The 51,972-nt window shown below is 52.9% G+C and overlaps 2 protein-coding genes across 2 annotated transcripts; both read right to left on the bottom strand.

The window, feature by feature from the left end:
- Positions 1 to 18,552: 18,552 nt before the first annotated feature.
- Agtrap (angiotensin II receptor associated protein) lies at positions 18,553 to 27,412 on the bottom strand. The gene is made up of 5 exons (XM_055615353.1): positions 27,282 to 27,412; positions 22,844 to 22,878; positions 21,158 to 21,263; positions 20,291 to 20,486; positions 18,553 to 19,188 (listed from the first exon to the last, which is right to left on the bottom strand). Exons 1-5 carry the CDS (start codon positions 27,306 to 27,308, stop codon positions 19,070 to 19,072), a joined length of 483 nt encoding a protein of 160 aa, XP_055471328.1. The 5' UTR covers positions 27,309 to 27,412; the 3' UTR covers positions 18,553 to 19,069.
- An 11,667-nt stretch (positions 27,413 to 39,079) lies between these two features.
- On the bottom strand, positions 39,080 to 51,746 carry Draxin (dorsal inhibitory axon guidance protein). Its single transcript, XM_055615039.1, has 6 exons — positions 51,326 to 51,746; positions 48,315 to 48,498; positions 45,770 to 45,900; positions 45,378 to 45,467; positions 43,625 to 43,714; positions 39,080 to 39,192 (listed from the first exon to the last, which is right to left on the bottom strand). Exons 1-6 carry the CDS (start codon positions 51,744 to 51,746, stop codon positions 39,080 to 39,082), a joined length of 1,029 nt encoding a protein of 342 aa, XP_055471014.1.
- Between the last annotated feature and the right edge of the window lie 226 nt (positions 51,747 to 51,972).

Raw genomic sequence — 51,972 nt, 5'->3', positions numbered from 1 at the left:
GCGCCCTCTGCTGGCTAGCTGCAGCTGCTGCCTGAAGTCCATGCCCAGCGCCTGGGTCTGCAGCTCCAGCCTCTGTTTTAACAGAGTTGACCACGACTGAGCCCATTGGGTCCTAAGGAAACGCTGGAACCTCTGCCAGCACTGGGTAATATCAGCTCGTTGGACATGAGCCTGGACCGCTGACTGCATCCAGACCTCTGGGACCCTGGAGAAGAAGGAGCCCATTAGAACCAGGGTTCTCCTAAAGACACATGCTCAAGCCTGGGCCCTTACCATCTCTATCCTGGATAATCCACCAGAGGTGCATAGAAAGTACCAGAAAGGGGTAGAATATCACACATCAGGGGCAAGCCTCCTGTTTAAAGGGACAGAAAGGGCAGTCCTCACAGCTACATTCTGTTACCATCCCCTGGCATACTGGCACATATATTGCCAAAATTTGTTGTGTTGAGTGCATGCATACACTTGGCCAGGCTGCAAGGCAAGGCAGGTAAAGTCAGGAGCTTTTCCAAGGATGGGTCACAGGAGAAAGTGACTAAACGGGGATCCACCCCAAAGGTCAGGATGTCTCTGTCCTCCCAATACCCAGATACTCAACCAGGCACCACTGTGCCACCCTTACCAAAACCAAGTTCAAAACCTAAGCTGAAAGCATGGTGTGAGGGTGTGGGGTTGCTCAAGGTTGTGAGCCTTGGGGACTCACTGAGCTGTCAGCTGCTGGGCAGCATGAGCTTGGTGGGCTTGGCCTAGGTAGGACCCGTGTGTCCACAGGATCCAACGCAGGACCTCCTGGACTGGGGTCAGGACTTGAGCTCTCCTTCCTGCCTGTTGCCAGGCCTCACGGCACTGCCCCAGGGTGACTGACAGCACCACAAAAGCCTGCTGGGCCTGGGCCCTCCTCAGCTGCCTGACAGCTCCACTCTGCTGAGCAAAGCTTCTCCAGCCCAGGACGGAGGCCTCAGGCTGGTCCAGTACCAGGGTCTCTGATCTGCAGACCTTGTGCAAGTTAGCAATCACAGACCCCAGGTCTCTTCTCAGGTCATCCGGGAAGGCTTGGTGCTGGTCCTGGAACACTCGTGTGCCCCTCACACACTCATACCAGGCCTGGAAATAGCTGCAAAGGAGAGAGGGTGTGGCACAGGTCAGCTCTCAGTTGGATGTCATGCAGACATGCCTGTAATCCCTATAAAGCAGGGGGATCTCTAGGGCTAGCCTGGGCTTGAAAACCCAGGGGCTGGGGATTGAGCTCAACTGGTAAAGTGCTTTCCTGATGTGTGCAAAGCCTGGGGTTCAATCACTAGGCATGGCGGCATGTGCCTGTAAGCCCAGCATTCCTGATACAGAGGCAGAAAGATCAAGATTCCAAGTTATCCTTGGAATTCCAAGTTATCCTGTATAATGAGTTGGAGGCCTGCCTGGGCTATACCATTTCACCCTCTTCTGGCCACTGTAAGAAGATCTGAGGGCCTGGACCCCCTCAAGCTGAAGAAAACACCCATTACCTTCACTAGCCTGTAAAGTCAGGGGCCTGGTCCTGTCAGGAAGTGGACTTTGAGGCTTGTCACCGCTGGCCACCGCCTCTGGTTCAGCTCTTCAGGTTCCCACCTCACCTAAGTCCCAGCCCTCCAGCTGGGATCCCAGAGCTTTTCATGCCCTGGGCTTCCTGCCTTTCCCAGGTGGTAAGGACAGACCCCTACTACCCCAGAGGCCCCCACCTTCGGAGGCACCTCCGTCGAGCTGCCACCTGCTGCCATCCCTCGAACATGGCCTTCTGCAGGACCTGGAGGCGGACTTGTCCCCACCTCTGGTACTGCTCGCAGAGAAACTGCTGTCCTAGGGCCAGAGAGACCAAGAACCACTGGGGACCCCCCCCCCCCCCCAGCCTCTCCCTTGCACCCTGCTCAGCCAGCCCTCTGCCCTGCTCTACCTGCTGGGCTAAACTGCTCTTGGTCACCAGGCACTGTATTCAGGTAGTTGAGGTACTTTTTGTTGTTCTGGTTTTCGATTTGTTTTGTTTTTCTTGGGGTGGGGACTAAACCCAGAATATCACCCAGGCTAAACACATACTCCCCAGTGGACGCCATTCCCACTTGGGATATCTCTGTCTCAAGAGTGCTTTGTCTCATGTGTGTGAAGGTCTGGGTTCAATCCCCAGTATTGTACAATCCAGGCATATAATCAGGACTATAATCTTAGCACTTGAAAGGTGGATCAAGAGTTCAAGGTTACTCTTGGTCAACTCTATGGCAAATTGGAGGTAAATCGTAGTCACAAGAGGCCCTGTCTTCAAACCAACAATAATAAAATAAACTTGAAAATCTAGATTTCCAGGCTGGAGAGATGGCTCAGAGGTTAAGAACACTCGCTGGTCTTCCACAGGTCCTGAGTTCAGTTCCCAGCAGCCACATGGTGGCTCACAACCATCTACAGTGAGGTCTGGTGTGCAGGCAGGATGCCCTATAAATAATAAATAAATCTTAAAGAAAATCTCAGTTTCCAGGAGCTGGAGCGATGGCTCAGCAGTAAAAGCATTTTACTTTTCCTGAGGCCTTAGTTCTACTCCCAGCACCCATATCAGGTGGCCCATGACTGCCTCTAACCCCAGCTTCGGGAGATGCCAGGCCTCTGGCGTCTGAGGCACCAGCATGCGTGTGGCATACACTCCACAAACAACCATATGCACACATGAATGAAAATAAATATTAAAAAAAAATCTAGATTCCGGTTTCTCTTTGAAAACTATAGATTGAACATTCATTCCTGATAGACAAGTATTGAGCTGGAGAAGCAGCTGGCCCCAGTGGGCAGGGCACCAGCTTTCTAAGACAACCAAATCTTGTTTAACAGTTCCTTACTACAGCTGGTGAGCGCAGAGGACATTGAAAATGGCTGCCATTTTCAATGGCAGCAAGATGAGCCAGTAAGTAAAGGCACTTGCTGCAGAGGCTGACTCCCTGAGTTCCGTCCCCAGGACCCATGTGGTGGATGGTGAGAACCAACTTCCTCTGACCACACACTTGGGGCCGGGATGACACAACTACCGTTCCTGGGATTAGGGTGTAAACAGACGGGAGCTTCTGGTTGGGGCACACACCCTCACTGCCTCTTGGGTTGCTCACCTTGCCTGAGCAGGTTCTGCAGAGATGCCCTGTGGTGAGATTTACCCCACAAGGGAGCTTAGAAGTGGGTGCCTGGCCCCCACGGAGCTCTCAGATGTAGCTGCAGCCCTGGGTGACCCCTCCCTGCAGCCCCGTGGGAGAGAAGAAAACAGAGGGGCCCCTTAACCCATCGGACTCCCTCTTGCTTTGATGACACCGTGAGATGCTAAATGTCTGTGGCTTAGAACTACAAGCAGGGGACAAGCAAAATGTCTCAGCAGGTCAGGGCGTTTGCCACCGACCCTGACAACCTGCCTTTAGTCACTTGGATTCACAATACATGATGAAGAGAACTGACTCCTACATGCTCTTAGATGTCTTGCGCACAAGAACGGTGGCGTGTGCGCGCGCGCGCACGCGCACACACACACACAACCAGTTAATCAACTAACTAATTAAAACTGTATTAGAGGCTGGGAGTGTGGCTCAGTGGGACGCTGGAGCGCTTGCTCAGGGTGCCAAGACTGCGCCAGAACTGAAGTTAACTAGTTACCTAAAATGTTTAAGTGTTGGAGCTATTTGTTGCTCAGGAAGGAGTGGGAGCCTCCTAGGGATGTGACCATGGCTTGGCTGGGGTCAAACTAGGGACAAAGAGAAGGTCTTTTTGTGCTGAGCCAGATTCCTGGCAAGCTAGGGAGGATTCATGCCCTTACTTCCCCACGCAGGCTCCTCTCCCAGGCTGCTTATTCAGCCAGTGCACTTCTTCTATCCCTGCTGCCTAACTAGCAGCATGGCCCCGAGAGCCCCAGGACTGTCTTCCTCAACCTTAGAGCTCGGGCCAGCAACTTCTGGAGGCCAGGCAAGGCAAAGGTGATAGAGGTGGAGGGGGAGGTGCTAAGATTCTGGTCGGAAGTTTGCTGTGGACAGTCTCATAGGATCCCCACAGGCATCCCGTGAAGCGTGTGTGGCATTATCCCTGTCTTACAGAGACTCGAGAGCACTTATGTGGCTTGTTCAAGATCCACACAGCAGAAGATGGGAGAAGAGAGCAGAGACCCAGTCCCAGGTGCACCCTCCACAGTCCAATCCCTGGGCTCTGAGAAGGCTATGGAGGCTGTGGAGGCTGTGGAACTCAGTGTCACCAGGGGACCCTGGCCTTTTCCCCTCCTAGGATGCCCCCACCCAGACCTTGGCTCACTCTGCCAGCAGGAGAGCCAGTGGCTCAGGGCCGCTCGCACCAGTCCCTGGCCCCGCTCCTGGACTCTCTTCTGTACTGCCCGGCACTGTGCCAGCCGCTGCCGCCACAGGCCCATCACAGCCCTGCAGTGCCGAGCCCAGGCCCAGTGAGCAGCTTGCTCTCTCCAGGCCCCTTGAGCTGCAGTCCAGTGGCTCCAGCTGAGGAGGACACTGGAAAGGAAGGGGAATAACCACTCTGAGCGCAGCCCCTGGGCTGGCCTCACACTCCTCTGTCCTCCATCCCACCTAAATAACAGGCATAGCCTGGGTGCTTCTTTCCCCAGTTCTGATGAACGGGAGGATTGGTTGCCGGGATTAGAGGAGTCTGGGGCCCCTCCAAAAGAGACGATGACAAGTGATGGGACTAGAAAAGGGTCCTCAACCTCCAGTGCCAACTCCAGTGCTCAGCGGTTGGAGTCAGCACTGTAATTGTCCTCATTTGAGAAATAGGGAAGCAGAGGCACAGAGAAGTCAGGTAACTTGCCCCAAGTCACACAGTCAGATGCAAAGAGCAAGGCTTAGGATGAAGGCAGTTCCCTTCTCAAGCCCTGCACTGTGAAGCTTCTGGAGAGAAACAAAGGCACTGCAGGGTGCCTTGTCTGACCACCTGCCCCTCACAGCAGGGTAGGGCATGAGATTGTGGGGATCATGGTCCCTGGGCAGTGAGCAGGGAGGCCCCTGAGATGCAGACTTCAAGGGCTGCTGCTGGGAAGGCCGAGGGTGGGTGGGAGGAGCAATCAGGAAGGAATGATTCCCACTGCACGATGGACCACTAGGCTCCCGCTTCCTGGGAGGGGTTCCTACCGCCTCTGGAGACTAGGCCAGTACAGCCTCGCTGCGCCCGAAGTCTGCTGCACCCGCACCTGCCAGGGAGTAAGGCACAGTCCCTGCTCTGCTACCTGGCTGCCCTCAGGACACCCACCAGGCAGGTCTCCAGGAGGGTGGAGGCCCTGGGAAGCTGAGGAGAAGGGGTGAGTCCTGGGTCTCCCCACCTCCTCACCCCGGCCCCTCACCTTTTCCAGTGACCCTCCTGTTCTGCGGCCCAGCTGGGCCTCCCCACCTGGGCTGCTGCCCCAGGGCTCCAGGGCTAACGTGGTCTTCATGCTGCTTGGGGGAGGGTCCAGACCCCAGACCCTCAAGTACCACTGGCTCAGGATATACCGCAGAGCTCGCTTCCGCGTGCCCTGAAAGAAGGAGCTGGGGGAGGGAGGCAGATGAGTCTGTGGGACTGGACTCCCAGCACCCATGGCTGGAGGAGCCTGACTGTGAGAGAGCCCAGCCGGAAAGAAGGCTGTAGCCAGCTGAAACCAATGGAGCACTCGGAGCTTCAAGAAATAGCAATGTCACAGCTCAGCGGTGGACACTTAGTGTGGCTGAGTCTGAGGACTTGAGGCCCAGCTCCACAAAAGGCACAAGCAAGCCCCTCCAGTGACTGCCCAGCCCAGTGCCCTCTTGTGGGAGAACTCTGTTAAAACAAAATGTGTTCTGAAAACAAACCAAAGCAAGACCAGAAACAATCAAAACCATAAGCCAGGCATGGTAGCTCAAGATTGTAATCTCACCACTCAGGAAAACTGAGGCAAGAGGATTACCAATAGTCTGTAGTCACCCTGAACTAGGTGCCACGATGCTTGCTAGCACAGACTTTTTAAAAATACATATTTATATATTTGAGTGCTCTATTTGCATGTATGCCTACACGACAGAAGAAGATGCCAGATCCCATTATAGATAGTCATGAGCGGGTTGCTGGGAATTGAACTCAGTACCTCTGGAAGAGCAGTCAGTGCTCTTTACCACTGAGCCATCTCTCCAGCCCTAAAACAGGCTTCTTGACTCTGTAACTGCTGCCTTATTCTCCCAGAGAGCCTAGTTTAGAGGCTGACCCGTGATGACCCCAGCTTCCCTTCCCCACAGCCATCAGTCCTCCTGGGCTCGGAATTCTGGGGGGGTCACCTATCTTTGTAAAGGCAACTGGGACAAAGTGGCCCCAGCAGCTTTCTGCTTGGTCACTGTCTCAGGGCCCCATGGCCTCTTCCCAGGGCCTGATATCTGCTGGGCCACACAATATCATATCAGGCCTCCTGTCAAGGCCATGGGAAGGCTGGGGATGTTGACCAGACTCTGAAGGACATGGACCAGCCACGCCTCGGGCTGACCCTGGGTCATCAGCCTCTGGACACTTACATGGCTTGCTGGTGCTGGTAGAGTCGCGTCCTCCAGAGCAGCAGGGCACGGTGCAGGCCCAACTTTCGGCAGGCTTCCCACAGGGAGCACCAGTCTGGCCCCTTGGGCAGCAGCTGGGCCTGGGCCACTGTGGCGAGGCAACAGGCCATGGCAGTTCGTGGGGCTAAGCTGCTGAGAACCTCCTTCCCTGGGAAGAAGGCAGGAAGTGGTTAAGTTCCTGGCCACAAACGTGCAGCTGCAGCCTCAGGCCTCCTGGGCCTCCCTTCATGGGCACTGCCCTCCTGTGTCCTCCACACGCTCCCCACAAGGATGCCTCAAGACCTCATCTTCCCCAGCTGGGGAAGGAACTACATCTCCTGCCTCAGACCGGGGCTTCCTGGAGCAGGGGGCCATGTGCTTCCTGGACAGAATGTGGGATGACCTAGCACTGAGCCAACATAGTCCCCTGCCCAGAACAGCTTACGTGGGGACAGGGATGCAGCCCAGGCCAGACTTGTCCCCTCTGGGAATCCCTCCCTGACCTCTAGTACTGGCAAGCCCCACCCTCTGCAAAAAATGGGGGCCTGGCTCAACAAAGTCCTCTTCTTCTGTAGTACTTCCTGGGTTTCACTGGGTTAACAGGGGCTCTGGTTGGAGGGCTGGGCCTCCCTGTGTTTGCCACTGGCTCACCTGCCTTCTGCCGGCAGAGGGCCAACTGAGTCACCTTTGCCACATCTGAGGCCTGGAGCTGCATCATCTCCATCCATTGTCCCAGGCATGTCCTCAAGGTCCTCGCTCTTCGGTGGGCCAGCTGCCTCCTGTACCGGGCCCCTCTTTGCACGAACCGTTGCCAGGCCCTAAAGCACCTGGAGAGGGGAGGGAAGCAGTTCTTGGCAGCAGCGGCTGCCACCTGCCTCCCGCCACACACGCACTTCAAGGGGCCAGCCTTCTGAGCCTCTGTCTCTCATCTATAAAATGGAAGGCTGTGAGCAAGTGAGTGTGACAGCTGCTTGGGCCAAGACGTCATCCCCGAGTGCCTGGACCCACATCCTCCCGCCTGGCCTCCCACACCCACCCTTACTTCACTCATTCTGTTGGTTCTGACTCAGTGACCCAGTGATGTTTCTCTCATCTGGAGCCCAGTCCGCTTAAGTACCTGCCCAGCCTCCCTTTGCTCTAAAATCTCAACCTCTCCTTGTGGCCCCCAAGGCTAGGTGGGGCCTGAACCCAAACACGTTTTCCACCCATCTCAGAACATCACAGGCCCCTGAGATGTTCATTATTGCTGCTTTTCTCCTCGATGTATTTGGTCTTCCTGTATTGCCTAAGATGACCTTGAATTCCTGGACTCAAGCAATCCCCCTGCCTCCACCTCCTGAGGAGCTGGGACTATGAGCTTTTACTACTACTCTGGCCTTTGGGGTCTTTATGCTCCTGTTAAGGCTTTTGCACACTGTTAACTTTGTGTGGTACCCAGGGCCTTCCATCCATCCACCAGTTACGTTCATCCTTCATGTCTAGGTCACTGGGTCACTTCTGGTATTAAACACTCTTGCTTGGGGGTGGGGGATCAACATGAAGGTATGGAATAAAAAAATAAAATAAAAAGGCCCACAGATTAAAAAGAAGTTATAGGGGCTGGAGAGATGGCTCAGTGGTTAATAGCTGTGGCTGCACTTATGGAGGACCCAGATTCAGTTCCCAGCACCTACATCTGTAGGCACACAAACCACCTGTAACTCCATTTCCAGGGGATCCACTGCCTTCTTCTGGCCTTTGCGGGAACCTACATACATGTGGTGTACATACAGCCATTCAAGCGCGCGCGCGCACACACACACACACAAGCATAAAACATAAAACATAAATAAATAAATAAATAAATAAACAAATAAATAAATAAATGGATAAACAAACATTATATTGGCTGGTGACTCAACAGCTTACCACATGGTTAGGTGGTAAGTAGGCCCTGACTGTCCCTTGTCCCTTTTTTATAATGATAAATGGTATCCTGATTGGCATGTTTTTGCCCAAATCTTTGCCCTCATCCTGGTTCTCTGTGGGAAAAGTTAGCGGCCAGGGGTGGAGCAGAGGGCAGGCCACCAGCTGCCTAGGCCACATTGCCCAGTCTTGTCCTCCAAGCTCACCTGCATCTCCAGGCAAGGTCTGTGGCTGCTTTTCCTCCCAAGGAAGGGCTTCTCCTAGAAGCAAGGAACATTGGCGCAGCCTGGATGTGAGGTTGCTTCTGTTTCTGCTGCAAAGCAACACGTCTCCACTGCAAAGAAAATGGGCAAAAGGACGTTGTCTGAGGCCTGGAATGAAGCTCCCAAGAGAGCAACAGGGAGGGGCAGTTGGGAGTGGGAGGGGCAGTTGGGAGTCCCATCATCCTATCAGACAACCAAGCTCTGGCCCTAACCATAAAGCCACCCCATTTCCTTGGGAATGAAGAATGAATGAATGAATGAATCCCAAGAGACAGAGCTTTCCTTTGGAGGCAAACCTTCCACCCCGACTCAGTACCCAAGGAGGAAGAACACCAAAACTCCCTCCCAAGCCAAGCTAGCAAATCACTAACAAAAGCTGGCAGACAAGGACTGGAGAAATCAGTCGTGAGCTGCTACCTGGGCCCAGCAGGCGACTCCTCTCAGTAGAAATGGCTTCCTCTCAGATATGCCATAGCCATGTCCTCCCCCTTCCCGAGCCCCAGCCTAGAGAACCCAGACCTCTTGGAAGCTCCAGGCAAGCAGAGCCTTTGCATGCTGCCCCCATGCTGCCTCCAGCTGGGCCTCCCGGAGCCACAGGATCCAACGCAGTCCTCTGAGACTCTCTCGAATCATCTGCCTGTGGCTCAGAGCTGTGGCCTTAGCCACTGCCTGGCGCCTCTGTAACAAGTGCCTCCAGGCTCTGAAACTTTTGGACAGCAGCTTCCGGCTGGGGACAGAGCAGAACAGAGCAGATGAGGGTCTTAGACACAACTCTTAGCTCCCCAGGGCACCATGTGACTTTTCCAGTGATCATGAATGCAGTGTCCCTTTCACAGAAGAAGTCAGCTACACACCCAAAGAACTCTCTTGATGACGACCTGGACTTCATGCCCTCTAAGCAACAGGCTCCTGGAGAGAGAGTTGCTCCACTACACGGATACCTACAACACCCAAGGATCCAAACCCAGGGGCATAGGACATGGGCCTGTGGTTCTTGGGCCCTGGAGGTCCCTGATATCCCATGAGGGACAGTGTGAAGACAGTTCTGCCCCCTTGAAGTCCTGCCAAGTTTCTGCCGTTAGATGCTAACTCAGTCAAGTCCCTATAATACAGGCAGCTGGGTCAGGAGCTGAAGTGGCCCCAACTCTAACCCACATTCCCACACAGCAGGGCCTTACCAAGTCGCCTGGGGATCTGGGGTCACAATGCTTTGAGCCTTGTTCTGCTGAAACAAAATCCATGACAGTTCTCAGGCCAAAGAGTAGGAGTGACAACTGTAGCTAAGTCCATCTTCTGTGAGTGCCTCCCCCACCGTACACTCAGAGGTCTGTACCTGCACAGTGCTCTGAGCTGGGTCTGTATTTGATGGACGGGAGGTCATCCTCTTCCCATCCCTGCCTGCTTTGGCCTGTAGGGCCTTTGCTCTTCCTTCCTGCCCAGGCAGGACACTGAAGACAGCTGGTGATTCAAGTTCGGTCTCTATGATGCCTGTTTCTCGTGTGACACTGAAGTGTCCCCTGTTCCTCTTGTTATATAGGTGGCCTGGGGGACCAAGCTCTCTCGCCTCAAGGTGCTGGGTAAAAAGAACCTCCTGATCTGAGTCAGAGAAATCCCCAGCCAACCTTCCCAGAGTGAACTCACGTGACAGGGGCTTGCATACAGGGGACTTTGAAAGTCTAGCTTGGACACCCAGAGTGTCCAGGAGGCTTACGCTTGCCCTGGGGTGGCTGGACCAAGGTTGAGCAGGGGTTGGTTGGCTTTCATGGGTGTGGGCCCCCCTCTGTTTAGGACTCGGGTGCTCATGGGATGCCTGGCTCCCTGAACGGGTGGCCTCAGGCTCTAGGTGTTGGATGGAGTCCAGGAGCCAGTGGACAGTGCTGCAGGAGGAAGGGGGTGGGGCCTGAAACTGGCTGTGGGCAGGGATAGACAGGTCCTTCAAGGTGAGGGGCTTCCCCACAAGCCTGGGTACCCAGCTCCCTGAACTACCCCAGGGCCTGGGGTCAGTCCATATGCACCCATCCAGATGTGCCAGATCCCCAGAGAGTCTCAAGTCCAGACAGGAGGTATCTGTGACCTGGAGTGTCCGCTTCTGGTGGGAGGACGGGCCAGTTGATGGCAGGCAGCTGTTCTGCAGGTGGGGGCTAGGGGTCCCTCGGAAGCACAGGTTACTGTGCTGTACAAAGGGTTCTCGGGTCCTCCTTCGAGACCTCCCTGCTGGCAGCTGTAGGTTACTCTGTTGCAAGAGCCCCGTGTCACCTACTCTGCCAGCTGTGTCCTTCAGGGCAAGGGCCAGGTGGGGTCGTGGGCTGGCCAGGTTACTTTGGACTTGGTAGGGCTTCTGGCAAAGCACGGAGCCTTGGGAGGGTGTGGTGGCCTGGCACTTGAGCATCCTCCGGTCTCCTCCACTCCCCAGGCTGCTGTCCAGGCTGCCATCCAGGTTTCTCCAGGGTCTCTTCAGCTCTATAAGGAACAGAGACAGCCACACCATGGGGCAGGAACCAGGGGATGGCTTTTCAGGTAAGACAAGTGGGTATTCTGGCAGAAGGAATCAGGGCCTCAGCTCTATATCCCTGAAGGTGCCAATGTGCAGGCCCAGGGCCTTGGAGCCAGGGGGTGACATAGTTTGACACGAGGCCTGGCTATATAGAGCATAAAATGGGGGGGACAGAAGGGAACCTGAGGGAAGCTTATCTGTGGCTGGGACCAGGGTGTGTAGAGGGCTGTGGAAATGGGGGCAACCAGATGAGATAAAGGGTAAAGGGAGAAAAGGAGAGAATGAAGGATGACCAACTTACAATTTACTCAAGGTTTCAGACCCCCCTCCCACCCCTTAGCAGCACCCCCTGGCTGCCTTCTAGTGACCCCAACTGTTTCAGACATAAGAATCAGTATCCGGGGGCTGGAGAGATGGCTCAGAGGTTAAGAGCACTGACTGCTCTTCCAGAGGTCTTGAGTTCAATTCCCAGCAACCACATGGTGGCTCACAACTATCTATAATGAGATCTGGTGCCCTCTACTGACACACAGGTGTACGTGCAGACAGAACATTGTAAACTTAATAAATAAATAAATCTTAAAAAAGAAAAGAAAGAAAGAAAAAGAAAAGAAAGAAAGAAAGAAAGAAAGAAAGAAAAGAATCAGAGTCTGAATTTGTTCTTGGGCTGCTTGCATCCTTGGCTGGACCAGCTCCTTGGCTGGACCAGAACCTCACCCTCCAGAGACTCTGGCTCAGACACTTCTATTGCTAAGGCCCTACCCTACATGAACCCCACCCTTCAGAGGTGGGTGCCTTCCCAAGACCCTTCCCTTCCGGATACCTCCCTCCTGAGGCCTCCCCTTTGACTGGGAACAACCCTCCCAGTTAGGTGAAAGGTGCAGTGGTGCATGCCTGTGAGCCCAGCACTCTGGGAGGCAGAGGCAGGTGGATCTCTGTGAGTCTAGGCCAGCCTGGTGTATAAGTCCAGGACAGCCAAGGACTTGAAGAGAGAGAGAGAGAGAGAGAGAGAGAGAGCGAGAGAGAGAGCCCTCCCTGAGGTGATTTCCTTGGGGGAGGAAATCCCCAGAGCTAGGAAGGCGCTTGCCAGGTCACTGGAGAGGACCTGCTGCCACTACTTTACCAGGCCCAGTGAGTGCCTTACCTGGCCTCAGGACAGCCACAGGCTTTGGGGGTACATTCTCCTTGTATCTGGTGGCAGGTCTCGGCTCCATGGGTTTGGGACAGCTGTGCATTCAATTAGGTGGGTTGGGCTGAGGGTGGAGCACTGGCCTGCCATATATGAGGCCCTGGGTTAGATTCTCAGCATAGGGACTCAGAAAGGGACGGTCGGGCTCTGGGGAAAAGGAGCAAGAAGCGCTGGCCACAGGCCCTGTTCCCTGTGCTACCCCTGGGCACATCCTCAGCTGTTCTGACTGTGCTCCCTCTCTGCATAGTGTCCCACATAGCTTCTCTCCTTTCAGTTGTAATATTTTCTTCTTTTTTGATTTTTGTTTTGTTTTGTTTTGTTTTTTGAGGCAGGGTTTAACTGACCCTCACTGTCGTGGAATTCACTGTGTAGACCAGGCTGGCCTCGACCTCACAAAAGCTCACCTCCCTCTGCCTCCCAAGTGCTGAGATTAAAGGTGTGCTCCACCATGGCCATCTAAGGCTATCAGATCCCCAGGAACTGAAGTTATAGACAGTTATGGATGTGGACGCTGGGACCCAACCCCAGTCCTCTGGAAGAGCAATGAGTGCTCTTAACCAGGGAGCCATCTCTGCAGTCTTCTTCTGTTTTAAGAGTTTCTCCTGTAGATCAGGCTGGCCCCAAACCTGCCATGTACAGCCAAGGACGACACTGAACGCCCCTTCCCAAGCGCTGGGACTACAAGCTTGTGCCGACACGCCTACTTTGTGCAGTGCTGGTGCTCAACACTCCAAACATCACGTGACCAGTCCGTTCCCTTTTCCTCCCTTCCCTCCTCCCTCTGGATTTAAGTCCTGCCGCAGGCAGCACAGGGAGCTCTTCTATCATCCACCGCACGTGCTGCCCACCCCCTTACCCCGTGTGCCCTGCGTGTACTCCTCCTGGCATGTACCATCAGCACACGCAGCATACAGAACACCGTGGCACATGGCTGGGGCTTATAAACGTGTTAAGCGACTGAACCCTGCTAAACGGCAGCTCAGCCTTTAGAGGCTTTCGGCACCGCAGTCGGGCCCAAGATTTAGTTTCCCGGTTCTAGAAATGAGGCTACTGGGGCCTGGGAAGCCACTACGCCCGTTGCGCAGCCCTACAGCTGGGCAGCTCTGACGAGAAGGCTGATTTGTAAGCATGGGTGGCCTCTCTTGACACTACCGGTTTAAGTCTTGCCCTTTCATCCCCACATAAGGACACTCAGACCTCCCTCTTCCCATCACAGGAGCCTGGGGCCAGTTTCCTGCCCTTCTGGACCTGCTCTCATAAGCGTCAGTCTTCCTTGGGACCTGTCCTTTGACCAACCAGGCTTGAACTGGGCGGGACTCTCCGCAGGGGCTGCTAACGATCGCCGCAAGTGTGAGGAGGTAGAACTTCAAACACAGAGCACGCGCCTAGCCCCACCCCTGCTTGGCGCGTTCCCAGAAAAGGTGCAGACGCCTGCGCATGCGTAGTGCTCTGTGCTGCGGTTCTGCCCCAGAACCTGCGTTTCAGTTACAAGGCATATGGCTACAAGCAGGCTTCCCTCCAAATCGCGCACAGTTTTTTACTCTTCAAGGCTGCTCCGTAGTGCACCCTGCAATATGTGCTTTCCTGTGAGGAAAGAACTTGGAAGTCAACAAGGCTTGTGCTGTTGGGTGGCCTTAGACAAATCCCAAGCCTGTGACCCCCCCCACCCCATTTTTACGAAGTGGTGCTGGGGATTGAACCCTCGACCTGTGCCCGCTAGGCGAGAGCTTTTCCACTGAGTTAGATCCCGGCCTTCCTCCTACCTCTTCTTTTAAGTCTGTGTCCAGTCAGGTGTGTGGCAGCCCTCGGGGGCCAGGGGCAGGCAGATCCGCGTGAATTCCAGGCTGGCCAGCGCTACAGAAAGAGCCCTGTCTCAAGAGCAAATAAGTTTCTTGTTGCTGTTGTTTTAACAAATACGTTCTTAAAAATCTGTGTCAGATATCGTCCTAAACCTGATGGATGGAACCTTTTGGCCAACTTTCGCCCAACTTTGGCTTGTAAACCTCACTGAACCTCTTTCTTTAAAAAAAAAAAAAAAAAAAAAAAAAAAAAGGTTTATTTATTTATTCACTACTCTGCCTGCATGTATGCCTACACACCAGGTGAGGGCACCAGATCTCATTGTAGATGGTTGTGAGCCACCAAGTGGTTGCTGGGAAATGAACTCAGGACCTTTAGGAAGAACAGCCAGTGCTCTTACTCTGAGCCATCTCTCCAGTCCTCTGAACCTCTTTCTATGTCGTTCCTTGGCTGCTTTTCGGAGGCTCCCAATTGGTCTTCCAGGCCACCAGCCCTCAGGTCTGTCTGCTGCATTGAGTGTCTGCTGTCACCTGTAGAAGAGGCTGCCCTCTTTTTAAACTCCCAGTCACCCCAGCTTCCATAAAACACATTCAGACTCTGGGGTCAGCTCTACAGCTTGCCTTGTCCAAGGTTCCTCTTTCTAAGTCTGCATGTACCAGATCAGTTTCTCTTTTGGGAGCTGGGAACCCTAGGTTCCCTCGCAGTGGGGGGGGGGATTCCAGTGCGCTAACAGACTAGACTAGCTCTTTCACATTCTGGATCACAGGTCATTCTGTTATGTACAAAATTTAAAATGAAGTCCATTTTCAAGCATTTGGGGTAAGAAAGCACTTAGCTCTCTCCAGGCTCAAATCTGGGAATCTGAGTTCCAGCCTCAGAGATGACATGCTGGAACCACTCACTGACTTTGCAAATGGTCTGGCCCTCACGTGTGTTTCACAGAACAGAGCCTTGGAGGATCCTCCCAGCCTTCTGAAATCATGTAAAGGCACTCCACAGGATTTACTCAGTTGGTAAATGATACTGTTTGGATGGGCAGCCTGGTCACCCTCCCCTTGTGAGTAATCATTCACACAGCAACATATTCAACAAGCTTTAACGTTTACTGAACAGTAAGGCTAACGCTCTTCTCAACCGTCACTTGTCTGAGTTGCACATGACTCTTATCCTCACTTTATTTTAATTTCCATTTTTAATGTGTATGCACACACATGCATGTGCCCAGCTGTCATGGTAGTCACATAGAGGTGAGAAGACAGCTTTCAAGAGCAGCTTTCAGTAGTACCATACAGGAATGGTACTACTAGGAATTAAACCCAGACCAACACACTTGGCAGCATGTACCCTTACCCACTGAGCTATGTCAACAGCCCATCTTTTTCTTTTAAAAAAGATTTATTTATTATATGTACAATGTTCTTTCTGCATGTACACCTGCACGCCAAATGAAGGCACTAGATCTCATTACAGGTGGCTGTGAGCCACCACATGGTTGCTGGGAGTTAAACTCAGGACCTGTGGAAGAGCAGCCGGTGCTCTTAACGTCTGAGCCATCTCTCCAGCCCAACAGCCCATCTTATCCCCACTTTTCAAATCAGCAAACTGAGACATGGTGAGATTGTCTCTTGTACAGAGGTCTGGGGTACCTTTAGGCTTTAATGACATTTGTGGAGGGAGTGTGTGCCACAGTACAAACAGAGAGGTCAGAGGAGGACTTGCTGGAGTCTGTTCTCTCCCTTCACCTGGGACCCAGGGATCAAACTCAGATTTTGGTGGCAAGGCACTTCCCCATGGGGCCACCTCACTGGTCTGCCTTTTGCAATTTAAAGCCTGGTTCTCTAGCTGCAGAGTGTGCTACAGGCAGGCTTTGGGAACTGGACTTGCTGGGCTCTTCCGGAGACCAAAGACAGCCCTGAGCGGGGCAAACCGGCAGTTTGGCAGAAAACATTAATTGATGACCCCTGAGGCAGTTTCTCTGACTTCATCCTCAGAACACTCAACTTGGTACAGACAACCAATAGATCTGCAAACTGGACAAGAGACTTCAGCTCTGCAGACCACAAGTAAGAGAAGGCCATAGGATGGCTGACTCTAGATTAAAATCTGGGGCCTGGCCTGTTTCCAAATCACCAAGAGGACTTGGGGCACAAAAGGCAGATGGTGCTGAGAGCAGCCAGCTGAAGAGCCCTATCCCACAAGCACAGCCCTTTTGGGCCTTGCTTGCCTGTGCTCCTCCCCTCCAGTCAGTAGCAACTCCAGCCCACGCCTGCTGTTAGTGAGTCCTGGCTTCTCTCTCCAGCGCACCTGCAGATCCTGCTGGCCCACAGGCGTCCAGGAGTTGACACCTTGTCACACCCCCACAGCTCACAAAGGCAAACTCTCCTTTTAGGGTGTATCAGCCAGTCAAATTCAGATCTGGATTCCAACGCACACTCTCTGGAGCTGCCACTCAGTGAAAGCCAGTCCCCAGGGTGGCTCCTGACTTCCTCTGCTGCTGTCTAACCCTCAGCGCTCCAGCTGCACCTGCTTCCTGAGCACATGCAGCCAGTGCTCCTACTTCAGGCTTCCTGAGGCAGGCCCTCTACTTGGACCCTTTCTTGTGCAGTGTTGCCTGAAGGGTATGTCTCTTCTCTTCCCTCATCTAGTCTGGGACCAGATGTTCCTTTTCATGGGGCTCCTCTGTAAGGTGGCCGCCAGCACTGGTACCCTCCATGCTTTCACCTGCCTCAGGGCCTCCTCTCCATCAGCTGGAAACTTGTCACCCAGCGTGGTACAACCCTTGACCAGTGAGCAAGTCCAGCTCTCCTGCTCTAGTCTCGCCCTGCTGTAGGGAGCTCTTCCAGAGACAGCCCTCCTCTACCCCTCCCTAAAGTCAGATTTGGGGGCCTGGAAGCAGGAGGAGAACGCAGGCTCTGTGACCCATCCTAGCTGCTCCTCGCTCATTTTATCAGTCTCTGTAAACCTGACCTATTCCAAGGGGCCCAGGCAGCGTCCCCAGGCCTTCATTCTGCTAAGAAGCCTTACAGAAACATGAGGAGACAACATGCCTCTTCCTCCTCCTCTTCCAAGGCCTCTGTTAAGTATGAGTCCCAGAACATGCTTTCTTTCTGTTTGTTTGTTCTGAGACAAGGTTTCTCTGAGTAGCCTTGGCTGTCCTGAAACTCTCTGTAAACCAGGCTCGCCTCAAGCTCAGAGATGCACCTGCTCTGCCTCCAGAGTGCCGAGATTATTAAAAACACTGCCCAACAAGAGGGTTTTTAATAATAATAGACGGTCTTTTGTTTTTTTACATTTATATAATTTTGGGGTATGTGTGTAACCTCATACCATGGCCAGAGTGCGGAAGTCGGAGGATAATTTCCAGGAGTGGGTTCCAGGGACCAAACGCAGATCGTGAGGCTCAGCAGTAGATGCCTTTTACTGGCTGAGCTTCTGAGTCATTTCTGGGTCCCAGCTCATGTTTCCTGCTTCACACACTCACACACACACACACACACACACACACACACACACACACACACACACAAAGCTAAAGATTTTGTGAGAAGCTGAGTCACAGGTACTGCCCTCTAGTGGTACAAGCTGCTCTTCACCCTGTTTGCTCATGCTGGGCTTAGGTCTGGGTTATCCGCTGATTACAGGGGATGGTGTTCCACACAGCAGAATGACCACAAGTGACCTCCCCAACAGAGTGGATGGACCACAAGTGGTCCCCCAACACAGCGGATGGACCACAAGTGACAGACACCCCAACACAGCCGATGGACCACAACCCCTCCCCCTGCACCCCAGGCTGTTTCACTTTTCACAATTGTGTTACTCAGCCTCCCTGTTTCTTTCAGGACTCTCGCCTCCGTCTGTCTTCAACGGTCTGTCCCCAGAGATCTAGCATTTGAGCAAGAGTGGGAGTCCTGGCCCTGCCACCTCAGGAGGCAGTGGACTGAGGTGAGAACACAGGGACTAGAGGAAACCACCCGTGCCCTGCCTCATGGTCCAGTCTCAGGGGCAGTGCAGCTGGCCACTCAGGGCTTCCACACGCAGACCCTGATAACCACCTCTTTTCTGGAAGACATGGTAAGTGCTTCACACCGCTGCCAGTGGCAGAGCAGAATTTGAACCAGTGCTGGGTCATCTGGTTCAGAGGACAGATGTCTGCATGCCACGCTGACCAGCACTGTCTCTGCCTCCCCCGTTTGGCTGGAGCCAGGCTCCTAAAGGCAGACCCATAGGGAAGCCCTTCCTTCACCAGGCCCGATAAAACGAGTGGCTTAGACCAAGTTCCACCTGCAACTGATTCAAAGGAGAAATCATCCCAAGAGGGCAAGACAGGTCCCGGCTTGGAGATCAACATGGCTCCAACAGTCCAGCTGCAGAACCTCTGAATTTTAATGGCAGGCTTGGAGAGGGGCCTCTGCAGACCTACTGTGTCCAGGCCTGGGATCCCCAGGCACCAAGGCACGAGGCAGTGACAGGCATGGAGTTTTAGCTCCCATGTAGGGCAGGCTGAGGACCAGAAGTTCCCAGAGCTTCTAGAAAGGGCTGAGCCATCTTGGGGCAGCCCAAGAGGCAGCAACCATGGCCCTTAAGGCCTGGCTGGCCCTGCAGCACTCTGCAGAGCTTGGCAGAAGTGTGTTGTTGTGGGGTAGGAGGTGAAGAAAGCAACCACAGGTCTAGCCCAGGGTTGGCAGGTCTTAAAGGGAGGAGCAGCCTGGAGAGTTAGGACTGGGCTCTTCTTAGCTGGGAAGCTAGGGGCTCTTGACCTCCAAGGGCACATGACTCAGGTCATCTCTGTGGTAGGGAATGGAGATGCTCCATTGTATGTCCAGGAAATGGAGGTGACAAGCATCCTGCTGGGCACCAGGAAGGCCAGGGAATAGCTTCAGTACCCCCGGGGAGCAGCTAGGCCTTTGTTCTCCAGGTTTGCCAAGGGGTCCGCAGGCGAGTCTGGTGAGTCAATTGTCTGGTAGGCACTAGGCTCCTGAGAAGGTCCGAAGAAATCTAGAGGGCAGGGAACATGTGGAGAAAGAAAATGAGCCCATGGGGCCTTCCGCTAAGCACAGCCGGACACACCCTCAATGTGGCTAGTGTTCGGCAACCTGATACCAAAGACAATAGGCAGTAGCAGAGGCCTAGACACCAAGCCTGTAACATCCAATCCTTGGATCTGTATGGGGCACGGATTTGCAGATGAGGAATGTAAAGGTCAAAGAGACAGGCCGATTTGATATTATGCAGCTTGAAGCAGAGGACAATGGGTTCAAACCTAAGCAGCAGGTCCTGTGATGGATGGCTACTGGCCACTGTGCCACATCTGCCCCCAGCAGCACGTGCTCAGGGATCTGATGAGAGGGGGCCTAGTCCTGGGCCCACAAACTTCTCTCCTGCTCTCCGCCAGGCCCAAGGACCCATATATATCTCTGTCTCTAGAAGCTGCAGAGCCTGGTACAGTTGCTGTAATCAGAAGGCTGGGGCTGATGGTACAGGGCAAGATGGAAGGCATCCCACATCGCTCATTCCTCCCTCGTACATTTGTCCTAGGACCATGAACAAGTCCCAAGGATGATGGACCTTCCTTCTCTCATCTGATCCCTTCAGACCTAGGTCTGAAGGGCAGACCTAGGGCAGGTCTAGGTAGCACTGAGACAAACCAGAGCGGGCAGCCACAGGCCACTCTTGCCCTGGCTCAGTACTCTCTCATGGGATCTCCAGGTCACCTGGGGTTTCCAAACCACCAAAGAGAAAACTTTGTTCTAAGCTAGACACTAGAAGGCTGGCACACAGGGCTCCCTGGCCTGCCTGCCCAGAAGGGGTACATCCCATAGGGCAGGAGGGCACAGCTCCAGAGCCAGGGCTTGTGGAAATGAAAGGAAGGAGCTGTCCCTACAGCCATCTACAGGCCCAAACCAGAGGCTCCCTGCTGCCTCTGGGAGCTCAACGCCTGCATAGCTTCATGTGCTCTGGGCTGAGGGACAGCCACCAAGTCTGCCCACAGTCTGACAACAGGAAAAGTCACACCAGACTGGTAGCAGGGCCCAAGGCCTTTGAAGCAGTGCCTAGGAGCTTCACAGGGCAGGGGGAGCCAGAGCAGAGTAGGACTTACCGGGGCGGAGTGGGAGTTCACCCCCTCGTTCACGGTGCATGTGGTACACAAGGCAGCAAGAGAAGGGCTTGAGCAGCAAACTGAGGATGGCCATGCCTGCACTGAAGCGGCCAGTGTCCCCAATGGTAACACTGGAGTAGAAGATGCTGATGTAGATAATGTCCAGGAAGATGGTGACAACCAAGCCACCAAGAAACTGCAAGAAACACCATCACAGGGTCACAGGCACTGACACCCACCAGCCTGAAAGCTTCCCTCACACACACTGGCCTGGAATATGTCTTGTGACTGATACCTGCATGGCCTGGGAGCAGGAGTCTGACTCCAGCCTATTGCCCCAGAATTCCCCAACCTCACCTCCTGCCACTGAGGTCATGATAGGGCCCAACACCTGGCTCTGAAATTTCTGAGAGGGACAGTCCCTTGGAGTCCAGAAAACTAGGAAAGTTCCCTTTGCAATTCTCCTAAGGAGCCATGGCCTCAGTGTGAAGAAGTAGGTACCTCCCTAGTATCAGGCCAGTATCAGCTCTGACTCCATAAAGCAGGGGTGCTCCCTTTTAGCCAGGCCTCCCAGTCACATCCTTTCTCCCCAAGAGACGACCCTGAAGCAGGTCAGACTGCTGGGAGGATAGCCAATCTTGGGGTTCTGCGATCTCTACCCTATGTCTGTCTTGGAGAAGACAACAGCAGAGGTGGGGAGCTTTGCTAGCCCAGCTAGAGGCTCGCTCTCCATCCTGGGAGGCTGTGTATGAGGCTTTAGGACAGAAAAAGGTGGGACATGATGAGGAGAGAATACTGGCACAGACGAGGGGGCACACGGAGGGAGCCAGTTCCCTGCCCTCTCTCCTACCACCCCTCCCCACTCACCATGCCTATGGCATCAACAGAGTCCCGCTGGGCCACAGCCCACAAGCCCAGGGCCAGGATAGTGAAGTTGCTCCAGGCATAGGAGCCTGAGAACACCAAGCAGCCCCTGCATAGAGAGACACTATCAATCAGCCAGTCGCCACCCTGAGTGGTCCTCCCCTCCTCCCACAGTTCCTTCCTCCTGCTCTAGGAGTCTTTGCCTTTTTGCGAATAGACCACCTGGCTTCCTGAACCTGGGCTCATCCATCCTCTCCCACAAGCATAGGGCCCACAGCTTCTCTGTATAGGTCTTGCTGTCACTCCTGCCCCCTGCAGGCAGTTCTTGAAATAGCAAGCAGTGAGCCAGATCACGTGACTCCACACTAACCTTTCAGTTTTCTGACATGTGTAGAATACGACACCTTCTAAGAATTGTAGTCTATAGGGGTTCTCATGAGCCCCGTCCTTACCTCCTGGCTGCTGACCATTGAGGCTTCGTTTTCCTTAACATACAGCCATGTCTTGTCATCTTAGAGCTCAAACGTTGCCTGAGGGGATCCACTCCCCTGTTGACCTGACCCAGTGCCCTCCCTGCTGTAGTTTTCAGGGTATCACTATAAACTGACATCACTTATTTCTTTGCAGAGCTGGGCTTTCCACAGTTAACCCGGGGCACTTCCTGGGACCTGGCACTGTCCCACACACTCTAAATTCATCTTTCACAGCTGCTCTTGGGAGAGGTGTTACTCTGAGCCTCATTTCACAGATTCGGAGGCACAGGCCTAACAGGTGACTAACCAGGTCACACAGCTGCGGTGAATGAAAATGAGGACTGACTGCTCCTAGGCATGGCTGTGTAGATACGAGGGAGAGAACAGCCACAGGCTGAGCAGTCAGGGTCCAGACTGAACATAGCCAGCAGACTGAACCAGGACATGAGAGGAGAGGTGTAGGGGAGAGCAAGAGGAAGGGAAAGAGAGAGGAAAGAAGAGAAGAGAAAGGGCAAATAAAGTGAGGTCCAGGAGAGGAGCCAAGAGCAGAACCAAGACGGCGTGTAGCCAAAACGACTGAGTTATATAGGATTCAGAAGCTGGGGAAAGGGAAGGAAGGGGAAGCCCAGACCCTGGGCTGGAGAGGTTTACGGGAGGTATAGGGGTGGAGCCACAGGTTCTGAGTGAGACTTTCTGGGTTTCTTTGGGCCCTGACACTCAGCAAGCCTGGGACTGGATTGGCAATTAGGCCAAGAAGCCTGTTTTCCAGTCCTCCTATCTTCTGTCTCGGAAAAGCGGGTGTGAGCGCTGCCCAGTCACCAGTGTGGAACCAACCTCAGGGAAAGTGAGCCCTGCTTCCACGCTGGTATCACTCACAGCTGTTGGCATGCTCACTGCCCTTCAAAGCCTGCAAAACGCATGGTCTCAGTGGTTTTTTTTGACTTGTTTTTTGGACAGAAGTGACAGCGGAGACCAAGCTGCGTCCTGAAGCCTCACTTGGGGGCTTGGTTGGCAAGCACTGCCGCAGGAGCCAATCCTTATCCCACTGTAAAGAGGTGAAAGCCACCCAGCTCTCGGCAGAATGGACTGCTAATGAGGCAGGCTGAGACACTGCTGAATGCTAACTGACCCCAGGGAAGTGTGGACACAGACCCCAGGTGACACAGCGGACAGCCAGGAGACATGTGGATACAACCAGACCCCCAGAGCCACTTACCAGGTCGTCAGCAGCCAGTGAACCAGGAGAATAACCTGTAGCACAAGGACAGGCTTGGTAAGTCTGTGAATGCAATGTCACAGGCAGCGCAAGGCCTGTGGAGCCAGGACACACAGGAGGCCCTGCCTGGCACCTACAAGGCTCTCACAAACGTCTTAAAAAAAATCCCAGCAAAAGTGAGGCATCTGTGGTAAAGAAGGAGACGCCTGGTGGAGACAGGCACCTCTGCCCCTTCCTGTTTCCAAGGGCTAGGAGCTTCTTACAGGGGCTGATTACAGGCATGAGCCCTGGAATCAGAAGTCTGAATGGAGAGTGGGAGGGGCCTCCAACAAGGAGTTCTTAGGACCTGGAGCCAGAGCTATGGGCTCCAGAGGGGAAGGCAGCCACAGAAGCTGCAGGGGAGGAGCAAGGAGATGGGGCTGGGACTCAGTGCCTGCCTAACATGCTTGAAGCCCAGAGTTCAATCCCCACATAGAAAAAAACTGCCATAAGTTAGGCATAGTTGTGCATGCCTGTAATCTCAGCACCTTGGGAGGATCAGAAGTTCAGGATCATCCTCAGCAACATAATGAATTCAAGACTAACCTAGGCCTGTTTCAAAACAAACAGTAAGGGGAGAGGTGGGAGACAGTAGAGGTGGTCCAAAATCAGTGGTTGGCAGCTCAGATTTCAAGTTTAATGACCCAGTGGAGCTTGAGACTACTCTGCAGGAGACACTGCAATATGTCTCATTAAGGACAAAATCCCTCCTGCCTGCCTGGATTTCCACACTACCCTTTTACTGCTTTTGGCGTCCTTGAAATCATAGCCCTGGTCTTGGACTGGCCTCTTCTGGTAATCCAGACGGCACTGCCTGGAGCGCTAAGACAGGAGGGGCTGAGGCCATGAGAAGAATAGGGTACTGTCAGCTAGAGTGGGTTCCAGGCTTCCTGACTGAGTGCTGAGGCTAAGCTAAGCATGCTCTCAGGCAGGCTGAGGCAGGGAGCCAGGACCAGCCCTCTGAGTGGGCGGAGGGCATGAGCAAGGCAGAGGTGATAGTAGGCCAGAGACTTCCTGGGACGCCAGGAGCTTTGCTGTGGCAGATGGCAGGGTTAGACTGACGGCAAAGCTGTGTGCTCGACCAGGGCAGACAGGCAGGGAAAGGCCTAGGTGCTGTCACTCCTGCCTACAGGAAGGAACTTTACTGCAGGAGGATCCCTGAGCTCACTGGCCAGCTAGTCTAGGCAAATCAGTGAGCTCCATGTTCAGTGTGAGACGACACCTCGAGGGAACATGGCAGAGAGTGACAGTGCAGAATGCCCATGGAAAGCAAACCTATCAAGAGACCGAGTCTCGAGCTGGGCATGCGGGCACACACCTTTGATCCTAGCACTTGGGAGGCAGAGGCAAGTGGACCTCTAAGTTTTAGGACAGCCTGGTCTATAAAGTGAGTTCCAGAATAGCCAGGGCTGTTACACAGAGAAACTTGCAAATGTAGACCTGTTTTCTGGACTGAGGTTTTTTTTTTGTTTTTGTTTTTGGTGCTTCAAGACAGGGTTTCTCTGTGTAGCCCTGGCTGTCCTGGAACTTGCTTTATAGACCAGGCTGGCCTCAAACTCACGGGGATCTGCCTGCCTCTGTGTACACCATCATTGCCCTACATCTGGTCTGAGTTTTTAATCCCCTCACACCCTAGAAGGCACAGTTTGTTTTGCACCTCTTTTTAGAGAGAGCAAACTGATGCTCAGAGAGGCCAAGAAACCTCCTTAATGTCACACAGATAACGCAATGTCAATGCCTGGCCTTAAAGCCTGGCCCCAAAGCCTGTCCACTATCAGGATCTGCAAGGAAGAAAACAGGACAGAAGAGAATGAAGTTTAACTTAGAAAAGGGTGGGTCAGCAGAAGCCAAAGGGCCACAATTATTAACCCTCTGTTTGGGGCTGTGGACTGTGGCTCAGTGATAGAGAACTCACCAACCATGAGAAGACAAAGTAAGCCTTTGTTTGCTATTCCCAAAGAAGGAGGGCATGGGGACCTCCCAGACCACAACTTAAATACATTCCAGTGTGTCCTGTTCGAACACTTGGTGGCCTGTTAGATAAGACAGTAGGATGCCCCAAGGACAGCTGAGTTCAAGGATGACCCAGGAGGAGAGGCAGGTCCTGCCCTGGTCATCTGGCAGACTTTGGAGTCAGACCCATGGAGCAGCTCCTAGCTCCACACACAGACTTGGGCAAGCCTCATACAACTGCCACCTGCTCTTCAGCCCTGCTCTGGAGGGCAGGGGGATGGAGGTGTGTGAGGCACTCAACACAGCAGGCCTTATTACCCCTGTCAGATTCCCCACTGCTCCTTCTCCCAACACTTCAAAAGTGTAGTCTACCCTGAGCTGCTGCAGCTCAGCTCCTGCTTCTAGAGGAGCGTGGGTGAGGTTCAGGAAGGAACCAGCTTCTTACACAGAGCCTGGGGCAACTGCTTCTTTTCACCTGGCCACTCCAGCTGAGCTGGGCAGAGCAGGCAGGCTTTTAAAGGACAGAGGGCAGAGTCAAGAGGGGCAACCACGGTGCCCCAGCTATCCTGCATAGGGTTACCAGATCTAGCAGACAAAGCAACAGAACACTGAGCCTCACTCTGATTTTCAGATTATGGATAATTCAGTATGTCCCCAATACTGAGGCACACAGTAAAACTTTGTCACTGATGTGAAGCCCAAAAGTGACTGCATGTCCTTCCTATGCGTTACTTCACAATCTCTAGCGCTCACTTGCTTCTGACTGGCTCCTGCTAAGATCCATGGAGACAAAGGGCTTGTCAATCAGATCAAGGGAGGGTTCAGTCTTTACATCCTGGGCCCAAAAGCCCATCTACCTCACAGTTGTGCTAGATGCTCTGTCAGGCTCTAAAAGTTGACATAGGTCATTAAAACCAATGTTAGCCCTAAGCAACCAGACACCAGGAAATGGCAAGCAGTGGAGATGCACCTCTTATTTCTTGGGGTCCCTGGCAATTTACTTGCATGATTTAAACTGAAGTTTGCCCCTCTATAAAGGAATATAGCATCTCTGGCCAGGAATGGTGGTGCACGCCTTTAATCCCAGCACACAGGAGGCAAGAACAAGCAGATATTTGTGAGTTCAAAGACAGCCTACTTTACAAAGTGAGTTCCGGCCTGCCAGAGCTAGATAGCAAAAGCCTGTCTCAAAACAAAAACAACAGGGCACAGCTTCAGCCTTCTCAGTGGAGGAGATTAATAAGCAACACAGGCTGTGAGATATGGCTTGGTTGGCAGAGTGTTTCCTTAGCATGCAAGAAGCGCTGTGTTTCATGCCTGGTACTGCATTACAGGCCTGCAGTCTCAGAACTGGAGAGGTGGGGGCAGCAGGGTCTGAAGTTTGGGGTCATCCTCAGCTATACATAAGTTCAAGGCTAGCCTGTACCACACAAGACCCTAAACAAATGAATAAAACATATCAGCCCATAAACACCAGCTCTTTCCTCACCTGTTGCTATATTTTGCCATTATTATTACTATTATTTGCTTGTTTGTTTGTGGTACTGGGATCAAACCCCAGGCCTGGCGGTGGGCTACTCAAATGCCATACTGTTGAGACTCAAGCTGTCCTCTTAATTATTTGAGGGCAGGCAACCAGCCCTGCTGCAGCCTGTAAACCCCTCCCCAGCTAAGGGATCCGCCCAAGCCTACTCCTTTGCTCCAATCATGTTTCCCTCCAGCTGCTGGCCAGGAACTTAGGAATGGTGAAAACCAGCTAGAGCAAGTCACAGCCCATCTCAACTCTGGAGGTGCAGGGCCGCTCCAAAGCCACCTATCTCTTCCGTCCCTTTGGCCTCTAGACACCAACGCGTGCTAAATGCTCTGACACCCAGGAGTCTAAGGGTTTCAAGGCGCCTGCAACCAAGGCCCAAGATGGCCGGTTTAGTTCCAGGTCCACACCCCTCTGGCCGAGGCTAAGTAGCCAAACCCTCTGTTGCAAACTAGGAGGGCTGGGAGAGAAATGGAACTCAGGAAATGAAGACACCCGTAGGCAGCCGCGCTGCCTGGGGCCAGGCACAGGCTCTGGGGTTTTTTGCTTTTATGAAACTTCTGCAGTTCCCGCTTCTTAATTATGAAATAAGGACGCTACAAGAGGGAATTAGGGAGAAGCAATTGTTTGGGGACACCGGATTTCTCCTAACCCGTGCAAACACACAGAGGGACCCACCGGGACTGCACTGGAGGGGGTCTGACCTCTTAGGAGGAGAGGTGTCCCTATCCTGCTGCTGGGGGACACCAGGAGCGCAGGCCCGGGCAGTCGGGGACCCGTAGGTCTGTCCGGGAGGGGCGGCCCTGTCCATCTCTGTCCCCAGGTGTCCCTCTCGGTGTCCGCTGCCTCCTCCCCTGGACTCCGCGCCTTCCCTTCCGCTTCCTGGACTCCCGCCCGCCCCGGCCGCGCGGCCACCTTCAAGTTCACGGCGGGCAGCTCCATCCTGACCCCGGCGGAGGGCACCTGCGCGACGGCCGCGGGGACTCCTGGGCTCCGAACTCAGGAACAAACTTCCCGGCCCCGCCCGTCCCGTTGCGCTAGCTCCAACGGTAGCTCGGCCCTGAGCCACGTGAGGCCAACCCGCACGGGCACGTGACCGCAGTTGGTTGCTAGGAGACAGCGTCTAGCCGCGGGCTCCTGCTGCAAGGCTCAGGCCCCGGACACCGCCTAGGCCTCAAGCGGCGGCTGCTTTTAAAGCAGAAGGTCCGCATTTCTGGGCCCCAGGGCGCAACGGGCTGCCTAAGTGGGATCCAGGTGAGGTGGTGGGAACTTCTGCAACCTGGAGAGCCTGCAGGAGCCAGGCAGAAAGTGATGTGGGAACAGCCCGTGTCTACCGCACGACATCTCCTCCCTTCCTTCCCTTGTACAAAGGGTTAGTCCAGCCCCTACCTCAGCATCCCGGTGAGGGCCAGTGAATTATTCTTCTCTGTAATGGAAAAGGCGAGGTCTGGAGAACTGATTCCGTGGTTAAGAGCACTTGTTGCTCTTCCAGAAGAGCAACCTGGGTTCGATTCCCACGTGGCAGCTCACAAATCATGTACATGCGATCCAACCACCCTTTTCTGTCCTCCGAAGTCACCAGACATGCAGTGCGCATACACACGTGCAGGCAAAACATGCATACACAAAAGATAAAATAAATCTGAGAAGAATACTGTGTTAAATTTCTCCTTCGAGCTTTTTGGACTTCAAGAGAATGTCATAAAATATATTGAAAAGAAAGAAAGAAAACATGAAAGCTGACACGATGGGTCACGCCTGTAATTAACGGAGGTGGAGGCAGGAGGGACACCATACAGCCGGATGTGGGGCTCACACCTTTATGCCCAGCACTAGGGAGGCAGAGGCAGATGGATCTCTGTGAGTTCCAGGACCGCCTGGTCTGTAGAGTGATTCCAGGATAGCCAAGGCTACGCAGAGAAACCTGTCTCGACAAACTGGGGGGAGGAGGGGCACACACCATGAGATCAAAAGCCTGCCTGGCTTATAAAGTGAGACCATGTTTATTTCCTATGTATGTATGTATGTATGTATGTATGTATGTATGTATGTATGTAAGCATGTATGACTTATTTAGTGGGGTGAGTGAATGCATGCCACACCATGAGTGTGAGGAGAGAGGACAACTTGGGGAGTTGATTCCTTCCATCCAGGGTTTTGAAGCCTGGGTAAGGAAAGGAAGACAGGAAAAGGACTTTCAAGCTGACCACTGAATAGCCACAAGCACTAGGGAAGCAGAGGCAGGAGGACTCTTATGTGGAGATAATCGAACCGACGTCCTTGAGTTGATCCTCACTTTTCTACCTTGTTTTTGAGGCAGGGTCTCTCTTGTTTCTGTCCATCTGAGTGCACCGGACTAGTATCTGGGTGATCCTCTGTTCTCCATCTTCCACTTTCTTGGGATGCTGGGCTTTCGGATGCACTACACCACAGCTGGCTTTTTACATGGGTCCTGGGGAACCAATTTCAAGTCATCAGGCTTGTGTGGCAAGTGCCTTTAACCACATAGCCGCCTCCCTGGCCTTTTAGCCTAGGTTTTTTGAAATATTTATGTATTTAACTCTGTGTGTACGTGTGTGTGTGTGTGTGTGTGTGTGTGTGTGTATCCAAGTGTATATATGTGCATGTGTATATGCAGGAGCCTGCAGAGGTCAGAAGAGGGAGGCATTGATCGCCTAGAACTGGAGTTGCAGACAGCTGTGAGCCGCCATGTGGCGGCCGCCATGTGGATGCTGGGAACCAAACGCATTTCCTCTGCAAGAGCAGTAGGTACTCTTACCTGCTGAAGTATCTCCTCTGTAGCTTGAATTAAGAATCAGGGTGTAGCTCAGGAGGATCACACTTGCCTAGCATGTGTGGAGCCATGGATTTTAACAGTACACACACACACACACAGACACACAGACACACACACACACACTTTGTTGATTTTGCTCCTTTGATAGAGTGCTTACTCCCTACCCAGAGGCCCTGGTCTGATCTAGGGTCTGATCTCTAGAACCATATAAGCCAAGTGTGATGGCAAGCAACTCTAATCCCAGCACCCACTCGAGGGGTGGAACACAGGATTCAGGATTCAAAGCCAGCGTGGGCTAAATAAAACCCTGCTCTCTCGTGGTGGTTTGAGTGGGAATGGCCCCATCAGCTCGTATTTTTGCTGGCTTCCTAGTTGGCGGAACTGTTTGGGAAGGACTGGTCTCATTGGAGGAGGTGTGTCAGTAGGGCAAGGTTTGTGGTTTCAAAAGTTCACAGCCTTCCCAGGTATCCATCTCTCTGCTTCCAATTTGTGGGCCAAGATATGAGCTCTCAGCTGCTGCTCCAGCATCGTGTCTGCCTGCCTATGCCATGCTTCCCACTATGATGAGCATGGATTCCAACCCTCTGGAACCCAGTAAACATTTTCTATTATAAGTCCCCAACAACTGCAAGCCGTAGTCCCCCCTCGAGGGGTGGGGCCTTGCAGATCCTTCCTCCGTCCTCGGTGAAAATTGAGCCCTCCGGGCCCCGGCTGTGTGCAGGTCCTGATGCACACGACCACAGCTGCACTGGGTCTGTGAGTGTACAGGCGCTGTCATATTCAGAAGACACCCCACTCCTGTCCCTCACATTCTTCGGCTTGCTCCACCCGTCCCTGTTCTGCAAGGCTCTCCCCAAACCAGGAGGGAGTGATCAAGCTGTCTCCTTTAAGGTCAAGCACTCCCTCCGAGGTCACACATTCACTCATTCTCGGCACTTTGGGTCAGTTAGAGGCTTCTGTACTAACGGAGTGACTGTGAGGCGCTTCTCTAATGAGAACTGGGGACAGCACCGGTAAATGACAAATGAAGGCTGTGTAACATATGGGAACACTCTTCCGCACTGGGAATTTTAAGGCCTGAATTCCTGCCGCTTTCCCCAACCTTCGTCCCCCCCCCCCCACTGGGTGTCTATGTCCTTGAGTGAGACATTTATCCTAAGTGGGGCAGTGACATCAAATCTAAGACATGTGGGACTTACAGAAGGCTCCAAATGGGAAAGGGCTTTAGAATGACTCTAGCTTTCCTGTGCTCACTGAGGTAGGAGATGCTACCTCAGTCACTTCCTTCCCTATCAGACAAGCCAAGCTGGAAGAAACAGAGAATATAAACTCGAACTCCATCTGAAGAGCTCACAGGCCTGTGAGGAAGTGGGGACCAAGAAGGCTTTCAGAAAATGGCCTAGAGGGCAGAGTCCTGGCCCCTCAGAGCAGCCCAGGAAATGTCTTACATTGGATTCAGTTTTCTTCTCTCATGCTGATCTTCATAGGCACCCTGGCTCTGGGTTTTTGGCCTTGGGTCTGACAGGACTGGAGAGAGCCTGCATGGTTGGGCAGAGCTGTCCTTCACTGTTGTTTCAAGATTGTGTTTTGGGGGCTGGAGAGATGGCTCAGAGGTCAAGAGCATTGGCTGCTCTTCCAGAGGTCCTGAGTCCAATTCCCAGCAACCACATGGTGGCTCACAACCATCTATACTGAGAGCTGGTGCCCTCTTCTGGCGTGCTGATATACATGCAGGCAGAACATTGTATACATAATAAATAAATCTTCTTTAAAAAGATTTTATTTCTGTTTTATGTGTATGGGTGTTTGCTTGCATGCATGGCCGTGTACTGTGTGTATGCAGTGCCAAAAAATGCCAGAAGAGGGCATCGTATCCCTTAGAAGAGACATTTTATGTGTCTTTTAGATAAGAGAGTCTAGAATAGGGCAGTATAAAAAGCTGATAGTAGGCCGGTGACAGCAGCTCATTTCTTTAATCCCAGCACTTGGGAGGCAGAGGCAGGCAGATCTCTGAGTTGGATGCCAGCCTGGTCTACAGAGCCAGTTCCAGGACAGCCTGGATGACATAGAAAAACCCTGTCTCAAAAAAACCAAATCAACCAAATCAACCAACCAACCAACCAACTAACCAACCAACCAACAACAGCAACAACGACAAAACACTGATAGTGAGGAGCTAGAGAGATGGTTTAGTGGCTAAAAAAGAGCACTTTCTGTTCATGCAGAGGAGTCGAGTTCGGTGCCCAGCACCCACAAGGTGGCTTACAGCCATCAGTCACTCTAGTTCCAGGGGATCCTTTTCTGGCCACACTGGGTATTAGGCATGCATGCAGTGTACCTAAACACATGCAGGCAAACACGTACAAACACATGAAAGAAGATAATATAGAGACTAAAGCCTGACGATGAGATACCTGGGTTGCTTTGTGCTCTGAAGGGGAACGAGACAGATGGGGTGTCCTAGAGTGACTTATGTGCCTTTGTGCAGAGGCAAGCACACAGGGAGCAGGCACAGGCATGAAGGTGGGGAGGCCGGGCGTTCATCCTGCTCTGTTTCCCGGTGGGTCCAGGTGCGGGGTCAGCACAGTTCAGCGAAGGCAGCTTCAGATTGCAAGGGTGAGGCTTACACTGGTGGGGCTTCTCCAGTCACTTAGGGATCAGCTCCCTCCAGGGACTGAAGCTTTTAAGTCGGGCAGTGAGGGACACACCCAAAGGCCTGGTGGGAAGGGAAGATGGGGAAATTGCCTCTGCCCTCTGTATTCCAGGAAACCTGACAGAAGGAAGGCAGACACAGAGCCTGTTTCCCTGGAAGGAGGCCTGCTTGCCAGTTCTCTGATTCTCTGTTCTGTGCTGCTCACTTTCATCAGCTGTGTGTGTGTGTGTGAATATATGGGTATGCTCAGATGTTCTGTTCTCCCTGTTTTATGCTGATCATTGTCTTTTTTTTTCCCCTTAATGCTGAATCTTATCTGATTACATTCCCGGCCTGTGCCAAGCCCTCCCTGAAGGCCTATTGCTTGTCCAACCTCCTATAGCCTGTCAAGCTTCTGCCCTAGCTTCAGGACCTCAGTCCCAGCCTTCCCTGGGTCTGGCCCCCCATCTTCCTGCATGGATGGCATTGGAATTTCCATTTCTGAGAGCAGCTGAGGGCTCCATCTGCATATACGCAAGAGTGACTGTGGTCCTGGCCCGGCCACCGCATGATGCCCATCAGTCGCCAGTTTCTGTGGGTGTTTGCTTTCCTTGTATCTGATCCCATAGTCTCTAGGAGTTTCGCCTTCCTTGCACAGTGTGGTAAGATTTTGGAGTCTGAACCTGTACCCAGGCAGCTGTAGCCAGAGATAAGAGAGGAATGAGAAAGGGGGAAGGAGGCCTCCATATCCACCATGTGGAAAGCCCCTCCCAGTGAATCCCCATGATGCAGCCCATGGGGGAGGTGGGACTCCAGGTTCCTGGGGAGGGGTGTGTCCTTGACAATGATCTGCTCTTAGCAGGTGCTCAGTGAACTGGTGCCATTAGAGAATGCCAAGGGCTCATGGACATAGGATCTAGCTTTGGAGTCAGACTCCGGCAAAGCCTCCAGGTCTACCACAGGCTAGCTTAGCACCACTCTGGCGAAATGACTAGAGAGACCTGTATTTCTCTGCACCTTAATTTATCTCCTCTGTAAAGACACTCCAAGCACTTTTAGTTACAAGGAGGGTGGGAGCTTCCTCCAACAACCAGAAGCTGTGGCTGGGTTCACAAGAATCCTTCTCCTCTCCGTACCAGGCACCACTACAAGGTTAAGGTCGAGGACACAGGAAGGCAGCTCAGGACCACATGGACCAGGCTGCACTGACCAGTCACAAGAGCCCAAAGAACCTAGGCATCCTGCTTCCTGTATGCACATAGGAATTTCAGGAGATGTGCAGGGGTGATCTGAAGATAAAGATGAAAAAGGAACAAAATGTTTAGTCATTTCTCCTCCTCCTCCTCCTCCTCCTCCTCCTCCTCCTCCTCCTCCTCCTCCTTCTTCTTCTTCTTTTTCTTCTTCTTCTTCTTCTTCTTCTTCTTCTTCTTCTTCTTCTTCTTCTTTTTCTTCTTTTCTTTTTGTGCTTTGTTTTGTCTAGACAGGGTTTCTCTTGTGTAGCTTTGGCTGTCCAGGCTGGCCTTGAACTCACAGAGATCTGCCTGCCTCTGTCTCCCTGAGTGCTGGGATTACAGGTGTGGGCCACTGTACACATTTAGTTTAGTCATTTCCTACCCACTCACTCTGCCCTCTCCCCATCCCCTGACTGGGATTTCATGTCCTGGGCACTCCAGGCACAGAAGCCCACACAGATAATAGCCCCAGCCACTGCCAAAGCTTGGGATGCCCCACAGAGCAAGGAATCCCAGAATCACACCTTTTCTCAGAGAGGCTTTGCCCCATGTCCAGGTGTTGTGATGGGCTGGGGAGCCAAGCTCTAGGGCCTCTGCGGTGGGCAGGGTTTTTGTGTTGAAGGCTTTAAAACCAAAAATGGAGGCTTCGGAGAAGTCTGGCCTTAGGCGACACTAATTTCTGCCTCAGTTTCTGGCCTGCCAGCCTGTCCTACAGATTGTGGACTTGCCAGTATGCACAGTCTAGACAGCCCAAGTGCTCAAAATAAAATAAAGCTGTGTGTGTTGAAATGTGCACACAGATACATATATGTACAACATATAAACACGGCTATTTAAAAGTATGTGACTATAAATACCTGTTGGGGTTTCTTTTCTCTGATTTTTGTTTTGTTTTGAGACAGAGTCATTATCCAGCAGAAGGTGACCTTGACTTTCTGATCCTCCTGCCTCCACCACCCACCTGCTGGGGTTGTAGGCATTGAGCCACCAGGCCGTTTTGGTTCTGTGAAGCAAGCCAACACAGCAGCCTCCAATGCAGCTGCCTGACCTCTGAGGCCTGTAGCCTGAGGCTGCTGACACTCTGGCTTCGGTCCTTTATCTCAGGACCACTAATAGCTAGAAACAGATTTTTAAGTTAGCTTTCCAAAACAACAGAAAGCGTGTTAGGAAGCCATAGGCCTTTCTGCAGCCACTGACTAGAGGTCCAAGATCAGTGAGTAATTTATAGACCAAATCTGGCCCATTGCTCTTTTATGGCAATAAAGTTTTATTGGCACACAGCATCTGCTTCCATGCCACCCAATGGCAATTGGAATAGAGAGGGCATGACTTTTCATGTCTGTAGGAATGGGGCATTCTGGGTTTGGTCTCCTAGAGCCGCCCTCAGCTGGAGTATCTTGGCTCACTGGGCAGGGACACAGTAAGAGGGGCTTGGTGTAGGGCTCTGTAGTACTAAAACAAAACGGGCCAAGGTCTAGGAGCACTCTAGAGCCAGAGCCAGAGGCCCTGTGTCATCTTGAATGATGCTGGAGTCGGATGGAAGGGCCCATGATTTAAGAAACCCTAGAATTGGGAAAGCTGGTAGCCCCACCCACTCTGCCCAGCTGGGAGGGGAAGTCTTTCAGGAACACCAGGCTCTAAAAGTGTCTGGGCTCAGGCTCAGCCTCGGGATATCAAAGTAATTGCCGCTGGAGCCAGAACTGTGATCAGCCAGAACTGAGAGGACCTGGTGAGCAGACGGGTGGTACTGGCAGGAACGGCACCCAGATAAGAGATGTCCTCTTGGGTGCCAAGCAGGGCCACTGCCAGCAGCCCACGAGCTTTCCCAGGATGGCATCCGAGCCTTCCCAGGCCCTGCCAAGGGCGTAAGGTGAAATCTCAGGGTCGTTTTGATTTGCAGGACCGACAGTGCTTTGTTTGCACCATGCCGACGCTGGTGGCTGCTGCTGGCCAGCCTGCTGTGGCCAGTCCCTCCGTCCCTTTGGGAAGCCCAGCTGCTCCAACCCTGCAGACCCGGATAGCCAACTAAAGGACCCAAGTGATGGATGAGGTCCAGGTGAGGGAGGGACCACATTTGCCTTGCTTGCTCACTCAGTCAAGTACGTGGAGTCAATGAATAGGAAATGACTACAGGACACATAGGGTACCCTCTCAAGGCTCTGGCAATGCTCCTTGCCAGCCAGCCAGACCATCTCCCTGAAGAACAGGGACAAGAAGTGGCTTAGCAACTGTCCCCTCTTTATTTACAGCTTGGAGAATACATGCAACATGGCATCATAAACCAAGGCACAGCACCCCTCCCTTGCTGCTCCCACATTTTGAGGAGGAGCTACAGCGCTCCCAGGAATTTTCCAAGAATCCAAAAGTTCAACAATGGAGGCTCCAGGCCTAGGAGCCCTACCTGGGGTCCTCCAAGCAGAGCCCGATGACAGCCCAGAAGGCGGGTCTTGGATCGTAGAGCTTGTCCTTGTTGGTAAGTTGCTGGGACGCAGACTTCAGAATCATCAAGCCATAGTGAATGCAGGAAGGCTGGATTGTGCAAGTGTCCCTCCCCCAAAAGCATCCATCTTCTGTCTGTATCCCGGACCTATGATACCCACCACATCCAAGAGAATGGAGAATGTGTTAGAAGCCAGATGCCAGGGGTGGGGGCACTCCTGTGCTGTGGTTCAGTAGGTGTGGGGTGGGGCCCACTTTCCTGGCACCCAAGACTCCTTCCTGGTTCCTTACTTACTAAACATGCTTATTGCAGCTCGTACAGATGCTCCTAGTCGGCAGCCGCAGAAGGAGCCTGGGGATGGTGGAAGGAAGCTGTGCTTCACCAGACTCCCAGGCGATTGCTGGGCCTCAGCAACCAGAAGGAGCTTGGCCATGGATCTGTCCCAGATCCTGCTCTTCCTTGGGATTTGGAAACCTCACTCCCGCAGTGTAAAGCTCTTGTTCTGCACGCATCCAGCTCACCCTGACCACCTTTTCTGTGCGCACACAATCAGTGTGGCCTGTAACACACACTCACTATGGTCTGTGAGCATGAAGGCTGTAATGGAAGGCCAGTGTTATTCTAGTCCAGCTCCAAGAACCCCGGAAGAGGAGCCTTCAGCTATTGGCCTCTCAGAACCTCTCTTTCCTGACACCCAGGGCTCCTGGTTCCTTAGTTTCTAGACACACCCCTCGTAGGTAACTTAGATGCTCATTGTCAGCAGCTGCAGAGGGAGCCTGGGAGCGGCTGAAGGAGGCTTGGGAAAGGCCTTGCCAGCCTGTGGCAGAACAGGCGTGCTTTTGGAATTTGAATTTCTTAAAGGGCAGGCAAGGGCCTTTGAAGGTTTCCTTTGAAGTTTGCATCTCCATTCATTGGACCCTCAGCCCTTTGCACCAGCCATGGGAGTAGAACAACCTTTCCTATCACCAAACACGCAGAAAAAAAATAGTCCTGTCTGGAGACAGTGGGCATTTGTCAGAGTGTCCTTGAGGCTTTCGCTCAGGTGTCTGTCTGGGCCGCTGTTAGCCTCCTCTTGCCCCTCCCCGCTCAGCCCTCCACCAGGGCCACCTTTACCCTCACAAACCTGTTGCACAGCCACCAGCTCTTCCAGCTCGGCTTCAGGGTGGGAATCTGGATGCTTCCCCAGAGCCATGAATTTGTCTTGTGGAGTGTAGTTTGTATTTTCTTGTTGTTGCTGTTTGTTGAGTGGGGGTCTCTCTACATAGCTCTGGCTGCCCTGGAACTCTCTATGTACACCAGACTGGCCTCAACCTCACAGAGATTCACCTGCTTCTGCCTCCCGAGTGCTGGGATTGATGAAGTTCCCTTCGGAGCAACCAAAGAAAGCATCCTGAACTGGGTGTGGTGAGGCAGCCCTTCAATCCCAGCAGAGGCAGGCAGAGCTCTGTGAGTTCCAGGCCAAGCCAGTCTACATCCCGAATTTCAGGCCAGCTAAGGCTGTATAGTGAGACACCAATTTTCTTTTTTTCTTTTTTGAGTAAGTGTTGGATCACTGTGGAAGAGAAGGACTGGATTGCTGAAATTGCTTAACTGGCACTCTAGGTGTGTGTGCGTGTGTGTTATGGGCCAGGCACTGTTTTAAACACCTGCTAAGAATCAGGCATTTGCATTTCCCAGATGAAAAGTCAAGGCACAGAGACCTGAAGTAACTTCCCTAAGGTCAGCAAAACATGAGAGGAGAAGCAGGCTGTTTACAGCAGTTGGGAGGACAGAGGCGCAGGGTTCTTAGCCCTGGCTGCCATGGCAGCCCCCCTGGGGAGCTCTGGAGATGAAGCCTGGACCAGTCAGCATGTAGGTCAGCAGCATAGTGCTTGCCTGGAACATGCAAGGTCCTGGTACTACAAAAAGGAAAATAAATCTGTATTAGGATTTGCTTTCCCACTGCTGCTTTGATCCTGCCGGCTCTGGCCCTGCCCCCTCCCCCCCTTCTTTCCCAGGCCTATCAGACCCAGCTTGGGAAAGAAGAACAAGCATATTTGATTTCTTCTAGATCTGCCTGCTTTCCTTGGTACCTGATCCCTGGACCAGACTGGTTACCCCAGAGCAGTAAACAGCCCTGACATCCCATGGATGTGGTCCAGGCTGAGGAGGGCTTGGGCAGGGGTGGCTTTTGTCCTTCGCAAAAGTTAACCAGGAGGTCGGGATGCCAGGTGCAGGGATCTAAAGGAGCCTGAGAAAGCTCCTCGGGCCAGATCTGCTGACACATGTTCTGGGTGGTGATGGTAATGGTGGGGTTATCATCAGGATTCCAGCCTGTGGGGGTGCTTCACACTGTGCCCCAGTCTGAGGTGGCCCCACTTTCCAAGGGCATTGCTGCTGACACGGAGGGATGGAGTCCAGAGATGGTCTCAGGGAGTTTGGGAATCACTAAACAGTATGTCAGGGGAGCACGTGGTAGCGTATGGGCATGCCTTTCCAGGGGGGTAGAAAGTCCGAGGACAGCTTAGGAGGGCATACCCCAGTGTCCCCGGGCTGGATGGTCAGGGCCATGGGTCCAAGAGAGAAGCTACTGCTTCCCCAGTCCCTTCATGACTGTGATTGGCACCTGTCAGTTGGAAGGATCCATCCACGGGGACCATTCTTCACCTGAAGGCAGGTGCCCTGTGTAGGGGCTGAGGGAATGGAGGAGACAGAGTGGGGATCAGACCCAGGGCCTGTGCAGCCTAGGCAAACGGCTTATTTTGTTTTGCTCAAGTCTCCTGTAGCCTTGCCCCCACTTGTTATGCAGCCAAAGATGACTTTTAGCTTCTGCTCCTCCTGCCTCTGCTCGCCTTCTTAGACACCATGCTTGAAGGTGGAAGCCCGGGCAGGGTTCACCAACTCAAGGCAAGCATGTTACAAACCTAGCCACATCCAAGCCCTAATGTTTCCTTTCTAAAGGACCTGCCAAACATGCTGACCCACGCCTATAATCCCAGTATTTGGAGGACTGAGGCAGGAGGATTGTCGGGGTTTCTGGCCTAGCCAAAGAGCGAGACTCTGTCTCTCAAGAAGACGATAAACCTTTGCTGGGAAAGGCTGAGGTCAGTCAAATCAAGTTTCTCTGCCGCCCAAACTGGATCGTGGCTGCTGTGCGACCCTCACACGTCATGCAAATCAGGTGTGCTTCAGTGCTCTCTTACCACGTTCTCTGTGGAAATTCAGGAAAAATGCACAGGTGCTTTGCCTGTGACAGCATTCCAGATCCACTCCAATCAGGTGTCCCCTGTCTTCCCAATCCTTTCAGGGACCGGAAACCTCCCCTTTCCCAAATGCTACAATGCTGGTGTCGAGCGGAAGAGGGCGCGCTCGACACTGCCACCGCGTAGAGCAGGATCCGCGAGCTGTGTGGGTCTCAGCGCGGCCAGCGGTGGGCAGTGGGTGGCGGGCGCGGTGCACAGCGGCTCTCAGCCGAGCCGCCCTCCCGCTTGGGGGCAAGCGTACTAGACCAGCTCCTGCAACAGCCATCGGTTCCCCTCCTCAGCCCCAAGCCGAGCTGTTACTAACAAGGTCCTGTTTGTCCACACCTCCCTGGCTCAGACCCCGGGCCGGTGGGGAGGCACGACGTCGGCGCTAGACGTTGATGAAGGATCCCTGGTCCCCGTTGGCTGTCTCAGGTTCCACGCAGCGACCCTTCCTCCGAGTGACCCTGCGGTTTCGGTGGAATTTGGCATAGCAACGCAGCCCTGAGTGGAAGGAGGCAAGGGAGTCAGAGCTGAGGGTGACTGTCCTTCCCTTTTCTTCCCCTCCATCCTGCACAGATGGTCCCTCAACTCCACCGCGTCTGAAAAGACGTTTAAAGAACTGGGCTGGTCACAGAGGCTTATAATCCCAACATTCAGGAGGCTGAGGCAGTAGGTTTGAGTTTAGTTTGAGGCCGGCCAGAGAAACAAACAAACAAACAAACAAAAAACCTAAATGTTGAATCCGGGGCTTGTGAATATTCAATACACTATCACTGAACTACACACGACTTCATCTGTTTAAAAAAAAAAAAAAATTGAGCATGGTGGCCCACCCTTTAATCCCAGCATTTGGGAAGCAAATCTCTGAGTCTGAGGCCACCCTGGTCTATAGAACAAGTTCTAGGCCAGCCAAGGTTACATAGTGAGACCCTAACTAAAAAAAAAAAAAATAATAATAATAATAAAAATAATAAATGAGCAAATGAAAGACTGAGGCTGCAGGTCAACTGTAGAACGCACGAGGCCCAGGAAGCAAGAAAACAAATCTCTCACCCACTGGGGAGATATCCCAGAGGTAAAGTGGTTGTTCAACAAACATTAGGACCCGTGTTCAGGTCCCCAGAACCCCTCTAAAGAGCTGGACTTGGCAGTGTCCGTGCAAGGGATTGCAAAACTTCTAAGACACAATGGGAGACTCCTTGGCAAGCTGGCACACACTGCAGCAAACAAGAGACCCGTCTCAAATGAGGGGGAAGGCAGAGACTGACACCTAGGGTTGTCCTCTGATCTCCACACACGGGCCTGGCACACGCACACCTATACACAAGCACACTCACATATCCTATACATACATAAATGCAAACACACACACACACACACACACACACACACACACACACAGCCCATGGCTCTGTCTATTGGGTCTGTCTAGTCAACCTGAGATGTGACTAGATGTTTTTCATTTAAGGTCCTGGTAGGTCACATCCTCCTGATCACAGGGAAAGAGATATCCCTGTGGCCTAAGAGACCCCTGCATCTCAGGGTCAGAGTGACCACAGGGGTCAAGGGTATCTCATGATCCACTTACATCATCAGCTGGAGGGCAAAGGGGCTGCTCGGAAGTTTGTGATTGGAAGCCTAGAGTTTGTTAGGTTTCAATAACCTAGGCTGGCCTCACACTTGCTATGTAGCTAAGAATGACCTTGAACTCTTGATCCTCCTATCTCCAAGAACTGGGATAACAGGTGTGTGCCACCAAGCCTAGTTTCATAGGGTCCGGGGTGGGGGACCCAAGGCTTTTAGCAGATAGGCAAGCACTCTGCCAGCTAAGCAGGCCCTGGCTCCAAGGCTCAGCACTTGGCCACAGTAGTCAGGAGCAGGAACGTTTGAGTGACCACGGAAGCCCTTGGGAGCTTCCAACCCCCTGGCTGGCCTGACCTGCTGAGTTCCAGCCTTGGTCCCTGGGTTTAATACTTCAGGAGGATCCGCAGGGCTCCGTCCCTTCTCTGTGAACTGGCCTATGCTCTGAACACAGGGAACAGCATCTTACAAGATGTCCTCACTCTGTCAGTCTCTACCTTTCTACCCTTCCAGCCTGTTCCCCGTCCTCAACTGTCCCCAGCCCTGCAATTAGAGATAACTTTCTCTGCGGCCACAGGGTCTCATGTATTCTAGACTGGCCAACTGAGAATGACCTTGAACTCGAGATCCCCCAGCCTTCCCTTCCCAAGTGCTTAGATAGTGCCCTACCCAGTTTTGACTGGCACTAGACTAGAATCCAGGGCCTAGTGTGTGCTAAGCAAGCCAAGCTGAGCCTCACTGTCAGCCACAGACAGATCTTTTAAGTCCAGAGGACAGACCATTGACTCCTGTGCTTAAGGGTGGGCATTACTTCCAATCACTAACAAAACAAAATCCAAACAAGGGCCACAAAGTCAGGGCAGTTCTTCCTGAAGTTTCATCTCCCTCGTAACCTTCTCCAGGGGTCACTATTTGCCATGCCAGACTCTTCTTGCCCAAGGTCCCTGCCCTTACCTTTTGCCTCCTATCAGAGTCCCTTGGGCCCATTTTTCTACCTCCATCACCCACTCTTTCCCTTCTTCCTAAGGACTCTATATAACACCCTGCAAGGCACCTACCAACCTCCCAGGCTTTCTTTACAGAACTTATGACTTTCCAGGACCTTTTCTTTCTCTTTTTTCCTTTTTGATGGGTGGGTGGGTGGAAGAAGGGTGTTTGGGATAGATACAAAGCCCTCTATAACCCAGGCTTCCCTGAATGGGACTCCATCTGTACCTGAGGATGACCTTGAACCCATGAATCTCCTATCTCTCTACCTCTGGAGTGCTGAGAGGCACAGGCGTGTGGCTCCAGGCCTGGCTCCAGAGCGAGCATATCTATGGCTTTGTTTCTGGTCTTCTCATCTCACTGGAATGTAACACAGGAGTGGAGATGGCGGTGCAGGCTCTCCTGTTGCTGTGAACTAGACTTAGAGTGTGACTCAGGTTCACAAAGCTGCTGGGAAAGATCCCATCCTCAGAGCCTGGAATGCAGGTTAAGTATCGGTTGACTTGTCAGTTTAGACACCTTGTTTTTAAAAGCGTGCTTATCTCTCAAAGTTGCGTGCTGAAATGAATATTGCATAAATAAATAAAGATTATATCAAAACAAGGGAAGTGTGTGGAGGTGACAGGGCCACATGCTGGTCCTTATTGATGTTCAGTGACGGGAACCTGGTGCTTCGGAGGCCATGGCTACTTTAGTGTGGCTCTGAAAAATTTTCTGAAGACACAATTAAAATTATTTTTCTACCTTTCTCCTTCATCTAGCTTTTTAATTTTTTTTCTTTAAAGCCATGCCCAGTGGCACACACCTGTAATCCCCAGAGGCAGTTGTATATCTGTGAGTTCAAGGCCAGCCTGGTCTACAGAGTGAGTTCCAGGATAGCCAAGTTTACCTGAGAAGACTTTGTCTAAAAAAAAAAAAAAAAAAAAAAAAAAAGTTCTGAGGCAGAGCCAGTTGCAGAGGCTAGCCCCAAAAGCATGACCCTCCTGCCTTTCAAACAGCTAGAATCACAGGCTGATGGCATCATTGCTCTCCCTTCTTTTCTCTCCTCCTCTCCTCTCCTCTCCTCTCCTCTCCTCTCCTCTCCTCTCCTCTCCCTCCCTTCCCCTCTCTTCTCCTCGCCTCTCCTCTCCCTCCCTTCCCCTCCCCTCTCCTCGCCTCTCCTCTTCTCTTCCCCCTCATTCCCTCCTCCCTAAATCCCTTTCCTCTTTTTTTGGTCTCTTCTATTTAATTATTCTGTTTATCGTATAAGCAAATGTGCACACATATCACAGTGCAGGTGAAGGTCAAAAGACAACTTTGGTTGGTTCTCCTCTTCCACCTTTACAGGGGTTCCAGGAATGAACACAGGGCATCAGGCCTGCAGGTTAAGCCCTCTATATTACATGCTGAGCCAATTCCTAGCTCTGCTTTATTTTTTTTTTCCTAGCAAGGTGTTATGTGTACTCTAAGCTGGCCTCAAACTTACAATCCTCCCTGCCCCAACACACACACACCTCAGCCTCTCAAGGGCTGGGATTGTGCAAGTGTGTTCCACCATAGCCAATTATTTCTCTTCCTTTTCATTTCCTTCTCTTTTCCCTCTTTTCTCCTCTCCTCTTTTTCCCTCTCTCTCCTCACTCCTTTCTGTGATAAAATAAAATACCACCCCCTCCAAAAACAAAGAAGGAAGCAGAAAGAGAGAGCCAGCGGCGTAGTGCTATAGACCCACAATTCCAGCTGCATGAGAAACTGAGGCAGGAGGATCATGAGTTTGAGGCCAGCCTGTGTAACCCAGCACATCTCTGCCTCAGAACATTTCCAGGGAAGAAAGGACTGAACACAGAGCCGGCACCAATGGACATGTGTGCGCACTGGACACACCCTTCCATCTGGGGTGGATGCTAGGGTGTTAAACAGTAAACCCTTCCCTGTGACTGCCAGGAAACCCACCCAGCTCCCGCTCCTCACCATCTCACTCCTATCTAGAGTTCTGCTGAGAAGCTGCTGCCTTCTCAGGTTGGATATTCTTTAAAGAGATATACACCTTTGTCTCCTCCCTTCTCCCAGTCCTGATCCCGAGTGATCACACCAGCTTGTATTTCAAGAGTCGAGAAATACAAATCTGAGAGATGATGCCAGGAGACGCATGGAGCTGGCAGATTGGAAGGCCCCAGCAAAGCTGTTCCTACTGGTGCCTTCAGCTCCCAGGGGCTTCTCCTGCCCACTCCCTCTTCCCAGGCCCCTCCACCCACATCCACCCTCTGCCAGGAAACCTCATGCCCCTCTCATTGCAGAGCTGGCTGGACAACAAAGGCTTCATGGTTCCAGGAGCACTGTGTGTGTCGGGGCTGGGGGCACCTGTCCCCCTTCCAGAGTCCAGACTGACCTTCCATGCACATACAGTCATCAAAACATTTGTTGTTGAGGCCGCGGTTGTGGGGCGTGCAGACATGTTCCCGGAGGTCACAGCAAGTTCCTGGCAACACAGCAAGCCACATGTGGTCAGCCAAGCCGAGCGGCTCCTCCCTGCCGCCCTGCGGAGTCCCACCGGACAGGAGATCCATCAAACGTGTGGCAGGCCATGCCCTACCAGGCCATCTGGTGTGCAAGGCTCTGGGCCGGGACTGCTGCTGGATGTCACGGACGAAGCCCCCAGAGGCAAGCGGCAGAGAACTGAGCCTCCCCAGATGGGCCACTTGATTGATCATGTGAGGATCAAAGGTGGTGTGGGGTTCACCTCCCAGGATGGGGTTGTAGTAGCTGGGGTGTACCAGAGGTGGAGTCGGCTGAGAGTTGTGAGGGACCTCAGGGATCATGGACTCCAACATCCCCTTGGACAGATGGAGAAACTGAAGCTTGGGTGGCTTGGCTAGCCTACGCAGGCCTGAGGCATCTCTGGCCACTACAGAGCTAGCTTCCAAGTTCCATCCTGTCAGCCCTGATTCTAGCCTTTTCTTCACAGTGATGTAGGAAGAGACAGCCTGTCTGGGCTGGTGTCTGTCTTCTACAATGCCAACTGGCTACTATTTTGCAGAATATGCTGCTAATATGGTGCCATAGAGATGGCTGCTTGCGTCTCTCTGTCCCCATCTCCCAAAACACTCATTATTTAGTGGCAAAAAGAGACATCACTGGTCTCCTGCTGAGGGCAGTTTCAGGGGCCACCTTGGCCCATGTTCCAACCACCACTTCCTCAGCAGCTCCAGACAACGGCCAGCATAGCAGAAACCAGGGCCAGCACTCTGTCCATCATGGGGCTTCCCTGACAGGCAAGGCTTTTCTCCACAGCTCCCTTTCAGCCAGTATGACATCAGACCCAAGATTTCTCTGTCAACTTGTTTTCTCTCTTGCCTTTAATAACTGTTACCCACCACCAATGCCTCAGAGAGTAACCCCTCAAGACAGGTTCTGGCCTGGCACTCCCCATGTATGACCAGGATGACCTTGAACTTCTGATCCTCAAGCCTCCACCTCCCAAGTGCTTGGTGACAGGTGTTATCCCACCACAGCTTCTAATTCCACCTCCGAGTCTACTCTGGGAGGTCCACTGGATCCCACAGGGCCAGCAGTTTAGACTCCAGCCAAACATCAGCCTCTTGTATTTATCCTGCTGAGATGATGAATAGAGCAGTTGAACAGGTGAAGGTGTCATGGAACCCATTCCCAGAAAGCCAGGCGGTGCCATGAGAGGGGACTAAATTAAACCCTGTGGGTGTTAATTCAAGGACAAGGTCAGGAGTGGATCATCGGACTCAAGGCAGGATGGGCTTCTGGTAAGAAGCTGAGGAACCAAGTTGGCCCAGGCTGTGTGACCTTGGAAAGGGCCTTTTGCCTCTCTGGGGCTTAATTGCCTCACTTTGTCTGAGAGCTAAGTCAGTCAGGCCTGCCCACTCTCCTTCTCACCCGAGCTCTCTGCAATGCCGTTTTGTGAGTTAGCGTATAGTAGTGACTCTCAGGAAATTGGTGGCTGATGATAACGGCCCTCAGGAAGCTAGTGGTTACTGTAGCTGCTACGTATTGTCCACAAAGGGTTATGACCCTCAGGCTTGCTCCCATGCTGGAAGCCCTGCCTCAGTTGCCTTGCTGGTATTCCCTCCAAGCCTGGTGCCTCAGGGGTGGGTATTGGGGTACCAGGGTACCTGGCAGGCAATCCTGGTGATGGTCACATGGTTCCCCCTCAGCTGGTGAGGTCTCATTGCCGTCACTGGTAAAGTGACTCCAGTGTTTCTCTGGGGACAAGGAAATTAGTGGTCAGATTAAGCACAAGACTTGGGTGTCACAGGGCCAGACGGCCACTCCCACACTGTGACTTGGACAAGACTCTCTCTGCTTCCCTTTCTTCCCTGAAGCGGAGCCCACAGTGTATACCCCATAGCCCATCTCCCTGTAAGGGACATGGGACCTGACTAGCGGACAGTAAGCACAAGATACTGTTTGCTGCAGTGAGTGTCAGGTCCAGCTTACAGTGATGCACTCATAGATGCTGGAGAGAGGAGTCGGAGCATGGGGTGGGGTGGCAAGCTGGACATACCTTTCTTCTTTGCAGAGGGCCAGACCTCTGGCTTTAGGTCCTCATAATCTGTCCAGTCAAATAAGGCCATGTCCAGCGTGGGCATCACTTCTCCATCAGACCTGGGCTGTATCTGCAGAAGACGAGGAGACCTAGAGCTTTCCATGTGAGGCAGTGGGAACAGAGGCTCTCAAGGCCAGAGGCCAAAGGACGAGGGCACCTTGTTTTGCACTTGGATCACGGAATCCATGCTGAAGATGTCACGGAATCAGCTAGGGAGACTGAGTCTATCTGCTCAGCGTTTCTAAAGGCATCAGGGAGGGGGCAGAAGTGGCCCCACTGTTGGTTTCTCTGTCCCTTCCTCTGTGTTCCCACTGTGGAGACACATGCAGGCCTCGATTCCACTCACAGCCCTGACCAATATCCTGGATTCTACAGAGGACCAGATTCCATGGCTGCGTCCTCACGTGCAAGACCACTAGGGTTCAGACCACAACTACTGGTCATGGCCACAGCTTTCGCCGAACTCTCAGGACCAAGAGATGAAGAAAGAGGATGCAGAAAACCTACAGCTGTCTCCTGGAGCTCAGGAGATGAGATCCAACCTGCCAGTGATGCCTGGGAGAGCTAAACCCTGTATGGATCTCTCTCTCTCTCTCTCTCTCTCTCTCTCTCTCTCTCACGTGTGTGCAAAGGAGACACTATCAAGGCTGGATAGCTGCCTCAGCAGTTGAGAGTGCTCACTGCTCTTGCACGAGACCGGAGTTCAGTCCCCAACATACACTTTGGGTAGTTCACAAACGCCTGTAACTCCAGCTCCAAGGGCTCTGTTGCCCCTGGCCTCCAAAGGTGTCTCCACCCATGTACACGTACCACCTTCCCCACATACACACATAATTAAAGTGAAAAAAAATTTCAGTTTAAACAAGGCACAGCAGGAGATGAACAAGAGCTCACCAAACAGCAGCACAGCAGTGGGCTGCCTCTTTTCTACCTCTCTCTCCATTTCTTTTTTCCTCCCTTTCTAAAACAGGATATCATGTAGCCCAGGCTTCCTGGAAACTCAGTGTGGAGCCAAGGACAATCTCAAACTCCTGATCCTCAGACTCCGCCTCCTGAATGCTGGGATAACTGGCCTGCACCATCACATCCGTTTTACGAAGTGCTGGGAATCAGTCCTAGGGCTTCATGTGTGCTGGGAAGCATTTTACCAACAGAGCTGCACGCTGTGTTCTATGTTCTCAGTATAGAATATGTATTATTGATGCATGTCAATGGTGTTACTTCATTTGGAAAACAGACAGTGCTTTTCAGGGAGCTGGAGAGGTGGCTCAGTGGTTAAGAGCACTGGCCGCTCTTCCAGAGGAAGTTCAGCTCCCAGCACCCACATGGCAGCTCACACCTGTCTGTAGCTCCACTTTCAGGGGACCCACACCCTCTCACCGGTGCACATAAAAAATAAAATGAAATAAATTATTAAAAAAACAACAACAACAATTTAAAAAAACCAGTGCTTTGTTTTGAGACAGGGTCTCACTTTGTAGCCCAGGCTGGCCTCAATCCTGTGGTGATGTTATGCCTCTGTCTCCCAAGTGTTGGGATTGTAGACGTGAGCCACAACATCTGTGCTGCATGACTTTACTCTCGAAAAAGAGGACTTTTCTAAGTCACAGGAGAGGATGAGCTGGCGACCTCCTGACCCCTTCTTCTTCCCTCCTGACCCCTCCTGAGCCACCTGCAGTCATACTCGTGTGAGCCCCCCTCTTCACCTTCCATTTACCTTTTTAGTGCTGGGGAACAGACAAGTCTCCTGCCTGGCCTATGCCATTCTAGGTCATGGGTTTTTAAATCGCTGCGGCTGCTTTCCGAACTCTCCCTAACTTTAAAGTTTCCCCACAAGAATCCCACCTCTGTGTGTGCAGAGACCAGCATGCTGAGGTGGCACTGGCTTCCTGGCTGTCCCCAGCCCACACCCCAAGGCCGTGTCCTCCAGGTGTTGATAGCCCTTCTTCAGCCAAAAGACCAGGTGGGGTCAAAGCTTAATGGCTTCCACTACCACCCTCCTGTGCCTTGGCTACCTAAGCAGAACGGGTGAATCAGCTAAAACCCGAGCTGCTGGGCACACCTGTGAGGAATTTTTCCTGACTGGATGTCTGAGGTGAGAAGACCCACCCTAAATCTGAGCTACACCATCTTCTGGCAGCCTACTGAAGGGACATGGAAGAAGAAAGCTTTTGCTTGTTGCCTGCTTGCCCTTACTCTTGCTGGCCAGTTCATCTACTCTGCTGCTGAGGCATTCCTTTGCTGGTGTTAGAACCTACTTCTTCAGGATTACAACACAGACCAAAGGCCCACTGAGATATCCAGCCTTGGATTCTTGCCTTTCCGTCAGGACATAGCTGCTGTTGGACTAGCAGGACCACGGCCTGTAGAGCCACTCAAATAAATTCCCTTTTGATGTATACATTCATTCCATCAGTTCTGTTCCTCTAGAGAACCCTGCCAGGCGGTTAAGGGAGAATTGAGTTCAGATTCATGGCCACATGGGGCCCCTACCTGGGGCCACGGGGAGGTGACAGGCAGGATCCGGGACTCTTCCGTGCTAGGACTGACAGCATCCACCGAGGTTAGGAAGAGCATGCTGGGGGCCAGGCTGGTGGAAGACTCCTCGGTGACAGCCTCCAGCATCAGGTCTTCAGAGCGGTCCGCCTTCTTCATCAGGGAGCTGGGGCCGCGAATGGCGGCTCGGCCTGAGACAAGGCAAGCATGGGGTGACCCGCCTGCTGCTGTTCACATCTTATCTACACCTACAGGGCAGTATGTTTTTTTCTGCTGCAAGCAAAACATTCTGGGCAGCATGAGCCCTTGGTCTAGCCAATGTCCTTGCTGTCTACCTAGCTAGAGACCTGGAAACGAGGCAGGTAGAGCCTGAATAGAGGTTCCCTGGAGGTAACTAGGGACAAAAAAACCCATAGAAGGAGGAGGTGAGATTTATGGAGGTTTATGCTTGCAGAGAAGCCTTTGAGATAGTTGGCAGGACAGCTACTGCTTACACACACACACACACACACACACACACACACACACACACACACTCTTCCTCAGTTACGATGAGCAGCCATCAACGTCTTTCTTTCTTTCTTTCTTTCTTTCTTTCTTTCTTTCTTTCTTTCTTTCTTTCTTTCTTTCTTTCTTTCTCTTTGTGTAGCCTTGGCTGTCCTGGACTCACTTTGTAGGCCAGGCTGGCCTCGAACTCACAGAGATCTGCCTGCCTCTGCATCCCTAAGTGCTAGGATTACAGGAGTGTGCCACTGTCCAGCCAACGTACTTCTTTATCACACACCTGATATGCTGGGTTCCCAGTGAGCTACTCCATGGTAATTACTTCACCTAACTACTACAGGAACACTGAGAAGTGGGTTGCTGCTCAGCTACTGAGGAGGAGCCCAAGCCAGAGAGGTTAGGCAATTTCACCCAGGACACATAGCTCATGCATGGCAGAGCGTAGATTTGAACCTCGGTCCTGAGTCCAAAGCCAATGTTTTTAACCTTCAAAGACACTTGGGTGTGGGACGGTGAGAGGGGGAGGGAACTGTACAGGGTCAGGACAGGGTCACAAACAATGAGACCAGAACAGAAGCACAGGGTCGGGGTAGGGGGCGCAGGGGCAAAGGTGGGAGAGCATCTAAACTTGTCCTTACAAGCCACAGCTGTAAGCTATTGGATCCTTTGGTGTCGCCCACTTTGCAGAAATAAACTCCGGTCAGCCCGAGGCCTCACAAATGCTGATGAGGCCTGGCCTGTGGACTTCATCTGTCCCCTGCCACCATGTCACCTTCCTTCAGGAGGCCCTGCCACTGCACTGAAGCCCGGGAGCTTCGTGGGAACTAAGGGCTCTCCTGCTGTTCCTCACGGCATCAACATCTCCCGGACCGCCACAGCCAGGCCCTGTGAATAGGAGGGCCTATGCTGAAGCTTGCCCTTGGCATGTAGGGGTCTCAGCCGACCCGGCAGGGAGGCGAGTGCCCTTCCCCTCACTATCTGCAGGAGAAGGAGCCTTCGAACACTCCACTTTCTTCCTGGAGAAACACCCCCACCAGCCCATTTGTGGCTGTTACTCCACCCCCAAAAGCAGTCTTGTCCCATGAAAAGACTTGGTAGCCAGGTTGTCTGTGCAGGCTCCAGGCCAGGTGAGGCTGGGGAGGGGCCAGCTGGGGTGGAGGGAGGCTGCTTGGGTTTATTGGAGACTGTTTGTTTGGGCCAAAGGAGGCTCAGCCTGGGTGATCATAGGAATTCTGGGAATGGAGGCACAGAGCATGTTAAGGAAAGTGAACACAGAGGTAGGCATGGGAGGGTGACATCTCTCTTGAGACACCGCAGGTTACATTTTTGGTGTCCCGGGAGGATCCAGGGCATGGTCTTGAGGCTGGAGAGATGATTTAGCAATGAAGAGCATGTACTGCTCTTTCAGAGGACCTGAGTTCGATTCCCAGCACCAACCTCAGGCAGTCCACACCCTCCTTTAACTCCAGCTCCTGGGGATCTGAGGCCTCAGAAGGCACCTGCGCACGTATGCACTTATCCACACACATATCCGAATAATTAGAAAAAAAATTTTTAAATCTTTTAAAAAAAGATGGATTCTCCAGCCAATGGCTCTACTTGGAAGCAGCCAGGCTTCTGGGAGGTGTGGCCTAGTGGAAGAAAGTTGAGTCAAACTGGAGGTGCCTCTGAGGGGGATGTGGGGACCCAGGTGTTCCCTTGCTGTCTCTCCTTTCCTCCCGCTTCCGTTTCTCATCCCTCCTCTCTCTGTCTATCTGCCTCTCTCTCTTCCTCCTCCTTTTCTTCTTGGCCACCGGCTACCATGAGGCCATCATTTCCATGTTTCTCCCACGATGCTTTGCCCCACAACCCAGCAGCCACAGGCTGATTGCTCTGAATCCTCCATCCCAGAGTTTCCCCAGATCTCCTCACCCTGACTGACAGCTGACCACCACACGGGGTCACTGGTGTTCAGGGCTGGAGGAGGCTGGCTCGAGAGCTGTGGGTTCAGTGGCAATTGCTCCTGCGCCTGAGCCTAAGCTCTAAGGCAAGGTTGGGCAGCAACTTTGCAGAGAGACAAACCTAGGCTTAGGAAGGCGACCTGCCCAAGGCTGCAAGCTAGTGAGTAGCGGAGTGACACCACTTTCCGCAGATCTGACTTCCGAGCCCAAGCTCAGCTCTGTTCCAGAGCTCATTAAAGGGTGTGCGGGGGAAGAAGTGTCCCAGCTGCTCGGTTCGCAGGGCTTACAGCCGCGTAGATTTGGGTCAGATGCGAGGTAGGGCTTCCCCGGCTTAGGAGGGAGATTGACGCCTAAAGAGGCAGAGCGGCTATGCTCAGGGCCTCTTCTCCGCCTCCGTCCCCACGTCCCCACCCCTGCTTCTCCCGGCCCCTCTCTGTGCCAGAACACTGACTTTAGTAAGACGCCTCCCCTCTTCAGGGCGCCCACTTCGATCCCTTGGGGGCCTCTGAATGGTCTCTCCGGGGCCTTAACGAGCCTTCTCCCCGGTGCGGGGCCCCCAGGGATCTGCAGATACCTCGGTGCGGCCGCAGCCGGTCCCTGCGTCTCTTGTGTTCTCTGCCACGTTTCTTCACCCTCTCCCACCCGGGAGGTCGGGGCTCCTTCTCTGGGTAGGGCAATGCCAGCCCCAGAAGCTGCTCCTTGTCCTGAAGAAGGCCGGCAGGGTGCTGTCCAAGTGTCATCCGGGAAGCCTGCCTGGGGGTGGTGACCACAGACCCCTCCTGGGCCCGGCCTGGCATGCCTGAGCCCCTGTCCTTCCTACCCAGGCCCCGTCGGCTATGAGGCACCCACCGGGCAGAGCTGGGGAGGTGAGGGTGAGGTTCGGGCAGGTTCCTGGCAGAGGACCCAGATGCAAGGGTGCCCGCCACGTGGAGCTCCAGAAATAGCAGGAGGAACAGGACCAGCATGGGGAGCTTGGGGACCGAGCACCCTGCCATTGGCTCTCCCTAAAAGAAAAATGGCAGCATCAGAGCAGTACCCATCGGCACCCCATTATCCAAACTGCTTTTCCCACGGGGGTGGAGGAGGCTCTGCTCCCTGGGGACATTTTTGTTTTTTAACTTGTTTGTTTGTATGTTTATCGAGACAAGTTTACTCTGTGTAGCCCTGGCTGTCCTGGAACTCACTCTGTAGACCAGGCTGGCCTCAGATTCACAGAGATCC

This window comes from Psammomys obesus, unplaced genomic scaffold (genome assembly GCF_907164565.1).
Source record: "Psammomys obesus unplaced genomic scaffold, mPsaObe1.curated_primary_1811, whole genome shotgun sequence".
Taxonomy (NCBI): Eukaryota; Metazoa; Chordata; class Mammalia; order Rodentia; family Muridae; genus Psammomys; species Psammomys obesus.
This window is presented reverse-complemented; position numbering and strand designations above follow the sequence as displayed.

Excerpts from the sequence above, each read along its gene's own strand:
- Agtrap (XM_055615353.1), bottom strand. The coding sequence starts at position 27,308 with ATGGAGCTGCCCGCCGTGAACTTGAAG. Across the intron at positions 22,879-27,281 it reads TGCCCGCCGTGAACTTGAAG|GTTATTCTCCTGGTTCACTG; the intron begins GTGGCCGCGCGG and ends CTTGTGCTACAG. Across the intron at positions 20,487-21,157 it reads CTGTTGATGCCATAGGCATG|TTTCTTGGTGGCTTGGTTGT; the intron begins GTGAGTGGGGAG and ends TGTTTCTTGCAG.
- Draxin (XM_055615039.1), bottom strand. The coding sequence starts at position 51,746 with ATGGCAGGGTGCTCGGTCCCCAAGCTCCCCATGCTGGTCCTGTTCCTC. Across the intron at positions 45,468-45,769 it reads GCCCTCTGCAAAGAAGAAAG|AGAAACACTGGAGTCACTTT; the intron begins GTATGTCCAGCT and ends CCTTGTCCCCAG. Across the intron at positions 43,715-45,377 it reads TCACCAGGATTGCCTGCCAG|GAACTTGCTGTGACCTCCGG; the intron begins GTACCCTGGTAC and ends CTGTGTTGCCAG.